At 33.4% G+C, this 72089-nt stretch overlaps 1 protein-coding gene across 2 annotated transcripts; it reads left to right on the forward strand.

Annotated features, from left to right (window-relative positions):
* Nucleotides 1-3100: 3100 nt before the first annotated feature.
* Nucleotides 3101-22696, forward strand: LOC128233628 (uncharacterized). 2 transcript variants are annotated; one of them, XM_052947390.1, is made up of 6 exons: nt 3101-3145; nt 3465-3514; nt 17109-17140; nt 18025-18071; nt 18646-19629; nt 21728-22696. In XM_052947390.1, the coding sequence occupies exons 1-5, from the start codon at nt 3121-3123 to the stop codon at nt 19131-19133; spliced, it is 642 nt and encodes a 213-aa protein (XP_052803350.1). In that variant the 5' UTR covers nt 3101-3120; the 3' UTR covers nt 19134-19629; nt 21728-22696. The 2 variants fall into 2 exon arrangements, with proteins under 2 accessions (XP_052803350.1, XP_052803351.1); XM_052947391.1 differs by having other exon boundaries at nt 18646-19689; nt 21728-21743.
* The last annotated feature ends 49393 nt before the right edge of the window (nt 22697-72089 follow it).

Below are 72089 nucleotides of genomic sequence, written 5' to 3' on the forward strand. Positions count from 1 at the left end.
GTCTGGTTCTGTATGTTGTAACCCACAGTTTTTCTCTAGCCAGCCAATCAGGGCACTGCTTGCAGCGCCCTCTCATTCTGTGATCATGAGGTAGTCATGTGGTCACAACAACTGTTAAAATAATCTAAACATTATAAAAATATTCAAATGTTAACTCAAACAGGGAAGATAGCTCAGATCATATTTGTTTTAAACTCTATGAAATGACAGTGTACAAGCTTTAATCTAAGGAATATTTAAATTAATCTACAACTGCTAGTACATACCAATAAACTCTGCTTGTATCCTGGATGGGTGTCATCTGGTTTCAAATCCTTTATGATATCTGTATTGTAGGATATCCGGTTGGGGAAGAGAACTCAAAGACTCATATTTATACTGAAAAAATACATGGTTATTAATAAAATTCAGCTTATTTATTCAATAGTATTCATCTATGACTGTCATAAAATATTATCATTTACATTATTATTACAATATATTGGCGAAATAAACACTTTGTCTCCGCCAGGGCCTGGTTCACACATCAACTATGATGATCTACAATAATTTACAATATTAAAGTAACCTGCGAGGTTCAGTATGCCGGGGTAAGGCTCGAACCCACGACCGCCGGAACGCTAGCACGACGCTCTACGCAACTAAGCTAACCGGGCGGCTGGTTCTTACCGACACACAATACAATTTTGTATTTACGTTTCATAATCCGGTGTTTTTATTTAACTGTGCATTCCAATAATTCTTTCCAAGAAGGCCTTACAGAGTATCTAATGCTGCAGAAGAGTCATAACATTTGTACATACGAAATGAATAAATAATGTAATATATTTGGTGAAAATGAGTGTCAGTCAACTGGACAAAAAGCAAGTTCATAACTTTTCATGGACATCAGAATAACCCGTTAATATTATGGTATTAAACTATTCATATTTAATATTTTACTCACGCTTATGTATCCGCATCGTTTATAATAGGTCAATAGTTCGTAATGTTATGATCATATTAGAATTGGTTTACTAACAAACAAGTTCAATTTTCTAAGACGCCATTTTGTTTTTTGGTAGTGTTAATTACGGGAATACTTCAGTAATCAATGACACGTAAAAATAAACACTTAAAAAAATACAGGATGGAAAGTAATATTTATTATAAACTTAATCCAGTAGCAATCGGTTTACATCTACAAGTGACGGATGCCGGTGTTTACCTCGTAAATAAACGGCTATTGCAGCATCTTAAAATGGTGTCCTTTTAATGGCATCTGGTATACAGAGAGAAAAGTAGTTTCGGAAGAAACCCTGAAAGTTTTATCAAAACGACACCATTCTGAGCATACGAATTTGCTAAATTTTGTAAAATTGCCATATACTCACAGCTTAATTCGGCCATGACGTTTTGAGAAAACGTCAGCTTCGTGTTTGCCTTCGACGTAACGAGCAATTTCATTGGCTAGTGGAGAGGTCAATCTAAGGTGACCCCTTACGTGAAGTCCTCAGATCCACATAGCGTAACGTCGTGAAGCGTGTATTGGGGATCTGATTTTAATGAGATTGAAAAAAATTGTACATGTTTTCTTTTATTTCTATGACACTATTTTTAATAAGTCGATGGTTATACAAACTGCATCGTCCATCGAAAGAAAAATAAAAGACATCTCTTGCAATGCTCTATGAATGGTTAAACTTAGTGTCGTTTAGTTGTATGCCACGATTGTTAAAGGCACACAATGATTAATAAAGGGTTATTCAAAACAATATAGTTTTTAATATTATGCATTATTATGCTTAAGTCATTTTACAAAACACAACAACATACGATTCGGGTTCAGATCAGCGTTGACTTAAAAGGCAATATGTTTTGGCGCTATTTTGTTGGGGAATTGGTGGCCGATTGGCCAGAAAAAAAAACATATAGAAATGATAATATTTTTAGCTCTACCTTACGCATATGCAATTTTTTCAGTTTCTAGCAATATAATCAAATGAGTTAAACATGATTATGCATAAACTTTAAAAGTGTATGTTTTTACATCAACCTATATTGTGAGCCTTTAAGATGTCGAATGAGTTTGATTGCGATTTTATAGTTAAATTCAGATTAAAAGACAGTTGATTAATAAAGAGCATTAATTATAATACTTCTAGAACAACGAGTAGGACAACTTAGCCGAAGTTCCTCTGCCAGCAGTGTCAGACAGATATTGTATTATTACTGCTGTTTAAAAACAGTTTAATTACGTCCGCACGAAAAATATAAACTATATTATATACGCAACAAAACACAGTATTCCTAGAACAATTGACAGTAATTTCGTATTAGTATCCATTATATATCATCCAAATAATGAACAACATGTATACATGTATGATACGGTCGTCGAAACCGTCACGTGTCAACCGAGCCTGTGGGCGCTTGATCTGAAACAATGCTAGTTGTGGTCGCTCGAAGCCCATGTGCAGGGTTTGTGCCATGGAGTTGCATGGATGGCTTGCTCGTCCGGTTTTTTATGTTGCTAAGAAATAAAACAAAACGCTGCCGATTACTGAATACTGAAATTGTAAGAAACTACATGGCAACACTTTTTATAATTTTTCACATAATACAAGATGCATCCGTTATATACTATTTGCTATCGAGTTCGAAATTTGCTTCTTGGGTTTACTGGGTTTAGGAAATCGTTTTTTTCTTTCATAAAGAATAAACACGTGCGGTCCAGCAATGTTTGACTTGAAAAAAATATTCTAGTCTAGTCATGTGGTTAAGGTTTAGAATGCCTAACATCTAGGCAACAATTTGCAGGTTCACTGGAATGTAGGAAGTTTATCTGAGAAAACACGTTGACTCATACGATACGCGTCGTAATACATAAAATTATTTGCAAATATCTAATTCCCCTTTTCTATCGCGAACCCCATTTTGTTCCTCGTCTCATGTTATCATTCCTACTTTAAAAATCTTTACCATATTCGCATTTATTTGCAAATATCTAATTCACTTTTTCTATTGCGAACCCATTCAAACAGTTAAACATTCAATTTCTTATTACTTTATTTATATTTTCTCATTTTGACAGCATCAAACGACGAAGACAGTACACATACCATCGCCGTCGTTTCTTTTATGATCAGCTTTATAGTTGTTCATTGTAAGTATAATTCACAATACAATATTTATATCAAATGTAGTATTTCGGCGTTGTACCCAAATGGAAAATACGACCACTGACTGTTTCGTTGACACATCCCATCGCTCTTTCTCGTTTTAAAGTTAGACAAAACACTCATTAGTACAATAGCTAGATAAGTTGGGAAAAAGGAGCCATTCTTTAAAAAAAAAATCAACAATTTAAACAAGTTTGTGACTCTTTATAATACAAACATTCAGGTGTGCTTTTAAAATAGATATGTTCGTAAATTGACTTTGTCTTAATACTGCAGGTTTGATTTTTTTTTCTGTTCATACAGGTGTCATTATTGGTTGCGTAAAAAAACAGACAAAGTCCTTCAAATCAGAGGTATGTTCTTCCATGTTCTTGTAACACATTGATACTAGGTGATTAAATAGGTAAGTAGCAAGACAAAATAATATAATCTAAACAAATATTTTACCTATATAGACAAGCGTGGTAGAATACGTCATAAACATTACATGTGCCGTATTTCCGCTATTCGAATTTACCCCAAAAGGAGACACCTGAAGTAATTGAATGATTTTGTATAACTATATTTTCTGAGACCACAGTTACCTCAAGCCGATTAAACACAGGAAAGAACATATTTTGATAAATATTCCAGACACAACATTTGTACCTTTATATATTTCAACTCAATATATTTTGAAGTATTTGCAAGGTAATTGTCATCGCACAACGTTAATTGCCAGCAATTCATTGTATTAATTGCTGCATTTCTAAGATAAAAAACAAATAGGAAGATAAGATACAAATTTGAATTGGATTTCCATTGCAACCGTATTATAAAAATGAAAAAAAATAATGTAAAGTTAGTTGTTGTATTCTGTAAAAGGACAATTCAGAACGTTGTACAATTTGGAAAGCATACCCCTTTACATTTGCATTTTAGAAACTGTCATTGCTGTATTTGAAGGTATAGTTACTTTGCTAATTACATGAACAGTATGACCTCGTTGCACAAAACTATTCTTGAATATTGAAAATAAGTGAGACATTTGCTATAAATGCTACATGCGAAGAAACACTTTCAAAGTGTGCAGTATATTGAGTAATCATTCCAAGCCTTACTTGTGGTGTCTAGAGGTTTGAACAATAGCCCTGCGGGCTGTTATCTGGAGAGAAAACAATCTGTATCACATTGCTTATGACACATACATGCATTCAAAGAGCCTTGCGGATGGTTATCAGGTTGTTTATTCTGTATGTCAAGAATAACATTCTAAAGCACTGCGGATGGTCAATCGACAAAACATACGTTGGTTGTATAATATTTTGGCCTTAGAGGTGCATTGCAATTAACAATGGGTGGCGAATAGAAAATCTGTTTAACATTGCTCAGAGTTGCATTGTTAATGATTGAGGATAGTCTCATGACCATATGGCTCACACCAATGACAATGACCACTAACCTACATTCTGAAGCACTGCGAATGGTCACCGCACCAACATTTGTTGTATTCTGCGTTACATTGCCATTTACCCCAGAGTTGCATTCCAGAGAGAATATTCACCTGGCCATATTACACTGAACTGTATTAATGAGCGTTGTGCATGGTCACTTGGATGTTGAAAAAAACACAGAAATAGTTGCAATAATTAATATGAATGATTCTTATAGCGGTTATTTAAAAGCAATTTAAGTTCGAAATACTATATCTAATATTTTCTTGCCAATTTTTGGACTGTGTAATAACGACAGACTTTAAGTCAGTCAATTCAAAATCAAACTCCATTGTCGATTTAATCAAGACACGCATATAATGAGATGTTATTTCTTAGTGAAGATTCTTGATGATTTTGAAATATTTAGATACATTATGATATTAAAAAATGGAATATTAAGTATTGCAAATTGTTACCGAAATGAACGGGAAAATCCTTTGTCTGTGAAGTATGTTGTTGATGTGATGGAGATGATAGAAGGAGAGTAATAATCAAAATATGTAGCTGCTGATTATATAGCGGACTAACCAGTGATCAATGACTAACGACCAAGTGTTCCTTTAAGCGTATATAGTGTTTACCTTTAATTCAGGCCTGTCGAGTACGTACTTATACGACTAGTGAGGCCTGGCTTGGGGGCTCTTCTAGTCTCTTTTCAGCCCATTCTGTTTGACCCACATGACGAATAAATCTAAGAAAAGGTCGAAACGCAATAGGGAAGAGGTATCTCCAGGAACAACCAGCGACTAGCCAGAGAAGTGGCAAGTCATGTCGGACCCGTCACCGCCGCCCCCTACAATGACGGGGAACCAGCCAATTACGCCGACAACTCCCCCTGGCCTCATGTTCCCGCTACCCGCCTCCCCTTATGGACAGTTCATGGCACGCACTTACAGTTTATATCGCCGCAATTCACCCCCCCCAACCATCGCAGACGGCCAGTGCAACGCCAACGGCCCAAGACCAAGGCATGTATAACGCCATAATGTCGAAGCTCGGCGAAATTGAATCTCGCCAAAAGCCCATGGAGAACAAATTAAATAAACTCGATAAAATTGAGGCTGATGTGAAAAACGTTACATCGAAAGTAAACATAGTAGAATCAAAGGTTATTTCTCTTGAAAAGCAAGCAGCTGAAACAAATAAGCAAATGGTGGAACTAGAAATAAGCAGAAATTATGACAGTCAAGTGTGTGAAGAGCCCTAAGTCAAAATCTTGAAAAAATGCAGAAAACGAATGCCGAATTAAACGAAGACATGATAGACTTACAATCAAGATCAATGAGAGACAATTTGTTGGTTTTTAATATTGCAGAAGAAAATACGTTTGAATCCCGCAAGTCGGAAAAATGCATTGAATTTTTTTTGGCATTCTGTGACAATGAACTTAAAATAAACAACGCCAGTTCAAACTTAAAATAGATCGGGCTCACCGCTTAGGAAAGTTTGAACAGGGTAAACGCCAACCAATCGTCACCAAATTCAATTTTTACGGTGATAGAGTGACTGTAAGGGAAGCAGCCCGTACACAGCTGAGAGGGTCTGCATACAGTGTCGGGGAACAGTTCCCTAAGGTTATTCAGCAAAGGCGTCGCAAACTACTCCCGTATCTAGTGCAGGCCAGAAGGCAGGGTAAGGACGCATACTTGTCATACGACACCTTATTCATAGATAGGGCACGCTATACGCACGATAAGCCCCCGGCTGGCCCTGTACCGGAACTACCCCCTAGGCGACCATAGAACCAGTGCCAATCAGACGCTGGTCGTACGGACAGAAACCCTGCTGCCTCCGGAAGAAGCGAGCACCGAGAGGATCCCGGAAGCGGCTCCCTGAACCCGCCAAATACCGGAAACCAGAGCAACGCACAGATCGACCCATAGGACACCGCACAGAAGCAGCTCCGCTGTATCTCTTGGAATGTGCAAGGACTTTCTTCAAAGTTAAATGATAACGATTTCTTGAACTTCATATCAAATTATAACATTCTTGTTTTTTTCTGAAACGTGGTAAGCTAAATCGACAAATGTTAATATTGACAATTATCTTAGCTTTTCCTGCCCACGTCCAAAATATAACAAAAAAGCAAAGCGCCACAGCGGCGGTGTAATAGTTTATTATAAAAAGAAATATTTTGGTCATATCAAACTTGTTTCTAAAAATGAAAAAAGGTATACTTTGGTTCAAACTAAGCAAAAATTATTTTGGTACTCAGAATGATTTGTTTATATGTAGTTGCTATGTTCCTCCAGAAGGATCGGATGTTTATAAAAATAGAAATTCACAATTATTTGAATATGACATTTATCACCAATTGTCGTCTGACATAATTAACTACGGGCAATTAGGGGACATTATGCTTACAGGAGATTTTAACAGTAGAATAGGACAAAGGTCGGATCTGGTTGAAAATATTAACCTTGACCGATTCATCGATATGCCTATTACTGATTTACCTTTTGATAAAATAAGAGATGTTCAATGGATAATCAAATTAACGGCTTTGGAAATAAGCTTTCAAATATATGCAAGGAACATAGTATGTTTACTGTTAATGGGCGGCTGGAATGTGGGAAATTTACATGCTATAACCTAATAAGAAACCGTTTAGCTAGTGTTGTCGATTATTTAAGGAATGAATCGCGGAGTTGATGTCATTATCGGGGTATGAACGCAATTGGGATGGTCAATGTGTGTGGAGTCCGAAGGACTCCACGCGTACTTTGACCAACCCAATTGCGTTCATATCCCCGATAATGACATCAACCCCGCGATTCATTCCTTATATTTTAACCAATAGTTCATTATTTCATTCAAGAATTGTTAAAAAATACTTCATTTCAGTTAAGAAAACCTTTCAGTAATCCGTTCTTACCCATTCTGTAAATAGAACGACCCGACTTTAACCGGAAGCATTTTTTTCAAATGACGTCACAATAACGCGGGAAAATATCAACCACTTGAAATCACTTTAAAACGTAAAATTGAAACACTTCTGGTACCAATATATTTAAAATATAATAAACTAACACTTTTAAAAATGTTGATCTATATTCTACGGGACCTTCAGACACAATACAACCAATAACAAGATCAATAGCTTTCATGTATATTGTTATGCAATGAATTACTATCCGAACATATTCGAAGATGTTGCGTTCATCGATTGGTGAACGCGATTGCCGAAAGGCAGTTCATTTAAGGAATGGAAGTTGAGGTGTAAATATATCATTGTAAATTATAACATGTTCACTTTGATTTATAGTTATCTACGTTAAGTAAAACTGATCCAAGAAAGTTTTGGAAATATATACACAAATACAATTCAAAAAAATCAACTAATGCTTATGATATTAATATTGATGATTTTGTAGAGCATTTTAAAAATATGTCGAGTAATCCTCATCCAAGTAGTTTTGACCCAGAGGAAGCCGATGGCATTTATAATAATGTCAATGTTGATGAACTTGATTGTGCATTTACAGTCGATGAGATTGATAAAACAATTTCTTCGATGAAACGAGTTAAAAGTTGTGATCTATCGAATAATGTTGCTGATTTCTATATAGATTGTAAAGAGTTTATTTCCCCGTATCTTATGAAGATATTCAACTTTATTTTTGATAATGAAATTTATCCTGATGATTGGACAAAAGGGGCCATTGTACCTGTTTATAAGAAGGGTGACCGCTTGAACCCATCGAATTACAGGGGAATAACTCTTGTCAATATTTTAGCTAAAATATTTTCACTTTGTTTAAGAAATAGAATAAATAAGTGGTGTGAATCAAATGAGACCCTTAATGAGGCCCATTTTGGTTTTAGAAATAGTCGTAGTACTGCTGATTGTATTTTTACACTTCATTTGTTAATTCAAAAAATTACTTCTATTATGAGAAAGCCTTTCATACTGTTATTCATGATGCACTGTGGATAAAACTTATGCAAACTGGTATTAACTCAAAGATGATTCGAATGATAAAATTGATATATGAAAATGTTAAAGCATGTATAAAAGATTCAAGTACTATGGCATATTCCGAATTGTTTGATATATCACTTGGTGTTAAACAGGGTGAACCCCTCTCCCCATTACTTTTTATATTATTTATTAACGATGTAAAAGATAATATTGATCTACTGGCCATGACTGACTCTGATATCAATTTATTATCTATAGGTATGCTACTATTTGCTGATGACATTGCATTATTTACTGCAAATCCTGTTAGTCTACAACATCAGCTAGACTCGGTATATGAATACTCTAGCAAATGGGGACTTAAAATCAATACTAATAAAACTAAAATATGTATCTTTGAGAAACGAAAAAGTCAATGCAATTTCCAGTGGATGATCAATGACGAAGTTATTGAAATAGTTGAGGATTTCACTTATTTAGGTATCAATTTTACAAACACGGGCAACATGCGTTTTGCTGTAAAAAAGTTAAGTGAGCAGACTCTTAGAGCATATCGAGGGCTCAATGCAATAGTGTCGTAACTCAATTTTTTTCACAAAATGATGTTTTTGCATTTTTCACATGCTTTAACAGTTTTCAATCTGTCATAAAAATATTTTTGAAAAATATTGATTTTTAAGTACTTAAAATGAAAAGTTGTCCAAAAGTCGTATCTTAATTTGACTATTTTCATTTATGCAACACTGTCGTAACTTGAGTTACATACAGTATTGCACTGAAAACTATGCCAAGTTTGATTTAAAAAAAATATGCAACACTGTAGTAACTCAAGAATTTGAAGAAAATGATGTCATAATGAGGTTGTCATGAGTGATGTGATAACACTTTTCTTAGAAAAAAAAACAGTAAAATTAACATTTATATAATAACAAATATGAAATCCAAAGAATTTTGAAGATTTATTTACGCCACATCTGGAGACAGTTTGTAAGTATCTTTATTTGTTTTGTTTATTAAATACTTATCAAAATAGTCCTTATCTTAATTATGTATTGTAACTTATGCTTAAGGAAGTAAAATGATAACCTTAAAATATATATTTTGAGGCAGTATAAATTAGTGCAGTAGCATCTTAAGTGAATTTAGTCTTATCTTAATAAAACTCTCCATAACACATTTATAAAACTTATAGGATATTTATGATAGCATATTTGTTAAATAAATGCGTCTAACTAATAGGTCTTTGCCATAGTAGTTAAAATATCTTGCAGTTTTAATTTGTATTGGAAATCTTATTTTGGGTTAAAAAAAAAATAATAAGGCAAAATATTGTGATTAAATTTTTGCTCCCTGAAGTTGAGAAGTAACAATGGTTGCGAATCAAATAATGTTGATTTAAATGCAGTTCTTGTCAGTTTTTTGTTATCAATCTTCAGATTTCACATCATGCTTCAAGCAAAAGCTTCTAGGCATCAAGGAAGCGAAGTGTTTTGTGGCAGAGGGAGACAATGTGTAGCAAATTTAGTGTGCGCATTAGTAACATCCTATACAATTCAACCAACAAACTGTAATGAGAAAATGATGGATGAAATTTGATTTAGGGGTGACAAACTTTATAGCGATGTCAGTTTGAAAAGGCAATACTGGTCAACAGATGACATTCCTGATGTTCTGGACTTTGTTAACATTGTAAAGGAACATTCACTGCATGGAACTTTAGATAGAAAAAGTACTGAAGTTCCCTTTTGGTCTCTAAATGATGCCCTAGCAGATGCATTAGAATTGGATTCTTCCAAATGCATATTTACCATGGGTAGTTCTAGTCCAGCATACACATGCCCAATCATGAAAAGCAGACAGAGCATCTTCTTTTTTGATCCCCATAGTAGGTCCAATAAAGGAATGCCTGTATGTGATGGGTCAGCTGTCCTGTTAGGTCATGAAGATATCGACAGCATGACATTGTTTATTCACCAGTTAGCCGAGTCTCTTGAGCCTGGGACAAGTAGAAATATACCGTTTGAAGTACTAAAAGTCAAAATGAATACTGAAGAAGATACAGATTCAGATTGGTCGGGGTTTAGTGAGATGAGTGAGGGCAAAATAACTTGCAAACTATATCTAGCAAATGAGCATGTTTGCGAAGTCATGGCTCAGGAAGTTTCAGATATATCGGACGTCAGCAGTGAAGAATGTGGTAGTACAGATAATGAGGACACAGACAGTTACATTTTAGATGACCTGTTTCTGAATGAGGCAATGACAGACTTAAATAACAGTTCAGAATTCCTTGAAACATTTGATTTGAATACTTTAAGAGATGCTTGTCAAAATAATGTAAATGTTTGTGAGACCTTGCACAGTGATGATGTTACTGTTTACATTACAAATGACAGCATTGATGGGCATGATGTTGAGGGAGCTGATGTTGATGGGGTTGGTGTTGATAGTTATGATTGTGATGGTGAAGGGGGTGATGTTATGAGTTATGATGTAGAAGGGACTGGGATGTATAGTAATAATGTTGATGGGAATGATGTTGATGTTAATGGTTATGCTGTTGGTGTGGATGAAGGCAATGCTATTGATGGGGGTGATGTTAATAGTTATGATGCTGATTTAGTTGATGGCAATGCTGTTGATGGGGGTGATGTTAATAGTTATGATGCTGATTTGGTTGATGGCAATGCTGTTGATGGGGGTGATGTTAATAGTTATGATGCTGATTTGGTTGATGGCAATGCTGTTGATGGGGGTGATGTTAATAGTTATGATGCTGATTTGGTTGATGGCAATGCTGTTGATGGGGGTGATGTTAATAGTTATGATGCTGATATGGTTGATGGCAATGCTGTTGATGGGGGTGATGCTAATAGTTATGATGCTGATTTGGTTGATGGCAATGCTGTTGATGGGGGTGATGTTAATAGTTATGATGCTGATTTGGTTGATGGCAATGCTGTTGATTGGGGTGATGTTAATAGTTATGATGCTGATTTGGTTGATGGCAATGATGTTGATGTTGATGGTTATGATGCTGATTCGGGTGATGGCAAAGATGCTGATGTTGATGATGATGGTGGTCTTTTTGAGGAAGATGATTACATACCGTTGATTAATCTTGTTAAGAATGGGGAAATTTCATTAGCTAATGAAAGTCAAAGTCCAATTAAAAAACAACCAATGTTGCAACAGGTCAGTCCAAAACAATGAGATGCAGGAAAAGGGTCAGAAATATAGACCAGTGGAAAAGGAACATAGCAAAACGTAGGAGAAATGAAGGTAAGGAATACATTACAAAAACAGGTAGTGTAAAAAAAGCCAGGGCTGTCAAACGAGGATGTGGAACAAAATGTAGGTACAAGTGTCACCAACACTTTAACACAACTGAAAGGCACACATTATTTCACAAGTTTTGGCAAATGGGTGATATAAACAAACAAGGAAGCTTTATTTCAAAGTTTGCATGTATGAAAAAGAGGACTGAGAGAAAAGGTAAGCCTCAAAGACGAAATATTTCAGTGTCCTACAACTTTCCTGTTAATGATAATACTAAAATTGTCAAAGTGTGCAAGACATTCTTTTTGCACACCCTTTCCATATCAGAAAGGTATATTAGCACTGCCCATAGGGTATCTACAACAGGGTTTTGTCAGGATGACAAAAGGGGACGGCATACCAATCGGCCAAACCGAATATCCCCTGAGAAGGTAAATACGGTAAGATTACACATTGAAAGTTTTCCAACAATGGAAAGCCATTACTGCAGGAAAGATACAAACAAAGACTATTTGGGCCCTGAGTTGAGTGTTTCAAAATTGTCTTCTTTGTATTTAGAAAAATGCAGAGAACAATCACAGTCTCCAGTTTCGCTATTCATTTACCGGAAAATATTTAACTATGAATACAACATTGCCTTTCATCATCCCATAAAAGATCAGTGTGACTTATGTGTTTCATTTGAAAATTCAAATGAAGAACAGAAGGCCAAACTTCAGAATATTTACAAAACTCACATAGAGAATAAGACATTGGCACGTGAGGCAAAATAAATCGACAAGGTAAGGGCAAAAACAGATGCATCACTAGTTTGTGCTTGGTTTGATTTGCAGCAAATTCTTCTTACCCCTAGTAGCTTTGAAAGCAGCCTTTACTACAAGAGGCGCCTGAATACTTTCAATTTAACAGTGTATGACATGGCAAACAGAAATGGTCATTGTTTTTTATGGAATGAGTCCATATCAAACCGAGAAGCCTGTGAAATAGCAACATGCGTTTATAATTTCATAGCCCAAAAAGCACTTGAAGGTAAAACGCAATTCATCTTTTACAGTGACAACTGCTGTTCCCAGAATAAAAAACAAATTTTATGTTACAATGCTGTGGTTTTGCCTTTTGAAATTCAAACTTAAGTCCATAACTCACAGGTACCTAGAAAAGGGGCACACTCAGAACGAGAATGATTCTATTCACGCAACTATTGAAAAGACAAGTAAACATGTCAAAATCTATACCACACCACAGTGGGCTGCTGTTATAAGAATGGCAAGGAGAGACCACCCATATAATGTCAGGGAAATGTCATTTAAAGACTTCATTGACTTCAAGCAATTGTCCAAGAATATCAAAAACTTTGAAGTCAATACTGATGGGTTAAAGGTCTATTGGAACAAGATAAAGGTTATTAATATCACGTCTGACAGTCCAAATGCCTTGAAATATCAGGAACATCACAATGGTCCATTTTTTGAAGTAGACCTTTTCAAGCGTCTTCGTTCAGACATCCCAAATCCCTGTTCAATGACATTACCCCAGTTGAGGGAAGATGCGATTCCAATTAGCAGGGAGAAGTTTGCAGATTTATTAAGCTTGTGCAAAAAGCAGATCATTCCAGATGTCCATCACCTCTTTTTCCTCCTACTCCCACATGACACTGCAGTGTCAAAGTCTAGGGTAGCCATGGCAAATAAGAAAACATGACTGTTTAAATGTAATGATGCTTAAAACACATGATTTCTATACATTGGTATAGTCTGAAAATAATTTTTCGCATTCATCCGAAAAAAATAAGTTAGTTTGATGTTCTTGTATTACTTGATGTTATGCTGCTTTTACTAAACCACTTTTTCTGGCAATGACCAAAAATGTTTTTGAACCGGTTGAGTTACAGCTCATAAAACAAGTGAACTTTTGTACATTAATAAGAAATTCCCCTTTATGGAAACAAACCAAAATTTCTATATTTAAAAACAATGGTCACTATTGTCATTATTAGATTCCATTGCAGGTCGTTTTATTCTGATATAGTCAGATGGAATTATCAAGAAATTTGCCATTTTTTCAGTTATATGGGTATGATTGTTATAAAGTTAAGAATGTAAAATAAATGTATTTTAAAATTGAATGATGGTATTGTAAGTGTGCTTGGCTTTGAGAAAATTATATCAATTAGAGCTGTTTTTGAATTTATGATTTGTAAAAGCTTAAACATTGTTGTTAAATTTGAGATTCAGGATGTTGTGCAAATTAAATACTTGAGTGATTAAATGTTCAAAAGTAATACAATAATGTTGTGTTATGTTCTGGTTTATGCTTCATTGTTTTAAGGCTCAGAACCTGGCTTTTTCCCCATTATTTAAGTTTAAAGTTAGACCTCTATTCAACTCAAATAACGAGCATTTTCAAACATGATGCACCACGTGGTTGTAACAATTATCATATATAACAGTTGTCCATTAGCATTCAGTTATTAACCATATTTCTCATTGATAATGACAAAATAAAAAGTGCTACAGTGTTGCATAAATATATTTTCACTAATTGAAATAAAGTTAGGGGGAAAACTGTCTTAAGTCAAGTTACGACAGTGTTGCATAAATATATACGTTGATGAAATCTGACTTTTGAGGTGGAAAACTGTAGTAAGTCAAATTTTCATCAAATTCATCTTTTGTGTTCAATGTTTGAATATATGATATTTTTTGGTTTAAAACTAACATACAGTTCAGCATTGTTATGTTGAAATATTTCAAATATATCAAACACAAATTAATTAAGAAAGTTTTTTCCTTCTCCTGAACAATTTTGAAAAATGGAGTTACGACAGTATTGCGTTAAGCCCTCGATATGATAGCTTACTTTCCGTTTTTAGTAGAGTCTCTCTTGATGTTAAAACTAAGCTAGCTCTTTTTGATTCCATCGTGTTGCCCATACTCACGTATGGTTCGGAAGTCTGGGGCGTATATGGTTATAAAGAAATAGATAACCTACATCTTAAGTTTTGTAAGCTTGTTTTAGGGGTTAAATCACAAACATCTAATGTGGCTATTTTTGGTGAACTTGGACGTTTTCCGTTGTCAGTTACATGTAAAGAAAGATCATTAAAATTTTGGACCAAAGTAATGAGGAACCCTGATTCATTAATTTACCAGATGTTTGAAAGTCATAGGAACGTGTTTGTAAATTCTAATGCAAATGTGTATTATAGCTCTCTTAAAAGGCTGTTGAATAATCTTGGTTTTGGAAATATACTCGATGACTTTAATCCCAAAACAAATTACTTACCTTTCTTAAAACAAAGATTAAGAGATCAATATTTACAAACGTGGCATGATACGTTATCAAATCAACTAAAGATGAAATATTTTTGTATGTATAAAGATAGCTTTGTTCATGAAGATTACATAGATATTGTAACCAACAAAAAATATAGAAAAGAACTATCTAGATTTAGACTTTCATCGCATTCACTGTATATAGAAACTGGTAGATATGATAATGTAAATAGACAAGATAGATTATGTAAACTCTGTACACAAAATGTTTTAGAATCAGAATATCACTTTCTTTTATGTTGCAGTGCATACTCAGAATTAAGAATTAAATATGGTATAAGGTCAAGTTGGCCATCTCAGGCTAACTTTAAGCACATTATGTTAAATAGAAACCGTAAACAAGTTAACAATCTTGCAAAATGTGTTTTCTATGCTATGAAACTAAGAAATGAAAAGTTACAAGAATTAGCTGCTTCTTAATAAATCAAAATTTAACGTGTAGAGTATTTTAATATATACCAGTAAAATTATAATGTTAATCATGTAAATACAAAATAAATTATTGCTTAATGTTGTATCACTTATAAAGTTTATTTATGTTAGCTTTTATGTTTAGTATTTGTCATGTTATTTGTACGTCTTGGCCATAATTTATGGTTATATTTGTAAATGGCCCAAGGCAAATTTGCCGATATGCCAATAAATCTGATGATTATGTGGTTGGGATTTCAAAAAGGAGTTAAACTAATATTCTAAAGAAGGCATTTTCATTTTAAGCGCAATTTTTAAACCTGTAATAACAAAACAAAAAATAAATGCATTATTTTTTTATAAATATTTGGTCGTGGTTACCTTCTCAATGCCATAGCCTCAAAAAAAGATCGTTTATTGCGGAAATATATTACTAGATATAGACTTTGTTAGTGCCTAAAACAACGTTTCACAACTTGTAATGAAACTCGAATTATGATATCAATGTGGATTAAAACTAGAGTTGAACTATGTAAACTAACACCAGTCCCATCTAATATCAATTATTTCAACATTTAAATTAGAACATCAGCAAATCCGAGGCAAAACCAACGTTAATATGTGTTTGCATGTATATTTGAAGGTTATAGATCATAAAATGAAATAAATTTAACCACCCGTTCCATACTTTTTAAAACATGTGTTTGAGGAAAACAATAATTTGTCCATATATCAAGTAATACATTTTTCGAGGTAAGCGTATCTTCAGGCGTTTAAATAAACTTTATCATGGACACAAACAAATTGTTTATTAAATGTGCAACAGACATTTGGAATTCTGATGTGAAATGGTGAGTTTAGTTGGCCTGGTCTTAGTTTAAAATGATTTTCAAAATCCATTAAACAATATTGTTGGAACCTAAATATACATTTAAAAGCTTTGAATTGGTAGTTTATCGTAAACAAAACATTGCGAGATTTTATGCCAATTTCTGCATGTCTTATATGAAACTAGTATACAAATACTTGTAGAAATAGCAATACGGTGGAATTGTGTCCAACTAATAATATTTTAAATGAAATTTGCTGATGCATCACGTTTGCTTTCGCACCAGTATGTTTGTATGCAGTTGTGTCACTCCACTGTATTGGTGTTGTGTAAGCTTAGCAAATGTTTAGGAAAAAATGATTTTATTTAAATATTAGTTCAAAAAGCAATTTTATTCAAACGCAAACGTGCTGATATATGTTGAACAACTTAAAGTTTCAAAATATATATTGTTGCTATCCTATGAACAGTGGATTGTGTATTGTCTATTTTTACATATATCAACAAAGATCACCTGTCTCCACTAGGTGGATAGTTAAATGCATTCAGAAACATACCAAGTATTTTTGTCGATTGAATCTGGTGTCTAATGCAATCTGATTTTCAATCAAAAGTGATGCAATCTTTCTATACGTCGTGTTGTTGTTTTTGGCATTAAAATAGTATTCAATTATCATTATGCTTTTATAATTACAGACACAGAATTTCACAATATCAACAAAGGATTCGTAAGTTATTTTTTTAATTATTTTAAAAAAGCAAGACGTCTGTTACCAATGTTTTGGTCAAAGTATTACTATGCGATTTTCTATGCCAGTTTAATAAGTTTCAAAGACTCTCTGTGATGTTCAAAGTTTCAAACAATGACTGCATCGTATCATTGAAAGGTTTTTGCATTAGGTGCTCTAAATTGTATTCCTCTGTCTGCAGATAAAGCTGGGTACTCTTATCATAGAAGTACTTGGGGTTTATCTATAAGTTTATTATTATTTGTTTTATTGTTAAGTTTCCTCAAGTTAATGCATACTTTGATAATAGTTATCTTTTGCGTTTTATCTTTATTTAGGATTGTTGGGATAAGAGTAAGGTTTATGCACTTAAACTGGTTTAAACCCCCAGTAAATTTGCAATTTTGGATGAATCTAGAGTTGGTCTTGAGCTTTTATTAAATCATATTCATACTTTCTGAAAATGAACTAATTTTCAAAAGTTAAATTAAAGGTACACATTTTCTTCAAAATATGACCGACAAGAATGCATCTGGGCATTAAAAATCGCAAAACGTTTTTAGCGGTTATGGTAACACAAAATTATTATTTGCTTATGTGTTATCGGAATGCCGAAACTAGAATTAATAATACCCATACATTATCAATATTGGTGTATTTTTAAATGAATTCATAATCATGGTCTTTTTGTGATTTTTCACAAAGTTGCGCTTGTTGTTAAAGCCTATGAACAAACGGCTGTTGGGATTGTGTCAGTGTTTCTTTGATAAAATATATTAACTATATCAACCATTGCTGCCAGGTAACAGGAATGGGGTTCCCAGTTTTGCTAGAACAGTAATTAATTATCCTATTTCAAAAATATGTATTTCATGTTATTACAGGTTTGAATTGACTGAAGTACACAATGTGACAACCACGGAAGAAACAGGTGAAATCCTAAAATTCGCATTCCAAATGAATCCACGTCTAATAATACTTACTTAAAATCTTCATAAAGAGGATTTGTTTTAGCTGAACCTATGTAGATCAACATGGTCAATGGTTATACAGAATTGAACATTCGTCAGATTGAAATATCTTCACTATTGATATAATACATACACTGAGACATATTTGACTAAGACCACACCAAATTGATATTTCTTTCTTCAGATTAACATAGAAACAGTTTTATGTTGTTGTTGTTTTCTGTACAACCCTCCTATTGCTAAAAACTTTTAACAAATGAAAACACAAATTTTCTCGTAAAGTCGTGTTCAAACACTTTTAGTAAATATTTCTGAAAATTCTCGAAAGCCGGAAACAGTTATCAGAATGAATTCACGTTACGGTTCTTAAGTTTAATGATATTGTACTCTCATTTTAATAGGGAAAACTAAGTTGCACAGGAAATAATAGTTCACCTTCGCCTTGTCCCATTCCTTTTTGAAACAATAAAATTACAATGAATACATTTGAGGAACACTTGCTAGATTAGCTGTTTGTTTTTATGAATTTTACAGTTTATTTGAAAAAGAAATTCAGAGACACTGACAAATCCAAACTCATTAACAAGATTGAAAAGGGATGGATTCCTCCGGATTTTACGACTTTTAAAGAAGCAATACACATTTTATCGGACGAATTACACATGAAAAGACATATATGCAAACGTGTTAGTGAGAAAATTAAAATTAAGCTTGGAAGTACGCTCACATCAAAGGTTTATGCTGCATATGAGGAAAATGACCCAGCCAAGAATATCTACTTTATAGTGGTCACAAACGAAAACATTGATATTCATGAAATGCAAGGATTTCCTATAAAGAGCCAGTATAAGAGCATGTCCGTTTCAGAAGACAAAATGATTTCAAGAGAAGAGATATGTCGGAAATTACTCATTTCTCGGACGAAATTCCAAGATATGGGAAAATCTTTGAAAGACGAAAAAAAAAAATATTTTTCAATATCCGAATATTTCGAAAATTTCTTACAGTTGTCTCAAAGGTAGAAAATTTGGTGAACCAGAACACATGCAGTTTGAGGAAAAAGAATGCATAGTTCTATCTGTTTTTTTAAAAGGGTGGATCCCGGTTGGATTCGAAAAATTCCCAGATAAAGTTGGAAACTATTTCACTGATGTGAGGGAGTTTCAAGGAGTAGAAATGCAAGGAGATAAAAGTGAAATACTGTCAGGCAAAATGGAATCGAAGATGTTCGAAACAAGCTTCATATCGTGCACTGTGCAAGGCAAGCTCAAAGTAGAAGGCGACAATTCCACTTATGCATTAACGTGTGCTCATGGAGTTCTAAGTGAGAGCAATCTTTACGAATTGAAACAACATGGGACACCAAAATACATAATGAAAGAGGGCGGAAACGACTTTATCAAAACAAGTATTGCCCCTGTATGCGAGTTCGGAACCATCAAAGAATTATATCACGGTGAAAACGACGACGCTTTTCTTGACATTGCTATCATCGAACCCAAAGATGCATTGAAAAACGTAACAGTGACGTCATTTCTTGAATGAGCAAAACTGACATTATTTTATACCATGTGCCATGTAACTAACTATATTATAAAATATATAGTTTAATACTGATTTCATTATCCGTAAAAAATACTGCTACCTCCAGATTTAAACGTATTTTATAAAACTCTGGTTTTAAAGATGAATATGTCATGCATTTACAAAACTAATAATGGTCATTGCCAGTTATTTTTTTCCATTACATTATAAAGTTGTTTACTTTAGATGTATCAACTTGGCCTTCGTTAAATATCAATCCCGTATTATTTTCACTTGATTTGAAACAACCGATTTTCAAGCTCAGTTTCCGAGAAAATTGCGATAACATATTTGATCCATATTCGGCAATAGTTATGAAATATGGATGAACATCAGGTTTGACATTTGGGGTGTTCCAAAGGCGTATCCCCTTTCTGGAGGTCGACCAACCTGATTTTTTGGAAATCGACGGAGTAACAAAACCATTTTCAAAACCAGGTGACTCAGGGGCGCTTTTGCTGAAAGTCAATCCCAAAATAGTTAACAATAAGTTACTTAAAGATTTAGAACTCACAAGGACAGATATTAATTGTTCCATCGATCAAAAAGAAAGCGGTATTGGATTCCAAGAGAACGAACACTTCCAAGTTATCGGAATCGTATATGGAAGAAAACGTAACAGATGAAATAAAGAAACATGCTGCAGGTACATAGTGTTATACTATTGTTATGCATTTTTTTGTGTTGAAAATGTCACTCATACCCAATTAAGAATGCGATTGCTAGTGTTAATTATTAATATAATAAGGGGCGAGGGTGGTTATCATATAGTTTATGCATGTAAGAAAAGTACTATATTCTTCAAATATTGCTTAGTAATTATACCAAATATAATAATTGATGTTGTCATTATAGCCTTAAACTGGTAATCGAGAAATTCTGGTGTTGACAAATGTATTTATGTCATAAGCAATACTTTCTAGATTGATGGAAATATATTATAATTCATATTTTTAAATAAAATCAGGTTTTTAAACAAGTTGTTTAAACCATTGTTCTCCTATAATTTGTTAATTGTTGCACATGAGAAAGTATTACTTTCAAGAGTGGTACAGTCACTTCCATATTAACTTGTGGTGTTCACGAAATGACATTGTCAGCTACTGTTCTGATTTTTGGTAAACAAACCGCAACGATTTATTGTGACAGACATAAGTACTTTAAGCAGCGGCTAGGTCACCTTGAATTCAAATAATACTCTTATTTGTTTTTTTTCTAGGGGTCAGAACTCGAATATTTATTCAATTAAACAATTGCATACTTGACAAGTATGTGCATAAAGAAGGTTTCTCCACAATGCAATAGATCAATAGGTCGTATTGTTTTCAATACCACAAACAATGGCAATGATACTGTTTATTTACAAACTCAAAGATCTTGTTAGTAACTGCTGTCCTAATACCAGGTAACTGCAAACTTGTTATGCCAGGTGACCTGGATATATATGTATCAATTGAAAGGTAACTGTTTGCTGATTACTTTAAAGGTACAACAAGCAAAAAAGAGAAAAATATATATCTTCATTTATATTACAAATTGCATATTCCCTTTTTTATTTCAACTTAAATGGTACGTGAAATAGCTTTATTATATTTATTTCTGAATTTAACATCCATTTATTTGATACAAAAATGTTTTAAATATTCATAAATATGTTTAGGATATAATGTGACGTCATTTCTTGATGGAGACTGACAAATTCAAAAAAAATGTGTAGCATAATTTTATATTGTGACGTCATTTCTTGAATGAGCAAAACTGACATTATTTTATACCATGTGCCATGTAACTAACTATATTATAAAATATATAGTTTAATACTGATTTCATTGTCCGTAAAAAATACTGCTACCTCCAGATTTAAACGTATTTTATAAAACTCTGGTTTTAAAGATGAATATGTCATGCATTTACAAAACTAATAATGGTCATTGCCAGTTATTTTTTGCCATTACATTATAAAGTTGTTTACTTTAGATGTATCAACTTGGCCTTCGTTAAATATCAATCCCGTATTATTTTCACTTTGCAGATTTGAAACAACCGATTTTCAAGCTCAGTTTCCGAGAAAATTGCGATAACATATTTGATCCATATTCGGCAATAGTTATGAAATATGGATGTACATCAGGTTTGACATTTGGGGTGTTCCAAAGGCGTATCCCCTTTCTGGAGGTCGACCAACCTGATTTTTTGGAAATCGACGGAGTAACAAAACCATTTTCAAAACCAGGTGACTCAGGGGCGCTTTTGCTGAAAGTCAATCCCAAAATAGTTAACAATAAGTTACTTAAAGATTTAGAACTCACAAGGACAGATATTAATTGTTCCATCGATCAAAAAGAAAGCGGTATTGGATTCGAAGAGAACGAACACTTCCAAGTTATCGGAATCGTATATGGAAGTCCAAAAGGTTCAAACATAACTTATTGTACGCGAATTACCCCCAGCATGTCAGCGTTAGAAAAAGCGTATTACTTTTCTTCGTAGATCAGTTATCTGACACTAAATTGTGGGTCAAAAAAAGCGCATAAGAATGTTAGAACAAAGATTGGAGGCTGCATACCTACAACAAATTCAAATTATATCTTATGAATCCAATCGAATAATTTCACCTGTGGTTAAGTTAAATGGAAGAAGTTGACAATACATTATACGCGTACACATATTAATAGTATTAAAGTTGCATGGTGTTACATTTTGTTCAGTTTTTGGTGTGAGAATAGTTTGTATCATTTTGATTGTTTAACATTCAATTCCAATAAACCTATTCATTGTACCGTTATAATTGCAAACTATTTCAAAATGTGTATTTGTATCATTGGAAAGACGTATTTAGATTGGTGAGAGATAACACATTTATAGGAATGAATGTTGTTTGGTAAAGTATCTCAAAACATTTCCATATTTTGATTAAAGTGTGAACAAGAAGAATAAAGATTTTCTTTACATTTCTGTTTGATAGACTTAAGAATTGTGAATTATCTTCTTTTGGCAGACGACTGTGGAATAATAGCATTTAAATTATGCATGGCGATATGAGAAGTTATCACGGAACATATATATTATATAATATTTAAAGCATAATACTAGTAGTTGTTAAATCCCGGTTTTGATATAAAAGCGTTAAATAATACCATTGAAAATATGACAATTTGCAGTACAATTGCAAATATGACAATTTGCAGTATATGATAAACTCTTATTGCTATATGTGTGTTTAGGGTCTACACAACTAGGTGAAAATCGTTTTGTACGGATTGGCTATTGTCGTGTGTTTGATATTTTAACATGGGCAGGTCAAGTAAAGGAAAAATAATACGTGATACAAACCTCCACTTAAACGCTTCATTTCTAATGCCTAAGCCTATGTTTTTAAGCACAGGACAAATCTTAAAGGGTTTCATGGTAGCGGTTCAAATCCATCTCTAAGCACAAATGTTTTTATTTGTATTTAAGCTTACCTAATTAAGTAGAAGTCATTACATTAACCTGTTTATACTTATGTTTTGTAAATTGTAAACTAACAACAAATACATTGACGTATCATAGCCTGTATTAAAGATAAGTTTATACACAATTAATGTACGTGTTGAAATTGTTTTATTTTGTTTATGTACCATTGAAAGTAGGTAATTAACCATTCACATAATGGCAATATAAATGGGTAAACAGCACAAGCCCCATATAATACCATGAAATGAACGAAACAATGCCAATTATGTAATACATTCGAGGATGCATTACATTTTCTCCTAGAATGTCCATTATTCCATGAATAAAGACTTTTATACATTATAAGCGGTATTATTGACGCGATCCAAATATTTCCAAATTAATTTATTGATTTAATTTCGAACTTTAGGTCTTTGTATCAGGATAGTTAATTAAAACTAAATTTTCTGCATTATAAGCAAAATATTGTAACTTTATTTGTTTATTCATTTTGATTGATTTTCGAAAATTGTTATACCGGAAATGTTTATAGAATCTACATGTTTATACTATATGTAACTCATAGTCTGTAAGCTTAGAGTTAAAGGCCACATCAAAATACTTTTTTCTCTTTCTTTGATGCGGATAATTTATGATTAATTATTAAAATCAAAGCAGTTAACAATTTCAAAAAAAAGTCTCCCGTTAAGGGAATGACAATATGAAGTTCTCCGGCGAGAATTTAAGAAATGATGGACTAACAAAATTGATAAACATGTTGTTTTTCTGTTATATGAGGCATGATTGTTTGAGTTAATATTTTATCTTTCTGTTATTTTTTGCATTTTGGTTTTTGTTAAGTGTGAGAGGAATTCAGTATGTTATGCTGGCGTTTATTTTCGTTTTATTTCAGACCTGAAGTGCTATATTTAAAAATATAGTATCACAATTAAAGACATTTTACTCATCCGTTGTATGCCCGTCTTCTATTGCAGCATTATCTTAACCGGATAAATTTAAAAATGTATTACATTACATACTATTGATTTGACAAATGCCTCTTAAACACAAATTTTCAAAGTGTTTCATGTTTTTGAGAATCGTCTTTAGTTAAACTAGTTGTACATCCGTTGCATTACATACTCGAGTGTCTTTAATGTGCTTTGTATTTACTTTAAGCAATGCTGACTTAAAAAAGTAAATGAAAACTGTGTCGGTTATAACGTCAAAGTGTTATTTGTATGATATATATATACATAAGACGTATTTCGTATTGATCACCTTTTTATAGATAAAACCACAAAACAGCGAAACGATACAGAACAGGGTGCTCAGGCATACAAGTTACGATTGCTAGAATAATGTATATATTCCATAAACATCGTGGATCATTAGAAGTTATTATAAAGCCTTGATTCTTTAAAAACACAGTTCTGCTTTTTAGTTTGAAATCATACTGTAGTAAAGTTTATGAGAATTCTGGAATTAATTTTGGTCTATCAATAATTCTTTAGATTTAGTTAATGATTTTGAAAATAGACGGTCTCAGTGCTTAATACTTATAACTTTTCAACGCTGTAGACATCTATTACACAATCTTTAGTTACAAACAAATTGACTCCTCTTATCGAAAAAACTTTTGCGAGGGAGAAAACTACCTACATGGCAGTTAATGTTAAAAAAACAACTGGTTTTACTAATGATCGCTCAGATAAATATAGCTATTGGACATGCACAGATGTCATTGAAGTTTTAGATTTTGTACACAATAATTATTTTCTAAAATTCGGTAAATGTTTGTTTAAGCAAACGATTGGAATTCCAATGGGTGCCAAGTATGCATCTTTACTTGCAGACCTCTTTTTAAACTGCTATGAAAGTGAATATATGTTGAAAGTATCTAAGTCTGGAGATCTAGCTCTTGTTGATAAATTCAATAGCACTTTTATATGTATTGATGATATTCTAAGTTCAGATAATCCTGTGTTTACAGATAACATTTGTTCGATATACCCTCCACAATTGCAACTTAATAAATCTAATACATCCGTTTTAAAAGCATCCTATTTAGATCTTCAACTCGAAGTAAAAGAAGATATATTGAGTATCAATCTTTATGGTAAACGTGATGATTTTAATTTTAAAATAATTAATTATCCTTCTTTAGATGGTGATGTTCCTAGTTCACCATCATATGGTGTTTTTATTGCACAGTTGATAAGATTTTCTAGAATATGTACAGATATTAATATTTTCAGCTCTCGCAGTAAACTTATGACGCAAAAACTTCTAAAACAGGGTTTCAGATATTATAAATTAAGGAATACTTTCTCAAAATGTTCATTATAATCTCATATCAAAGTACAATAGTAGTCTTCAATCCCTGATTGCTAATAGGATTGCTCATCCCGATTTTATGGTGATATTTTAAAGAAAATTCGTAAAATTAAAATGTTTCCAGCAGGTAGTTGGGCAGATAGACTTGATGAATTACTTGGATTTTATTTAAACCGTGGATATAAAGGCAATATTTTGAAGAGCACCTGCATTCTAGTTTTTGAAGATGAATACCTGAAACAAAATATAGGGTTGAATATAGCATCCTTTCATAACTAACCTTTCAGTGCTTTGATTTTTATGAAGATATTGCTAATTCATGTTATCTTTAAAACCTTTTTTTGCGAACACGTTTTTGGCTGACTCGGAGTGGTTTGGCGTGTGACTTTATTTTCTTCAAATATTTTACTTTTTCAATTCATTTGGATGGAAATATTAGCAAATACATGTTGCTTTTTTAAAATAATGTTTTCTTTATTTGTTCCCAGTTTTAGTACAATGATGCTTTTTATTATGAAACTTTATAATATATATTTATATATAAGCCATATATATATATATATATATATATATATATATATATATATATATATATATATATATATATATATATATATATATATAAAACCTAACAATTCTTGATTAACATACCTATCTTATATGAAGGTTATAAGAAAGAACTTTATAAATCCAGACGGACGAATAAACATGATGTTTTAATTATATATAATAATAAAATACATCTATGGTGTGCATCTGTAAGTTATTAAACTAGAAAAATCAAATCATCTTTTAAAAGTATTGCTTGGAAGCATATTGCAATTCTAGTATTAATCACACTTATATAGATAAAGCATACTACATAATGAAAATGTTTTAAGTCTACAAATCTACCTAATCTTTGATAGTTTTATGGAAAGTCACATACTATGCAAACCTTACTAAGCCATCAATGTTTTGCTGATCTAAGCATCCTGTATGTAGGTTATAATCATATGTTGCTAAGCAATTCCTCATCCGGTATACATTCAGGCTATAGACAAAGCGCTTTGAACAGTTCATCAAACTATGTTTATGATAGCCTTCTAACTCAGCAGTTATTTTAAAATGTCACGTACACATCTGAATTCGACCATTTGAGTCGTTTTACACACACAAAATTACAAACTGATATAGTAAATAAAACGTATGTACAACCACGGTCGGTTATGTGACCAAAACAAACAATCAATAATTTAATAATTGCATCAAATGTTGACAAATATTTGCATCGGTTTCTTTTTCATGAAGTGATCTGGATGCCAGATAAATCAGTTAGAAAGATGACAAAAACGAAATGGTTTAACGAATATTAGTCCGCGGATAACTCATATCATCAATTTAATTGTATAATGTTTCATACAGGTTCAGCTAGTACGCCTCTTTGCTGAAACCTGTTGAAACTATGCCTAGCCACGATCATAGCAGCCGAAATATGCATTCTTCCCTAATCTTGGCTTCAGCAACAACACAGCCCCGACACCATTATGACCTCAACATTCATGTCGACTGGAATAAATGGGTGGTAACGTTAAAAATACAATACGTATCATAACATTTTAAATACTTAAATCTTTCTTTATGTAGAATAACCCAGTGTTGAATATCCGAGAGATAATGTACAATGATCAATACAAAGTGAATTGCTACGACAGCTAGTCTAATGCCACGTCAAATGAACGGCTTTCCTGCACCCTTCACCAGCAATGTGATATCATTTAATTGATAAACTTTAAACGAAGAAAATATCATTCGTCACTGTTTCAATCATGAAAATTGAAAGAAAGCAAACATTACCATTCCTCCAACCTTTGAATTCGCTTCAAAGAGATATTTGGGGTTTGAAGAAAAAGTCAACACTCCTGGCTATCACTTTGCGTAATAAACCTGAATTGCTAGTTTGTTCGTAAACTAGTTCACTAACTCACAAAGAAATCATACTTACATTTTTATCAATAATAATTTTGGACATGAAAAAATGAACTCTATCAAAATTTATTTTTTGCTTAAGATCTGTACAAAATGTATAAATGTATATACATGCGTTCGTTTAATATAAAATACAGTTTTTAGAACTGCATACAAAACTCACGTGAGTAAAACGTCTGGGAAAACACCTTGGATAAATGAATCATTGAGTACTCAGTAAAGTAGATATAGGTTTTATTTAGTGTATAGTTCACTACAGTTACTACCGAAACATACAAACATTAACAACATTGATATATGATCTGTCATAAATGATAATGAAAATATTAACACAACGATCGAAAGCCGGTAATACTCAACAAACAACATAAAACATGTTTAATTAAACAGACTATATTCTTTCCTTCTTACATTCATGCATCTGTAACTATTAAAATCGTTTGGCAATCAGTTTTAGTAGGTGTCTTGTGAGTCTTTATATTTTAACACGTAATATTAGTTTCTATACTATATATATATAAATACTAGTTTATGCATACATCATTTAGGTGTTGATTCATATTGTCTTTCTATTGGGTTGTCAAATGTCATGGTGTCCTTTTCACATTCTACTATTGTAACAAATACACAACATAGGGTTTAATAGTAAAGCATGTTTTTAAATATCTATAGTCATCTATAACACGTTTCTGTGTTTTTACCCGAAAACAGAAAAGAAAATCTGTATATATTGTATTGCGCTTCACGCCACTATTTTGTCCGGCAAAAGTCAGAACAAAATATAATTTGGTGTGGCCTTCAATGCAATTATTATATGTGTACATGTAATTTCATATGAACAAACAACAATTTAAACAAACACATTCATATCTGTAAACTTATCCAAAACGAAACGATAAAACTTTTATATAATGGTGTGTTATTTTATTCCAAAATTACTGATAGTGGTTATCGTCAAATACTATAAAAATGCAAATTGACAGCAAAACAAAAGGCAGGAGTGTGTTTTACTTAATTTAAATTAATATAAGTGATGCACCAAAATAAATAAAAAATAAGTATTGCAATCGTAAACTTGAGTGTGCGCTTAGGAACCCTGTAATGTATCGTTTCACTTTTAGAAGTTTAATATACATCATTTTTTTACCAAAAACATGTGAAATGTCTTTAATATGTATTTATGTTTAAAATTACACTCTGGCTATACAATCGGCGTGTATTTTAGTAATCTTCACAAGTTATCATTGCAAAAAGCAATACAAAGGACAAACTACGGACATGCATTATGAGATGCAAAAGAGGAAAAGCTATAGGCACTACTTGCTAAAAAATAAAAAAAAAAAAGTGATTTTAGGTTTTAGTTTTAAATATCGATTTGAAATGTTTGCATATCTTTTAAACAAACAGGGATAAACCACTGAAGTAGTTGTAAAAATTTGTAAGAAGTGACGGTATTTGAAATGTAAAACAATGCTTTTTTTAAACATTTACTAGGTACATATCACATTTAAATTATGCTCAGTATTTAAGAATACTTTTGTTTAGGGTTTAGAGGTATTTTTCTCCTATATCGCCAGTACGTAACGATGTTAAATAACTGTTACAAACGTTGGTGGGCATAAAGTAGATTAGCATATATTCAACAATGAAAATAAACCATTCGACAACACAGCAATACGAAATCATAATATTAAATATATAATAGAACAATGGAATAAGGCACATTCCATACTGAACGCCCATCGTACATGCAATAAAAGAAATACAAATAGGTTAACACATAAACAAAAAACAATAAAAGGAATATGTTTTTCACATACATATTAAACATTCAAATTACATGCAAAGTAAGTAAATGTTATTTTATTATACATAGTTCTACAATTTAAGTAATGTAAGCGATTATTGCAACATATCATATTTCTTATGATGTTAAATAATAGTGTATATGTAAGACCGGGGCTATTTATATTGAATCATAAACTTAATGTAGGTAAATTCCTTTTTATATATTCTCAATTTATAATTCAGATTGCATTATTGTCACATTTAACGATTTTACCATGCCCGTATACAAACCATTGTGAGTTTCAACTAAATGTGTGTTCGAAGTGTCAATTTGGTAGTGCATTAAAGGACGCAAATATCGCTTAGAGCTAAATTGGTTATAATTAAAAACAACGGTAATTATTTTGTTTCATAAACAAATAAATATTTAAATAAATATCTTATTCAAAATCAAGTTGTGTTTTAAGTCATTGTGACTGCATTTTTTTGAAAACCAAATATTTACCAACACAAGTCACATGACGTCAAAGATAGAAATAATAATTTAAATATATGATAAAAAAACGCGGGTCTGGATTAAAACAAACCGTTACAAAGATAAGCTTTTCTAATTTTCTTTATGAATGCATGACTATAACCCAGGTGTGTAAATAATCTGAAAATGAAATGATGTTGTAATAAATAGCGTTCTATTTTATTTGAAGTCCAAAAAATACTTCAATAAGAATAAAACTGAAATTAACATCAAATAACACTTTTAACGTCCTTAATAGCTAGCCTGTGGTCTACATTTCTTACTCATACTTTCCCGAAGCGCATTTTAACGTCGGGTGAGCTTTCCTAAGAACAGAAGTAATACGGCTTTCTTAACGCTGATATGCTTGGGGTAATTCTAGTACAATATGTTATGTATGGATCCTCTTTTGCACCTCCATGCACGATTCCGATGATTTGGAAATGTTCGTTCTCTTGAAATCGAACACCGTTTCCGTCTTGGTTGTTCAAATCAATCAGTTCATCCCTTTTAACTCGTAATTCTTGAAGTACCGTATTGCTGATTGTTTTGGGATCAACTTTCAGCAGAAATGCTCCGGAATCACCTGGAAGCGAAAACTCTTTTGACTTTCCGTCGATTTCGAAAACATCAAGTTTGTTGCATTCTGGAAGGTCGATACGTTGACTGCACACCCCAAATGTTAGTCCCGATTCACAACCATATTTCATAACAATTGTATCGCCATCTATGTCATCACAATTTTCTTGGTAGCTGAGCTTGCAAATCGGTTCTTTTTTAAAGTCTGCAAAAATAATACTATGTTGGGTAGGCAATTATATATATTACGAATATACTTTGCTTATAATGGCTCTCTTTATGTATAAATGATGACCACAATAACGTTTCTAAGCTTTAAGTTTTCAAAGTATCGTTTTTAAATACTATGTATATGTAGTATAAGCTATTTAACAGTTTTTGGATTATCACCTCGCATTAATTCAGGAAGAACGTCCACTATATCAAGTGTTCAACTCAAGTTCAACTGCAAGGGCACGTACGTTTTATGAAACCAGCATAGTATACTTTAGTCACTGTAACACGTGCAATGTGTATTTAGGTTGGGATAAATCTCATTAACCCGTTGATGAAATTCACTTAGCAATCTCATGTTTAACAATTACAACTGGCAAAATGTGTCCTGTGGTTCAAAGAAATTTATCAGTCAAATAAAAATGACAGCCTAACCACCAGCGTGCAATACCGTAAAGAAGAACCACTGCCGAGGGCATTACGGAAGCACCAACCTGCTTAAATTGTGAGCATCTGACTGTTTAAAAATATTTAACGGAGTTTATGACGACTTTTTGTTGCGCTATCAGTTTTGATAAAAACAACGTTACATCGCTTAAATATGTATTATATCAATGGCTTCTTTAGAATATATTTAAATGAGCTTTGAAGTGTATTAACATGTATAACAAGAAATGTTGTTGTTTCTTAAATAAGGTATGCGTAGTCCTGCATATTCAACAAAACACATGAGCAGTAGAGTTTCAATAGTTACCAGATGCATGCTTCCGTATTTCGTCTGTTAAGTTAATCATTGGAACGTTGGGTTCGATGACTGCAATGTCAACCAAACAATCTTCTTTATTACCGTAATAAACATCTTTGATGGTTCCGAACTTACACGAAGGAGGATCAGATTCTTCGAAAAGGTCACAGACGTTTTCAAATTCTTGCATTTCTCTACTGTTGCCATTTTTTTCCAGTTCACGCAAATTTCTTTCACTCAAAACACCATGAGCACATGTTAATGAATACTTTATCGATTCGTCGTCATCTCGTTTGAGACAACCTTGCATTGTGCACGTGATAGTGTCTTGTTCATAAATCGTTGTTTCCATTTTCTGTGACAGCATGTCAATTTTATCTCCTTGCATATCTATTCCTTGAAACTCCCTTACATCAACTGAATAATTTCCCACTTTATCATTGAACTTTTCAAATCCAACCGGGATCCACCCTTTCAAGAAAACAGACAGAACTACGCAGTGTTTTTTTTCAAACTGCATGTTTTCTGGATCAGCATAATTCCTGCCTCTAAGACAACTGTATGAAATCTTTGAAAGGTTTGGATATTGAAAGAGAGTTTCTTTGTGGTCTTTCACAGTTTTTCTCATGTCTCGCAATATATTTGGAGACAAGCTTAAGTTTCGATTACTTTCTTCTCTCGAAATCATTCTGTCTTCTGGAACTGGCATGGCCTTATGGTGGATTTTCAAAGGAAATCCTTGAATTTCATGTCTATTGACGTTTTTGTTTGCAACGACTATAAAGACTATTTTTTTGTCGGTGTCATTTTCTTCATATGCGGCATAAACCTTTGATGTGTGCTTTTTACCAAGCATTTTTTCAATATCCTTGCTAACACGTGCGCAAATCTGTCTTTGCATGTTCTGTTCATCCGATAAAACGTTTATTACATCTTTAAATGTAGTAAAATCCGGCGGATTCCATCCATTTTTAATGTTTTCAATGAGTTTTGAATAGGCAATTTTTCTTAATGTTTTCAAATCATCAATACCTGTGAATATGAAGACAACTATTATTTTTAGGTTTTGGTGCCAGGCAGCCGTTAATCGAGTAAGTGCTGTTCAATTAAAAAAAAAACAACAATAAAAAGAAAATGATAGTTATCCTTTTTTTTCTTTTTGCATCCTATTCCTCTTAATCATATATGGTTGCAGTACTCAAAGATGGAAATGACGACATTGTCTACTTAACAAAAAGGGATGTCATTTGTAAATAGAAATATCGGATCTGTCTGTGATTTCTTAATCTCATTTGTCATTGGCGAAACCAAATCAGTTTTTTGTTTGTTTGGAAGAAAATAGGAACATTATAAAATATAAATTGCTTTCATTTAGTTTAAAAACGGAATTGGTGCAGGCGAATGTGAAACTTTTTTTGTCTATGCAATAGTTTTTATCAATTCGAATTTTAGTACAAAATCAGTACAAATTCATTATATGAATTAAGTTTTATTTTATGCATTTACCTAACAGAGTATTTATATTGAAAACTGTTTAAGTCTTCTGAGATGTGTCAGAAACAAATAGCAACATATGTTCTCCTTAGGTTATGTTAATATGAATGATTGAGTATTCGATACAATAAAAATGCAACATGTAGGATCTTACCTCTGTCCGCCTCGTCTTTCTCTTGGTGGGAGAGCAACCTTAAAATGCAAGAATACCATATAATATGAAAAAGGACAATTAATTACTGCTCTGCTTTTTTCGTGTAACATACGGAAAATGAGTTCCAAAATATCCAAGATGGGGATCAAGATGGCTGCTATGAATACCTAATTCAGTATAGCTCATCTCTACATATTGCAAACATTTAAATGTATAGGGATCGACTATTTAATGTATACAGCTTATGTTCCTAATAAGCTTTTAAAAAACATGCACTGACTACTATAGGTAAAGTACAAAACTGCCACAAAAATGATATGTTTTGTATGATTTTCTAATTATTGATGACAATGCAATCGATTCGTTTCCAATATGGGCTGACATCATATAAATATATTGGTTAGAAAGTTCAAAAAGTTTGAAGTTAATTATATTTGTTTCCCTTTATTTTGAATAAACTATTGGTCAATATTTTTCCTGCCAAATTTGAAATATCCCCAGTGAATATGAAATGCTGCGTTTAAATGAAACGAAATACACACGAGGGTAAATTTACCGCACCTCCAGACTTTATCTCCAAGGGTAAATTTACTCCGTGGATATTTGCGTTTATATGTACATATTTGCAGCTGGGGACATTTGTAACGTTTGTATATTTGCCTCTGATAATAAATCTAGTTATATTTACGCAGCAATATACTTTACCAGGTAGAGTAAACCATTGTAATACTTAATCATCTTGAAAGAACTCCTTTTCGGCGATTGCCTTGGGTAGAAATCATTTAGATATCACATAGCTGTCAAGATGAAAGTTAAAATACTGTTTATCATTAAAAGTGAATAGACGTAGCAAATAACACAAACCTCTTAGTTGGAGCACAGTCGAAACATATACATGAAAATAAACTAGAGGACAACAGAAACGCCTCACCTAAGTACAAAAGGAAAACCGAAACTTTGTATGTTGTATATTCCAATAATTCCAATGTCATAGAGACAAACGAATACCAACAAGTACATACACAATCAATTCGATATGGATGAACAGCGACGTTGGTTGATAGAAAATGTCGGAACGGAGGAGGAGTCAAGTTTCTGCATGATCTTTAATATGCTCATTCCCTCTTTGGAGACATTTTTTTTACTCTGAACGGCATTGATCGACACAAACGTCGCACCACTTGCCGCTAAATAAGAGTTCATTCCTCTCTCAATACGTTGGTAATCTCATTACGTGTCCGTGGATCAGAGTGACGTCGTCCTAAACGTCGCCCTAATTCATCCCAATGATGTTCAAAAGGTATTTTATAAATCCGGTGACGTTGAGGGTCATTCTAGCTTATTTTTGTTATTTGTACGTACGAAGCCCACTGTGATTTTTGCCGTATGCGTACGGGCGTTATCGTGCTGAAAAGTGAGACGTTGACGTTGATTTCGCATTATTGAAATAACAACAGGCCTCAATACGTTGTCATATATCGTCTGGCGGTCCCATTTCCCTAAAGAACGATGAATTCTGACCGACAACTATGGGGTATGACACCCCGCACCATAATTCTCGTCCACCCCCCTCCGTGTCGAACAGTTTCCAGAATGAGGTTCAAGTTCTCGCGTTTGGCCATCAGTGTGGAGCAAGTTCAAGCGCGATTCATCACTGAACACAAATTGCTCTAAGTATGCCTTCAAAAATGATTCTGAGTGATGCCTTGCTCTTCGATGACGTTCGGAAAGAACGGGTCCTCGATAAGGGCGATGACAGCGAATTTGATAGTCTCTTTGACAGCTAGACACAGTCCTTCAATGTATCGGCCTACCACGAGTTCCGCCGAATCCGACAGCAGTTGCTTGACTGTTAAAAAGCGTTCACGCAAATGACGTTGACGTATGTATACGTCTTGACAGGAAGTGGTTACCCTAGGTGCACCTGAGTAAGTTCGGTCATTTACCGTCATAGTATCCCTAAATCGTCTCACAATATTCATATGAAAAGCTACATAAACAAACTCAGTAGCCAAGAGTTTAAACATAAACCCCGTTTATTAGCACAGGGTCAACGCCAAAGTCATGGAACACAGAAACATAAATCACAGAAAATAAACACTAAAACAGCACAAAACTCCACAAACAACACAGTGCATATATACTATATATAACAAATAGGTGTGTCTCTATCAAGAATTGTTAGGTACCGCCTTGGAACGTTTAGTAAAATTAATTTACTGGGGAATTAAACCAGTTTGCGAGCACAACCTCACTCTTATCCCAACAATCCTGAATAGAGTAAAAACGAACGCAAAAGGTATTTGTTATCAATGTATGCCCAAAGACGCACAATAATCGATCTACTCATATTAAACCGAGATGCGACAATAGACTGAGAAACATCAGCATCGAGTTTGCCTAAAAATCCTCATCTGATTTTCAAAATTAAATTGTGGCATTTTTTTTTTATTTTGCTAACTTTAATAATTGTGTCGTTCATAAAATAAACTAAGTGCATGAAACAACACTTTATTTGAGGATTTTTCGATAAACACGGGCTCGACCCCCGATGTGCACGTGCACGAAAAACAAATAACGTTGTTGCGTGTACCATTGGCATGTTGTTATGCATTGAAACTGATGTTTTTCAAAGAGTCTGAAACGTCCCCTTAAATATGATTTTAATAAAATAATATACTGTTTCAAAAGTTTCCAACACTTTTGGCACACAAATATAGTTTAACGAAAAAAAAATCAAATTTTAGGGTATTTTTCGTATTATCGACCCTGATATTTCCACCACATTGGCCTTGAAGGGGTCAATAGTGTAAGTTGGTTGGAAGTACTATACAAGATAATTAATATCCATGTTAGTAGTCATCCTCATCTTATAAATGGAAATTGCCATATTTAACAATATCATTATTACTAAATTTACATTTTATTTCTGTTAATTTCAATTATTTGATTTCTCGGTCCACAAAAATATTTACATTTCTAAAGACCTTCATAAAATAAGCATATTGTTGTTCCATTACATTTGCGAAAGAAACAGTTTAAGGTTAAGAATGGTTGCTTTTGCAAATAAAGGACAATTCTAAAGATTTTTAGTTGAATTGAACAGGGTTTCTTTGAAAAGTTTAGCAAAGAGCAAAATCAACTTGCTTAATCATATTTTGAGCATTAGAAACGAAGGAATTTGGATTTGGATTTAGTTTTCCTCAGGGTACTCAGCTTTCCCCCACAACACAAGACCACGCTCTCGCCTAACGTCGTGCCAACGATATTAAATGCTCATTTGTTTACATTTTTCAAAAAAATATTTAACCTTTTTCCAATAATCTTGATGATTTCCAACTCCTCTTCCATCTTCTTCATGTCAATTTCCTCCTGAAACTGTAAGTTGTAAGTGTAGAACATATCACGTTATCTTAATTAAAATGTTAAGTCTCTTTAAATATTCTAAATTATTTTCAGTATACAACATTCCAATTATTGAGCTAAAATATATTAACATTACCGATATATAGGTTCCGTTTATATGTAAGTGCATTTCTAGAATTATTGTCATTGAAGAACAACCTTATGGTGTTTTTTTTAAACATTATCGTCTCACTGTTGATACTTTATGCATTATAAAAGGACCTTATGATTTATTGAACCATTCTTAGGCATTTGTTTACTGTACATCTATTTTAAATGTAATACTTCATTCGTTAGTAGTATTGTTTCATTTTTTAGTTGGCGCAAATTCATTTAAGTAAATTGTTGTTCCATTTGATATGTTCAGAGTGCATTACGTATCATTTGTTAAGAGTGTTCTAGAATTGCATTTCTTCGATTAAATAGGACTAATATTGAATTTAGGAGAAGGTTATTAGGAGTTTTGAAGTATTTTCTGTAACATTTTTTTTGGGTGAATGAGGACACACTTCTCTTATTTCGAGGAAGTGTGAATTAAAGTTCTGTAATTGTGTCATCAGTGCTAGAACATTTATAAAAACATAGCAGGACTACATTTAAACCTTTGCAAGAATTATTGTGAAAGGGTTGTTGAATAAATAACACTCATATAGTGTGTTCACTTGTGAATTGGATTTAATTATTTGGAAAATACTAATACCTGTATCAATAAAAATATGTAATGTATCAAAGAAAATGTCTTAAATTACTTTCCTAAAACAGTTTGTAAAAAAAATGTGTTGTTAGTTATTGCTAGTTACTTTCTTTCTGTTACGTTTGGTGGTCGAAGCATGTATATTCATGTCCAGTCATGTACATTCAACTGTACTAGAATTGATCTATCATTTACTCGGTAATTGGGCTTTTTTAACTGAGAAGATATTTACATGGCAATGAAAAGGTTTAACCAATTGTAGGTAGTTTCCAGCCCCCTTGCATGGCCAAATGTTTTTCACAAACTGTTTGTCGCACTATAATATATCTTATGAAACACCTTTAATTGATGTACATGGGCAATCATGTTTAATTTAATGCAAACCAAAACGTGAAACACATATGCAAGGCATATCAACCTATTTTTAGAATCTTAATTTTAAAACCATTCGAAGAATATTTGGTTTATTTATATAGTTAATGATCAATAGTATATGGAAATAGGTATATGCGGTTATGACTTGATTGACTTTTATATATAATGTCATATCTCAGATTGATGGAAATGAGTAACTAATTGCTGAAGCGTAGTACACCGTTGGTTAAATGTATGTGCAGGGCTATATTACGTAGTAGGTGGTATGGGGTCACTTGAGATGTTTTTTGGCATAGCAAACACGTTAGTGAAATCTGTTGGTAGGCGATAGCAAAAACATTAATTTATTTAGTCAAATATGAATGTACATTATAGTTATAAGTTAAGAATTACAAAAGTTTTTTCGTAAGTGCAAAGACAATATTAGTGCATTATCATAATATGGACGGACAGAACAAGGTTAAAAGGGGTTGTCGGATAAAAAATACAGCAATGTTAGTAGCGAGCAGTTAAATATTTGTCTTTTCCTCCTGGCTTTTTTGTGATATACCATTAGTGCTATTAGTTCGCAAAAGTGTAATTCAAAAAAAATAAAAATAGGTGTTCCATGTTAAACGATACATCAAGTATGCATTAACATTATTCTATAATATCAAGTATTTTGTTTAGTGTATAGTGAACGACATATTTTCTTACACTACACTACTATTACTACAGGTCATTAGTATTTACCATGTTTAATTATTTTTAGTTTTGATATTTTCAAAGAGAGACACTTGATACTGTGTAATTTCAGTATGTAAGTAGGATTGGTATAATGATTAGTTTATATATATTTTTTTTATTTAAACGGGAAAATTCATGTCATTGTGATTGTGGAGCTTTGTAGTCAGCACAGACTGAATTCGTCATGCGGTGTGTGTAAGCTCACAAAGGAAAAATATGATATTCAATAACAATATTAAGTATATTTATATGTTGACGGTAAACACGGAATAATTCAATTGTATGCATTGGTTGTGAGATTTAAGTGTTTCGAAGTTTGTTCAATTTAGTTGGACATTACTTCAAGTACATAAATGTATTCAGTTAATTTGCAAGAATTTGTTAATGCGGTTTGGTGATGCATGAATATATTGGATGTAGTAGATGTTGTACGTAATATAAAACAAGGCACTGCCTTAGACGGGCTCTATGTATGATATCAACTGCAGAAACTGCTAATGCAGTACACTTTTTCTTAAACAAGTAACAAAGGCAAAATTCATTTTATATGACATACTATGACTTTGACTACACCAATTAGATTATTAAGGTGCATAACAAGTAAGGTTAAGGCAATGCAAAGCAAATTTAATATTTTAATGTTTGTAAAAACTCATAATAACAAACACAAGTATATTAATTTACCTAATACTGAATATCATACAAGCATTTACAGTACAAATAAATGATTCCTACTTTAAACATAAGAAGGTAAACAAAACAGATTGAGTTAACTTAAAACTAATTATTACAGTTATCTGACAATTAACCTGTACTAAACTATTTTAATATGTAAAACAGCATTGTGTATATTTTAGATTTTTAAGGTTCTGTAAATAACCTGGAAAAATGGTTTGACCACCTCAGCAGTTTGAAATGAATATAAATTCCATGTAGTTGATGTTGTTAGCACCATTCCATCATTGAATATAACGATGTATGCAGAAAGTATGAACATATTTAATTATTTAAAGTATGAGTCTTTAAATTGAATTATACATCTATAACAGTTAAAAAAACAAGAGGGCCCTGAATGCCCTGTATCGCTCATCTAATCCAATACAGATCATCAATAATAAAAATCTGATCAAGTTCCATGATCATATGGTCATAAATGTGGCCTCTAGAGTGTTAACATGCTTTTCCTATTACTTGACCTGGTGACTTAGTGTTTGACTGCACATGACCAAGATCGAACTTGGCCTAGAGGTAATCAATATAAACATTCTGACCAACTTTCAGGAAGATGCAGACGTAAAAAAGACCTCAGGCCTCAATTTCTCGAAACTTCTTAAGTCCCTTATAGCCGGATTAAGCTAAACTCACTATTTTTGGTTTTCAATAATTTGGATAATATTTACTTCTTTAAGAGTTTTTATACTTTAGATAGAAATTATCTATATGTTAGATAAATTAAACCATTTTTCATTTATCAAAATTCCATTCAAGTATGTATTTTGAGTAATTGAAATATTAAAAGCTACTTAAGCCTGTTAAGCTTAAGAAGTTTCAAGAAATTGGGGCATAGAGTATTAACAAGCTTTTCCTTCAATTTGACCAGCTGACCGAGTTTTTGACCACACTTGACCCAGATTCGAACTTGACCTAGAGATAATCAATTTTAACATTCTGACCAAGTTTCCTGAAGATACAGTCATAAATGTGACTTATATAGTGTTAGCAAGCTTTTTCCTTTAATTTGACCGGGTGACCTAGTTTTTAGCCCCAGCTGACCCAATATCGAACCAAGATTTTATTGAGAGTAACATTCTGACCAAGTTTCATTAAGATATTGCCCAAACTGTGACCTCTAGATTGTTAACAGTCAAATTGTTGACGACGGACGACACTTTGTGCTCAGGTGAGCTAAAAACGAGCACATAGATTATTCAACAAAACATTAGTTATTGTTATTGATACATATATATTTATTTTGTAAACTTGTAATATATATATACACAATAAAGCAATTTAACTGTTCACATTATCAGATCAAAAATGTACTATAATTACGCTTACATTAGCTCATTCATAAGCTCATTCAGTTTAAAACTACAAAAAGTATATACTTTGCCAATACACTTAATTGTTCAGAACATATTAGGCTTTGTTTAGTTTTAACAATGTCACTGCATTGATGTATTGATGTATTGATCTATTGATAGGGGAATACTCTCCAAGAAAATTGACACATTTCTCTGCATTTGATACATATGCAATTCTTGTCTCTTATTTCAATTGTTCATGATGATTACATTACTGAAGTCATTGATCCAAGATACATAATGCACTCTGGTATAGTGTACTGAAGTGATCGTCCCATATGCCAACTCTGGTATCCTGGATGAAAAGTTACTGGTGAATACAGTACTGAAGTTATCAAATCCTGATGCCACTCTGGTATCCTGGATAAAACGTTACTGGTGAATCCAACTGACTGAAGAGATCAATCCCAGATGCCACTCTGGTATCCTGGATAAAACCTTACTGGTGAATACGGTACTATAGTGATGAATTCCGATCTGAAACAGATAAACACTTATTTTAAACTCAGAATATAATAAACAAGGGTCAATTTGTTTACATTGACGCAGATGAAGAGACTATCACACTAATAAATGAAGTCACCGTTGTTAAAAATATATAAATATGGCCTAAGACCACAGTTATTCTAACTATATGTTTCATATAGACACTAACAAAGCTTTCAATGTATCTCTTCAAAACAGTATTTTCATATAATATTTTTGCAAAAACAGACTTCAAAACTCCTATAGTTCAATTTCAGGCTGTATGCAACACATACTGAAAGTTTGGCAATGGTATATTAAACACTTTTAGAATGAGTATCAGCACCAGTGGTGTTTTCATTAAAAGCAGAAATAGCCATTTCCATTAATCGGTAAGCAGCAAACTTTTAAAGAGCCATTATTTCCTCATGCATTGGATAAATCTGACCAAGTAAAGTTTATATATATATATATATATATATATATATATATATATATATATATATATATATATATATATATATATATAAGACAGCACCATCAAAATGGCCTGCCTACTCTATTAAGATTTTTTGCAAAGCAAAATAAGATTTTTCCACTTTATCTCGTAGCGTTTATATAAAAAATGAAATAGAGCCAAATGGCGCAGCAAAGGAAATGGTAAAAAAAACACCAAAACTGAAAGATTCATGACAACTGCTAGTGTTTTCATGTTTGAGATGGCTACATGATGTAGAAAATGCAGTGATAGCATAAGTATGCTAAGTTTAAAAAAATAATGCTTAAAGTATCTGTTTTGAAGGCTAGATTTGCCTTAAAATTAAGATTACAGCTCTTAACCAGTGTCTATAAGTTGCTTATTTACACCTGATTAGTATAAATCTCACTCTTTGGAATCATTTACACACAAACAAGTACTACAAAGTTAACTTACATCTTCATTCTGAAATATTATATTCAGAGCTGCAACTCCTGGATCGAGATTGCAGGACCACTGCCATGGGCGAAAAGCCGCAGCAAACTGGAGCTTATTGGCACATCATATTCTGCAAGCAAGACACAAAATCAATGTTTGACACAGAATAAGATATCTTCTTTTACTGTAAAAGTATGAAAAATGCCTGTAAACACTCATTTGAGACAAACATAACCTTTTATGTAGGAATTATGCTCCAGTCAATTGTAAACACCCCCCCCCCCCCAGGCCCGGACAATAGCGGGTACTTTGACTATCAGTCCAGCCAACCCAGGGTAAAATTCCCGCCCTGCAGGGAAGAAATGATGTTAAAATACCTGCCAAATGCCCCAGCACTGCTATATTCTGCGCCAAGACAAATTCACAGCATTCACCCGGCACTGCAGTTACACCTGAATGGTAAAAACACAGCCCTTTTCCCCGGCTTTCCCCGGTTTACCACTGGACCTGGAGGGTCCAAGGTTACAACTGACTGGTGCATTTATGCGATAAAAGTGCAGAAAAAAAGTCCAAAAAATTATAACAAAAAATATTAAATATATAGTCTTTTAGACGATTTGCAATAACTTTTTTAACAGCTCAAAGGTTAATCTTTATTAATCGAGTACCCAGATGCGTTTTGAAAGCCTTAAACCAGACTTGCTTAGAAATCTTTCTAACTTGCAGACAATATTCCTTTCTGAAAAATCCTTGCCAAGAACGGGTATGGAATTCAATCACTAGACCATGTTTTGATCAGCATTGGTTCTTTCCTTGAAAATACCTCTGTGGCTTCAGCAACCAGGATGGCTATATTAAATAAACAATAAATTAGTGTTTTAATTTATTAAAGCTGCACTCTCACAGTTGAACGTTTTGATCAAATTTTATGAAACAATTGTACCGAGATTCGCTACAGAAAATAATATTTTTGGTGCCAATCTGGTGTACCCTTTAAGGCATTTTGAGTGTATTTAGGTTTTTTCTTTAATGCATAAAGGGGAAAGGTACTTATCTCAATCCCCCTGCTCACTTTTTATTGCTTTTGCCATCAGAGTTGAGATGCAATTTTTTTCATTGTATTATCTTCAAGTAAATGAATATATTCATGAATGATTGACAGTATGAATGAATGAAAAGTAGCAATATTTCTTTAGATAGGTATCTCATTGTGTTGCTGTGATTGTGTAAGTAGATGTTTTTCATGTTCATAAGCTAAAAATCATATGCACACTAAATGAAACATAATTCTGCATCATGTGAAGTAAGTTGTGATACTTATTTGCAATGAATGCAATGTTTGGTTAAAGGAGCAAACAAAATGTGCGAATAGATGCACAATACAGTCCAAAGACCAATGAAGGTGAGCAGTTTTATTAGAAAATGATATTATCTCAAAGCCTCAACAAAAACGGCATGAAAGAAATTCAATTCGGAAAGACACAGTTCATCAATGAGCTATTGAAATAAATACTGATCATGATGTCATAACAAGCGAATGTTAATATCAAAGAGCAATTTATTTCAGGGAAACCTTGACAAAAGTCTGGTTTATTTCCAAACTTATTGCCCCCAGTAATACATAACATGGCAATACCTGCATTGCTGAAAATCTGTCCACAGCAGTAATGTCAAAAACCAGGTGGCATTGATGCATTCTGAAATACAATAAAGTCTGTAATTTGTGCTAATCTTACATATCCCATTTACAAGTAATTTACACTGAAATCTAAACTATAGTAACACAACTTCTTTATGACCAAACATATTGCTATTGAGCATTAGTACACTGTATGTACATGATTTTTTTATTTTGTATGTCATGTTTCTTTGCCCCAATTTATGGAAATATTTTATAACAGATTCAAGCTTTTTAAGTCCGTTAGGCTTAAGATTTATCGAGAAGCTGGGGTCTTATGCATCAGTCAATTGTAACCATGGCCCCTCAAGGTTCGGGGGTATACAGGGGATAGACGGTGAAATGGGCCGTGTGTTTACCTTTCAGGTGGCCCTCAGTGCCGGGTGAATCCGGTGGTTGTGTCTTCGCTTTAAATATAACGATTAATGGGCCTTACCTAGGGTCCCTTGGGTGCAGGGGCATTTTGCAGGGATCTTACCATCTGTTCGTCCCCACAGAGCGGGGATTTTAGCCAGGGTTGGCTGGACCAAATGTCAAAGTCCCCACTATTCCCCAGACCTGGGGTTGGGGGGTTACAATTGACTGGTGCATTATCGCATGCAGATTTGAGTGAATCGTAGAGAGTGTCTACAGTATTTACTGTCAACAACACAAACTTCTTTACGCATCTCATTTAGACTTTTTTACTTATTAACAAGCAGATATTTTGACACAACATTTATAACAAACTTGACCATGAAATTGAGTGTGAGCAAGCCAGTACAGTTTGACTTACCATTTGGGTGAAAAATTACTAAACGGCGATGTAAATTGAAAAAATGGAGTTGCACCTAATTTTTTGAGGTGCAGGTCTAAGAAAAGGCATGACGGTCTAAATATAGAGGTGCAGTTGTATATTAAAGATGTGCACCTCCATCTTAAATATAGAGGTGCAGTTGTATTTATGTTAGAGGTGCACCTCCATTTTAAAGTTTTAAAATATATATAGAACAGAATGTATGAATAAGAATTGCACAGCTTGATAACATACAGGTGCACCTGTAAAGTAAGTGTATTTTAGTAACATTGATGATTCTCTCACAAAGCCATGTTGTTTCATTGTAAGGGTATGGCAACTCTCACTCAGTCATGGAGGTTGTTTGGCAGGATGGTTCGCCTTCTCAACACCCTGAACTGACTATTTTGTTACAATATTTCACACGATCTGTGGCCCACAGCAAAACCATCAACCCGCATTTGCCGATTTGTCTTTCAATCACAATCTTGCACTCTTATGGTTTCAGCCTTCCTCTCAACATATTCAGTCACAATCTCTAATTTCCCATAGTTTTGCTTGGCACGAGGGGTCACTCGGCACTATTTATTTGCAATCTTTCACACAATATGTGGATCAAAGCAAAACCATTCATCTTTACAGTCACAATAGCTCACAAAGCCATGGTGTTGGACCGCAACCGTCCATTTATCTTTTCAGTCATAATCTTGCGCTCCGCCATGTTTTTTTTTGCCAAGAGGGGAAACCCCTCCCGCAACCTCCCCTTTCAACTTCTTAATTCAATAACATCTGTCAAAAAAAAGTGGTGTTGCATTTCAGTTACCTGGTATTGTGACTGCAGTTGTGGCCAGTCGAGCTATCTGATTGGGGCGATTCGGTCCCTTGGGTGATCTCTTGGTCGGCGAATTATAAAAAATGTGTTTGTCACTGTGTACTCTATGATACATATAATAAACAAAAAATCCACTCATGGTCGTATATTTTTACATATTAAATATTTAAATGTTACATACAATCTTTATCATTCACACGGTGTCGGACCGCAACCGGTTATTGATCTTTTCAGTAATATCTTGCGCTCCGCCATGGTGTCATTTGGCAGGAGGGGATACCCCTCCCGTACCCTCCCCACCCAACTTCTTCATTTACAAAAAATTGGTGTTGCATGGCACAAGAGTTCACCTGTCACACAATTCCTGTATATCTTTTAAGTTTCAATCTCTCAACCAGCGTGTTGGTAATTGAAAGGTGCTCCCATCCTTTGATCTCAGTCAAAACATCTCACTCATCCATTGTTGAGGTTCACAGACGGTACACCCCATCCATCTTTTCAGTGACAATATCTCGCTCAGTCATATCGATTTCTGAACTGGTCAACCGCATGTCATAAGTTTATGAAATTGATATCTTCATTGTATGATTTACAGTACTGAAAAGTGGTTTTACATTTTTACAAAATAATCATACTGTACCTGGCTGACGTGACAAACTCTGCTATGTGTACCGGTATAATCCATGGTCGTAATTAGATCGGCGGTAATCCAACAGGAATTAAATATTCGCAATTTCTATCCGATCAACAACTGTCAAACATCTAAATAGTATTGATATTGTGAAGCATAAAATGACAACTACTAACTGTCAAGTGTGACCTTCGTATAGAATGGTAAAAAATGCGTATGAATATCTTTAATAAACAAGTGAAAACAGTAAAGTATATATCTCAGACAATCTATAGAAATATGTTTTATTTGTGTTTTTGTGTTAAGCATATTTTGAATTATTTTAATAACTAGTAGGGCGCTATTTCGCCGCATATCATAGTTTAAATTTCATTCTTCCATATCGTCACGCTCTGATTACGTTGGTGTCCGGCATGCACGCGCTCAATATAGTTGATGAACAGAAAAACTACTGGTTCCATCACCTTTACGTCTTTTTTTCAGGCTGATAGTATGTGCAACTTTTGAACGAAAGTTGTGCTATGTGTGACCGTAATAGGGCTCTGCCGAGCTTCGCTCGGTTTAGAGCCCGTATTAGTTGAACACTTTATTTGCTGAAAGTATGATTTATTAAGTAGGTGTTGCAAGTATGTGTCGCATGTAGTAGGTGCTGCAAGTCAATGCCTAGTATTGCAATTATTGAAGCGTAGTACATACAATATTAAAGTCAACAATGCTGTCATAACCTATTGTGTGTAACACAGTTGAGATGCCACTTTCCTCTATATAAACTACTTTGGGTCTTGACGAAGGTATAATAACATAATGTAGTTCAACTTTAATTAGCAGACGCAAAACAACTGTAAATAATGCAATTATAAAACATCTCTACAACGCAAATACATATAATACTAAGTATAGTGTTTTATCCTTGGCTGCAATACACGACAACACGCCAATTTTGACCACAGCTATTTTCATTCAATGTGATGATCATAAAGATACATCTTAGGTACTCTTCACCATGGGTACATCATTCATTCTTTTGATTTATGTAGTGAAACAAAAGTTCGAAAACTCATTTTTGCGCAACGAGAAATTAACGTTTAGATAAACGCTGACCTTTTGATAACACATTTAATACAATTTCAACAACAGTTGTAAGTCCTTAGCCTTCTAATCTTATCAGACAATCAACTAACCTTTAGCAACACGTCGTGCCGCTGCCCCTCCTCTGGCTGACTCGGGTCGTGCTCCTTGTCATATTTTGTCTTTGATTTTGATCTTGTCCTAGGCCAACTTTCGTCCATAAAAAGGTCTAACAAAATGAAAAATGTATAATTCAAATATGTATTAGGACACTTGTTTGTGGATGCCAACTCATTTCTACAGTGTATCAAGTAGTATTCGATACAAGAAATAGTGAGGAATTGGAATGAGTTTTTATTTGCGTTTAACAAAATGCGATACAAGCTTCGGTTACGTTTTTACTTCCTCTGATAAATATGTGCAATTAATTCAGGCAATACTAACAACTACATGACTTTTACGTTATTTTAAAGAACATGTTAAAAAGAAACGTTTTGGACTTAATGGTACCATGCTTGAGAGTGTTTCCAATGTGTTCGTCTAAACATTAACTTCCATATCGGATGAATGGATCTAATCGTTTTATAAAGTCTGTAAGTATTACATCCATATTCACTTATACCATATGCTATTTTTTGAGCGTTGTCTTTGAAAACATGGTACAACACAGTTACGTCAGCGGCAACCTTCGTGTTTGGAATCATAGTTTCATTGTATAAACCTCTAGAAATTACCTGCATATCAAAGTAATCATATTCATATACATCATATAATTAAATATTAATATTAATATTCTTCGTTTTTAATTACATATGCAAACTATTTGGTCCACAAGTTAGTAACATATTTGGTGAAGGGCCTCTTCTCCTCAAATATTTTAATTATAATCTATATCATAAAAATTAACAATAGTTTGCCGTTTTAATGAATTATTTTAAAAATCTATGAAACAAAGGAATATAAACCATACGGAATATATAAATATTATAATCAGGCTCAAATAAAAAGGCCTTTTAAAATAATATTTTGTTTTTGTTTCAGTGTGTTGGTAGGAATGCTAAAATATAAGTTAATAAGAAGTAGTTATTCGTGAAAGTTCTTGGATTAACGTATGTGGAGCTTTATAGCCAGCCATGAATGTGAGTGTGTCATGTGATATGCGCATGGTTACATAGGAAAGAAGCATACATTTTAATGACAGTGATAAATATATTTGATATTTTAACGGTGATTTGTGTATTAAAAGCATAGATGAAAAGTGTTAATATTTCAGGATTTTTATTTCAGTTACAATACTATTCTATACATCAGTGGTAAAATTTAGGTGTTTCTTTGTTAAATCTAGTTAAACATCATATCACTGAAATAAATACAGTTGATGAAACAAGTATGTGCTGCAAGTATAAATATAAATTGGGGGCAGTTGTTGCTGCTCGTACGTTTTAGATGTATAAGTGCAACATTGATGTGTACATGTTGTTGGTGATGCACAAGCGTATGGGATGTTACAAATGCTGCAAATATGTGTTGTTGGGTGAGATGATGCAACTATATATTGGATACAGTAGTTGCTGAAAGTACGTGTTGAACGCGGTTGGTGCCCAAATAAGAGTTGGATGCAGTTGGTGCATCCAATTTGTGTTGAAAACAATATCATGTACATTTATGCAGTTAGGGCTTCAAATATGTGTTGATGCAGTTAGCTCTAGGAGCACAAGTTGAATGCAGTTGGTCCTATAAGTTAGTGATGGATCGAATGGTGCTTTAAGCTACTGTTGGTTGCAGTTGGTGCTCCAAATATGTATTGATACAATTAGTGCTGCAATAACGTGTTTCATGCAGTTGGTACTGAAAGTTTGTGTTGGATACGATTGGTGCTTTAAGTTAGTGTTGGGTGCAATGGTCTCTCACGACACACTTTGCTTAAATGTAGATACAACACAGCTTTGACTACATTTATTGTTTTTTTTGTGAACGAATTGGTTGAACATCAAGAATAGATTAGTAAATAACATTTTGACTTTTGGCCGATCATGCACGTTATCGAACGCACAGTTGTTCACAATGCCCCGAAAAAGTGTAAGTGTTGTTGCTTTCTCATATATTCTTTCATTAAACTAAGCATACACTATTTCACTAAGGTTGTGTTGTCATCCATACATTTTCATGTAATTGCAAGATTTATATGCATAAGTTATTCGAACGTATGCCTTGAACAATAGTAAATTACCAGATTTAATCTCACCTGAAGCATCGTCTGTTCTCGAAATTTTAGCATACTTTGACACCCTGGAATAAATATATACTGTAAAAACAGGTAGTGTTATAGTTGTAGATAAGAGGCATATACACTGTTAGCATCAATATGTAAATGTACATTTCTCCTATATTTCAAGTTTAGAAAATGTATAGCATTTCCTTCTTCAAAAAATCATCTCATTCCCATGGTTAACTTTTCTTTAGTGGTTATAATCAACGTTCACGGTCACCTCCATTGCAACAAACAACTTTTTAAGTACCACATCAACATAAAGCAAAACGATATATTAAAGCATTCTTACTCAGTTTTTGTTGACACTTTTCTTCTTTTCTGCAAAAAGAACAACAACAACATATTCATTATTTTATTTACTTTTAACACAATAATACAATGAAATCTTGCCCAGTAGTCAATGTAAGCGAAGCATTGATGTAAACCATCTTATACTACTTAACAAATAATTAGTTTGAAGGCTAAGGACTAACATACACTGAACGAACGACAGACATGTACCAAACATTTTAAAACGCATTAAAAACTCATGCGCCTGCGGCTTCATAACATTTATATTCAATATAGTGATTTATCCGTCGCTGCAATACTCGATAAAAAATTGACCACAACTATTTACTTTGAATGTGATGATGCTTAAGATTCTTAGGTATTCGCCACCATAGGTACCTCTTGCATTCTTTCGATTTCATATTCATGAAATAAACGTTCAACAAATAAAATGAGCCACTACAAATTAACCTTTAGCTAAATCCCTACTCTATTTTATAACATGTTGAAAAAGTTCTTAAATAGTTGTTTGTCCCAAGCCTTCTGATTTCGCCAGATTTCTTACCTTCCTACCAGATGTTATTATATGTTTCGGTCTTGTCATTATCCTTTTTTCGCCAGCATTCGAGACTGAAATAATAAAGTAAGCGTAATCAAATTATGTTTCAAGATCACTATTTAGCGGATGCCATCATCAACGCAATAAATGTTGAGAGGTTGGAATGGAATTTTATTAACGTTTAATAACACTATTATCTTCGGTAAATTTCGATCACCGTTATGTAACATGAACTAATGAATGTATATATTGGATGCAGGCTATTCTAATAGCTATATGTACGTAGAAAAGGTTAAGAACAAAAAAAAATGGATTGAATGGTTCCGTGTTTGATAGTGTTTCCAATGTTTTCATCTACACATTAGCTCCCATGTCAGAAAAATAATTTTTAATAAAGTTCTATATGAACTACATCGATATTCACATATACTATAGGCTATTAATTGAACGTTGTTAGGATGATACAAAAAGATGATACAAAACCGTTACGTCTCCGGCAACCTTCATGTATGGAATAAAACATTAACTCTGCTTATTTGTTAAGTTCGATTTTCCTTCTTATAGTTGAATATGCACAATATTTGAGCCCGTATGATTCTGGCTTGGAGTCCAGCGCACCTGTAAGAAAGTCCTTTTACGGATTTTAAGTGAAAGGGACAATTTCCTTTCTTTGCCAGAGTGATGGCAATATTTTTGGGGCACAACAGAACCATAAAACTGGATACCAGAACAGATTGTATTTCCTTTTTAGAATACAGCGCGTGCAGGCCGGCAACAAATTGTTCATTTTGGGGCAGGGTTTGATCTCCGTTAGCTGATGAAATCCATAACGGAAACACCCGAAATAAGGTACATTTTTTATTTGCACTTTCCATGTATGGATATTTTTGTTTATACCTTTATAAAAAGTTTGATTGGAATGTATTTTCATAACTGCGGAATACAGTATGTAGCATAACGGTTGTTGTCATTTAGCCTTTTAATGCACCTGACAATTTCATAAAGTATCGCTGAAACTAAATATTTATGGATTTAAATTTAAATATATGAATTCAAATTTCACGCTACAAAGAATTTGATGAAGACTTTAAGTGAACATTGGGCGCCATTTTGTGTATTTGGAAGCAGTGCAAATAAGTCTGTTTCATTCTTGTGAAGGTACGTTTAACTGAGATGCATGGATATTTTTTTTTTTATTCCGAAGTGTTGTTGCCCACATGCTTCTGACGCAATATATATATTGGCATTTAGACTTATATTCACAGTCTTGTCTTTAAGAATACACATTATAACTTCATACATTGATCATTTTATGCGTGATATCATTATTTAACACACACTCACAAACAAAGTGTACTTAATCCGTAGTTTTCTAAATTTCTGAGTCATAATGCTGTACCTATTGAAGGATTGAATACATTAGTGAATGGGATTAGAAATGATTAAAAAACATAATTGGGCCAGTTGAACACTTTAATAGCATATAATAACTTAATAGATGTCTTATTTGTTGTGTTATAGTTTTAAGTTTTATGTCCGGATGGAGGGTTGTAGTGTTGACTATCCATCACCAAAAGTGATATATTACCGAAATTAAAAAATAAAAATCCAATGCAGGAATCCAGTTGCAGTAATTACTTGTTTAACAGAGGAGGGTTCATGAGGGGTTTCCAACACCCAGCCGACAAGCGATGTTAAACTAGGTTTCCATAAGCATTAATCCAAGTAAAAAGGAGAGCGGTTCGGTATAAAAAGTAGCGTTTCCTTCAAGCATGTTTACATTTGCAAACAAATGATACATGATTACAATAAAAGTACTTTAATAACCAAATTTCAAAATTACAAAGCCAAGTGAATCTATTAGGCGCAATACAGTTGCAGACAAACTTGTTTTGACAAAATAAAATGAACTATTTCACTTGTTTAACAGGGGATTGGTTTCACCTGCCAACAAGCAAAGTTTTACCTTGTTTTCAAATGCATATCATCTGAGTAAAATAGGGAAGGGTTCGCACGAAAAACAGTGTTTCCATTTTGCAATATTTACAACCTAAACAAATATGGCACATTTTTACGCCAATGGTTACTTTACTAACCAAACTTCAATATTAAAAACAGAAGACATATATAAGGCAGAAACCAGTTGCATACAAGCTATTTTCAACAAAATTATAAAAACAACTGAATTTTTTTATTATTTACGAAGGTATGGTTCGGTAGGGGTTTCCCCTCTGCACTTGCGATGTTAGACCATGTTTCAACAAGCATATTATCTGAGTAAAATTGGGGAGGGTTCGGCATTAAAGCAGTATTTCTTTCTGCCATGTCTACAACTTGGACAACTTTAGCCCCCGCCCCCGGCAAGCAATGTAATACCTTGTTTTCAAATGCAGTAATTGTTCTTGATGCAATTTACTTTTTCCTATTTCGAATCCGAAAAAGTGTTCAATAAGCTCCAATTGTTACCCAATGTCTTTAACACAACCTTTGTAAATGACTAAAAAAGCAATATAATACAAGGGCCGCTCTAATACAATAAAATGTATGCTCGTAAATGGTACCTAATACCTTTTGTCAAATGAAATTCAAGCTTACTAATACCATGGCCATATTTTAGCGCATGCAGTGCTTGTCAAGCTTCATAAAATGGATTTGTGTGAACTTTTTTGAGTCCTATTCAGCCGGATATATGACTTTGTAAGTTAATTCATTTTTACAACCTGATGTGCTATTATTATATTTCCAAACAAACTCAGAATAAACTATTTCCCAGGTCTACTAAATAATTAGAAAGCCAAATCGTTTTTCTTTAAGTCCCCTTAGTAGGCTCCCAGCAGCCCTGTATCCCTATTGTGGTAACAGCAGAATCATTATCAAACAAGAAACAGTCGGGGTTTACAAATTCTATGTCAGAGCTCATCCAACATCTTTCTTGGTACCATCTACCTAAATGTGCAATACAGCCGCCATAAACTGACTGTTCGTAAGTCATTTTCAACACCTTAATAATCTTAAATAGCAATAAACAAGGGGTTTTTTTCAGGTCACAGGCAGGACAGTAACTAAATATTTACATATTAATAATAATTAGTATGGTAATTGCTGCCATATTTTATTTTGGCAGCCGTTTTGAATGAATCAAGTGTGGGTCCTGAACCACTCTTTAATCGTATAGATATTTTGTGCAAGTGAACAAAATACCGGATTGAAAGTACGTTTCAAAAAAATACTATGATTCATATGTCTAAATTGTTTCAATATAGACTATCAACTTGACTATGCTTCAGGTGTTTAAGCTTTATTTGTTTAGTTTCCTGTTTTCGCTTCATGCTAGCTAAAATGCAAACTAAATATCATAGAATACTCCCGATGCTCACATAAACATAAAATGGCATGTCATTGAGTCACTTTTTAGCATGGCGTTATGTTAAAACAAAATACACGAGTATACTCTATTTACATTGTCGGCTTTGCATACATGAACTGTGTATGACACTCTGCTCATTGACGAGATTTTAAACAAAGTTAATGTAATCTTGTGAATTTCCAATCAATACATGCATTACAGAAACGATCAGGCATTTTATATATTTGAAAAGGACTTGCAGCAAATTGCGATTACTAATGACATGATCAAACCGAAAAAAGTATTGCATAATAGAAGGCCTATTATGGGCTTGGGCTGTTTCAAGAGTAGAATTTCAGATACGTCAATCCTTTTCAAATTATTTTTATTCCCAATTCTTTGTGAAAATGGATTTATTCGTAATAGATACCTCACTTAAAGTAGCACTTGTTTTTAAAATCAATACGTATGCATGTGCAAGGAAAATAATGTTTGAGTGATAAATCATTAACTGCATAGTAAATTATGCATAATAAAATATTTACAACAAGATTGTAACCGAGTTACATAATGTCAAGAGGCGACTTTTAACAACAACACGAACATAAAAAAAACACCAGCATCACTATTTTATTTATTTTGTAATAACTTATCGCAACATTAATGAGTTTTATAGTCAAGCATTACATAATAACAAAACCTCTTATGAAACTCTATGACCACACAGTTTTAAATTTGCACACTTTCATTTGCTAAGGCAGACTGTGTGTGGTGCACATAGTTCCAAAAAATAACTGCATCGTAATGTTTAAATGTTTAAATGTTTGCATTACGTACTCTGAACTGTATTTCTTCGTCTGCATATAGAGTTGGGATCCTTAATCATGTACTTGTGTTTTACCTTTTAGTATATTATTTTTTGTATCATTATTAAATTTCCTCAAGTTGATTCTTATTTTGATAATATTTCTTCGAGTCCCCATTATACCGATTTCAAATCGACTGCAGTCGGTGTTCAACTACAGGGACAAGCGAGTCTAGTAGATAACAAATCAACTATAAACCCTGCCTAGAGGCAAACTGTTAGATCCCAGTTCGTACTGAATAAGTACAACATACGAACTTTACACTTAACATTTGAGAGAAAATTAATATATTAATATAACAGACAGCATTCTCTTATAGCCGCTTTTGAAGTACTATGCTTAATTTATGTTCATAAACGTCGTTTGATATACATGACATATGCTTTCTTAAGCTAAAGGAATATGGGATATGCTACTCAGGCTGTTTCTACTCCTCCTTTCTCTGTATCGTAAGGACTTCGTATGGATGGCGTTACACCAATTATAATACTAGTTGTGTGCTTGCTACGCATGAGTGTAGTAGTGGAATAATAAACAGTAGACCATCCTTCGTTTTTTGGATGTTTAAATTACTTGAAGAATCAGTCTGATTAGAATATATATGAAATCAAGAAATACTAGGCCAAAAAAGTGTAGGTATATCAATTCACTGTGAACAAATTGTGTATAACTTTGAATTGAGTACATATGTAGACATGTTGACATTAATGTTGGCAGCAAATGACGCAAATCGATGAAACTAAGTATCTTTGTACAAATTATGGTGCCACAGCGACACTTTATATTCAAAATTATATATTAAAATATATTAATTGTCAGGACTTTTAAACGGGGTCGGTCGTTCGAGATTTATACGTTTGCAGCATTTCTTATGTGTTGTTCTGTTCAATATAAAATATATTTACAATAACAAACGCTTGCTCAGTTTAAAATTCAAGAATTTTAGCAGAATAAATGAAATTCATTATTTTATGTATAAGAAATAATCCACTGGACTCTAAATTTACAATTCGTGCTTTCGTTGATATAGTAAAATGTACAGACCTCCATGACTTTATAAAGAGAACAGATGTGTACAAAGGCTCATATTATACACGTCTATTTGACAACAAACGACGATGATTCAACTTGTGAATTATGTATCGCTTCATACGAGGGTCCATCAAAAGGTAATGCTGTATGGTAAATAGCATATAAAATACACATTGGTTTACGGAGGTCAGACCCCGCCCAGAACAAGCAATTTGCTTACCGACTTGACCTGACTTATAAAAGTAACGAATGCTACGGATTTTGGGTCTCAATTAGTTGAACCAAAATACCAAAGCTACCCTAACGGCAAAGAAAACAAGTATGCTCTTTTACTCCAGTGCTCATCTCTGGACTTCAAGCCCGTTTTACTGCTATACAAACTGAACTTGTATTTTTTGTCAATAATGATAGTATGTACAGTCATCAACAAATTAAAAACAAACACAATTATAAGTGTTACTTCACTGTTCATCTTTTAAACAAGCGACAAAATTAGGTAATGAATTATGCATTTGTCTTTACCAACATTGGAAAATGCACTAAAATCCAATGAACAAATGTTGATTATTTGTTGCGTGGGTTTGTCTTTTATAAAATACCATTTTAAGCATATAGACTATTTGGGACTATTTCTGTAGTGTAAGGTGTTCTATTTGATATGATAAATCTACGTTGTCAAATGTCATCGATAACAACGAAAACCAATTGATAGAACAAACTTAGCTTTGCATTTCTATTCCTGATTTAACTATTTACGTTCATATATATTTTATTTATCAACACCCCTTCAGTTTGAAACAAAACCTAGCAGCATTGCAACAAAAAAAATAAAGCGTGGCCTAAATTGGTTTTACTTTAAGGGAAATATCGATAATACAAAAACGTTAATATGCGTTCTGTTTTGATATTCAAATGTTTTTCACCTGTCGATAAAATAGCAATTATAAGGCATAGATATAAACCGCAGCGGTAATTGCTATTTATCCCGTCTCAATAACAATCAATATTGTCATAAAGGTTTACCAATACATTGGAGTGGTGGATAGGTGCATTTTGGAAAATGTACCGCACTTAATTACCATTTTTTAAAGTCATAATTTAATTTACGACTGCTCTTAAAACTATTTTAAATCATTTGATTTTATATCATATTTGGTTATATAATCTGCATTGAAAGCAGAAGGAACGTCATTGAAATATCATTTTGACTTGTTGGAACAAATATATGTCCGGTTTTGTGAGGTAAAATTACGTTGACAACTAACAAATGTTCTCATTTTTTGTCCGGGATCCGGAATTCCGGGGTTCCGGTTTTGTAGGCATTTTTTTACATTAAAAACAGTAGGGGAAAACCGGGACTCTGAAAAAAGTCCGGTATCCCGATGGTTCCGGTTTTGTGGAGTTCTGGTTTAGTGAGTTTCTACTGTATAAGTAAGTGATGAATCGAATGGTGCTTTAAGCTACTGTTGGATGCAGTTGGTGCTCCAAATAAGTGCTTCCTTTTTCAACCAAGTTGAAACAGATAATGCAAAAGAATGAAGTTGGTGTTACACCTATGTTTCGTTGTTAAAGTACGTAGATGCTGTAAGCATGTGTCGGTGCTGTATTTGCGGTTTTTATGTATTGGATGCATTAGGTGATTCAAGTATGTATTGGATGAAGTTGATACTACATGAAAGCTAAAAATGCAGTTGGTTCTTCAAGTAAGTGTTGGAAGCATTCAGTGCATCACAAAATTGTTGGATGCACTTAATGATGCAAGTTAATAAGAACGGTGTAACCAAATACCCGATATCTATTAAATTCATTTAAGAATAACATATTGAGACGCAAACAACATTTCTTATTTTAATCTATGTGTCAAGTCTGATTTTGCTTTAAGTTCTTGTCTGTGTAAATTGGCTTTGGTGATGATCGAATCATATGTGATGTATTTCTAATTTTGTAAAGATATTATAAGAAGTTGTTGTTATTTGATATTTAATTTACAAGTTTCAGTTTGGTTGGCAAAAAATCAAGAGATATCCCTCATGTACTAATATATTCGTCACTATTCAAGCGATCTTTTATATTTAATTTTTCGCTTTCATATTTATAATCCACGTTACGTCTAGCTATAATACAAAGGTTTAGTCCGGATTTTGTACTGGCGACAGGTTGTACATTTGTTGACACTAAACCTTGTTAAAAATGAAAACAATGTTAATAATTGAGTATGGAACTTGTAAATATTTGATGGTGAAATGCTTGTTGATTATGATGGTAATACCGTTGATAAACGCATATTCAATTAAACTGCCTTTTTATTGATCGGTTACTTGATTTCATTGTTATTTTATATAAACGTGTAAAAATAAACATGAGAACTCAGTTGCAAAAATATTGGATTAGTCTAGCAAGACACACATTTTTATCTTATATTGATATAATTATATACAACAAAGACAGATTAAAATCATTATTTTGTTTTTAGAAGTAAACGGCTTATCAGGTTATCATGAATATATTAATGAACAACATTTTGACTTATGTCAGATCGTGCTCGTTATCAAACGCACAGTTCACAGTGCCCGAAAAAGTGTTAATGCTTTTGCTTTCTCATATATCTATTAAATTAAACTAATCATACAATATTGCACTAAGGTTTTGTTGTCTTCCATTTTCATTTATTTGCAATATTATAGGCAAATGGTTATCGCAGGTTTGTTTTGAACGATGGTAAACTACGAGATTCATACTCACCTAAAGCATCGTCTGTTTTCGAGCATCCGGCAATTTGAGCATACCTAAAACAAATATATAATAAAATTTCATTTAGTGTTGTAGTTGTAGAAAAGGGGTAGGGTTCGATTTTCGGCACATACTAGTAAACCATTTTATCTCAATCAACACAACAATATACAGAACTGTCAACTGATGAGGGTCTATCCATACACGTCTATATACAATGTTAGCATCAATATGTAAGAGTACGTCTTTATAATACTTAAAGTTAAACAACTGTGTTTTCTTAAATTCCTTACAAAAAAAATCATTCAAATGGTTAACTCTTCTTTAATGGTCATCGTCAATTTTAACGGTCATCCTTCATTTCAATAAGCACTTTTTTTTTCTTTTTTTTTAGAAGTCAGTTTTTTGTGACCATGTCAACATAAAACAGAGATATACTTAAAACTACTTACTCAGTTTCTGATGATGCCTTTATTTTCTGCAAAAAAGATTGAAACTTTTCACCATCTTGTTTACTTTTGACCTGATAAAACAATGGAAACTAGCCTGGTAGTCCATTAAAACGAAGCATTGAGGTAAATGACCACCTGACGCTAAACGAAAGGCTAACAACGATATAAACAGTTACATACCACACATACATCGAATGACACTAGGTAAAATCGTTTGAGTGACAACCTTTGAAAAATTAGTCAACTCGAGTTCACTGGATGATGAACGCGTTCATGGGCCAAACCTTACACTTGTCCTAGCATTCACTCACACACTTCTCTCAAATTCCAAACGTCAGGCAAGACAGCTATGCGTACTGTATTAAAAAGTATATTGATATCACGCGTGACTTTCAGCTTCCTATGTGAAAGCCCCTTTGCAAGGCTATCGAAGCGATGATGTTATATAGAACGCAAAAAAGTAATTGACCTTTTACGTTCTTAACTTTTGTATTGTTAATTTGAATGAATGAGGGAAGCTTTGGTCATCAGAATATTTTGGTATAAAACAATCTTTGATCTTAAAGACGAAGTATGCCCTGACTTTCTGCAACTAAGTTATATCTTAAAAGTTTAATACTGTCAATGGAAAGAATAGGGATATGCAGGTAACCAGCCATAATAGAATTAGCCAGTTTAAAAGCTAAGCTCTTACGGTATTTGGACGAGCGACACGCATATATTAAACAATATTTATCAACAACTGTTGGGGATGTTCAAACCGAAAAAGAATGTTTCCGAAACTAACCATGTTTTTAAGTTTTGTGTTTCTTCATTTCGCCAAATCAAGCTACAACACTATATGGACCTATAATGCCTAGACGTGTAATTACCATTCATTTTACCCATCAGTATGAATTAGTATAAATTGATTTAGACATGGCAACTATGTATGCACTTGTTATGAGCATCATTAAATCGCTTATTTAAGTGCATGCATATTTGCGGCTTTAATTATTGGTTCAACAAACAAAGTATACGGATAAAAGTATATACGGTTATGACCTTATTAACTTTAACATATAGATGATCTCAAATGAGTTTTCATTTTATATCAAATTTATTAAACGAGTTCATTTTATAACGATAAAAACGAGGTTCTGCCGATTTTGAGATCCTGTTTACAACATAACTACTTTACGATCGAAACCTAGGTCAAAACTACTCATAACAGTGTCCTTATTGCAGAAAAAATACATTGTGTGATTAAGGCTGCTTCATCCTCCGGAAAGGAAAGGTTCGCACTTGAAATATTTTATTTACAATAAAAACACATACATCGTGTCTCAAATATCAACCGATTTTCAAAAGTTTCACATAAAAACAAAAATAATTACGTTCTTCAGTCAATTTCAACCACACAAATCAATAATAATAGTAATGTCATAAATGTGTGACGTCATCAGTAATCATATCATGAAATTTGAAAAGACCGTTAGTCCGTATCACTGTCCATTTCAATGTCGCGAATTCGCTTTCTAGCTGGTGGATTCATGGGATTACCACATGAGTTTATATCATTTTGATGAATGTGCACATGAATATTACTCTGATAAAAAGTGATAAACGCTCATGTTCATGCTCCTCTTCAAACTCAGTGCCGTCTATTTTTACCATGTATAATGTTCTAAAGCCACGGAAAACTATTTCGGTAACACCATTAGACCCTTTGCCATCTATTGACACTTTGTCGTCGACGAAATTCGGCCGTCGCCATGTTTGTTTACGTTTTTTGAAAGCGCGTATAAATACATTTTTCTGAGATGCGATTACCTATTTTGCATAGTTATTACACTAGTTAAATATGAAAATAGTGCATTGGGTTATATCACTCCTGCACCGTAAGTTTTATTATAAATAATCTTATATTTCATGCTGATTGAAATGAGTAGCAAAATCCATTTAAGGAGCCACATTTAAGTAAACAATGCGGTCAGAACCTATTGCTTGTAAAACAGTACACATGCCACTTTTTCTATGTAAAATACTATGTGTCTTGGCGAAAGAGTATGTCCATGACGAAGTTCATCTTTAATTACCAAGCGCAATCAAACTGGTATTATTGCGTTTATAAGAGGTTTGGTCATACGACTTTATAACATAATTTATTTTTATTTATTTTTTTCAATATATTGTATTATGCATCGCTGCATTACACGACAAAAACAGAACAAATTTTGACCACAACTATTTGCTTTGAATGTAATGTTGCTAAACGAACATTATAGGAACTTGCAACTAGTGGTTCATCATACATTAAATCCGTATCATATTGAAATTTACGTTAAAAAACAACCGTTTTTCATCAATGAGAAATTAACGTTTAAATAATAACTTTATTTTATCACACATTAAATACAAATTCAACAACTGTTGTTTGTTATCAGCCATCTGATTTCATCGACAATCCGACAATAAACTTACCTTAAAATAACCGGTCTGCCGCCACCCTTTCTCTGGTTGTTTCGGGTCCTGCTCCATAGTCCCTATGTCGTCAAACAAATGATACTGAAACAATGAAGAAAGCGCAATCAATTTGTGTCCCAAGATCAACATTTAGCATCTCATTTCTACATTATATAATGGGTTGTACGACACAATGTTGAGGGATTGGAATGGAATTTTTGATTTGCTCATAATAACATGCAATGCAAATTTCGGTAAATTTCGATGACTTCTTTGAAACTTCAACTGATGAATGTATATAATAGATGCAGGCCAATCAAATAGCTATATGTACGAAGACAAATGTTAGGAAGAAAAAAAAAACACTTGTTGGATTTAATGGTACAATGTTTGAGAGTAGTTTCAATGTTTTCATCTACTCATTGACACCATTATCAGACGAATAGGCGTAACGTTTCAATTAAGTTATATATGTACTTCATAGATATTCGCTTATACTATAGGCTATTCATTGAACGTTGTCTTTGAGAAAATATTTCAAAACAGTTAACGTCACCGGCAACCTTCTACAATGCTCTCGGAGCGGTGATGTCATATTAAACACAATAACGTTATTGACCTTTTACGTTCTTAACTTTTGTATTGTTAATTTGAATGAGAGAAGCTTTGGTCAGCAGAATTTTTGGTATAAAACAATCCTTGATCTTAATGACGAAGTACGCCCTGATTTTCTGCAACTATGTTATATCTTAGAAGTCTAAAACTTACAATGGAAAGTACAGGGATAAATCAAGTAACAAGCCATAATAGAAAAAAACAGTTTAAAGGCTAAGCTCTTACAGAAATTGGACAAGCGACATGCATATATTAAACAATATTTATGAACAACTGTTGGGGATGTTCAAACCGATAAAGAATTTCTCCACAACTAACAATGTTTATAAGTAGTGTGTTTCTACATTCCGCCAAATCAGGCTACAACACTTCATTATAAGTATATAGACCTATAATACCTAGACGTGTAATTACCATTCATTTTACTCATCGGTTTAACTCACAGCAATTAGTATGACTTGATATATATTGATTTAGAAATGGCAACTATGTATGCAATTGTTAGGAACATTACTAAATGCGTTTAGGTTTAACACTAATCGATCATTTAAGTGCATGCATATTTGCGGTTTTATTTTTTGTTTCAACAAACAAAGTATACGGACATAAGTATATACCGATATGACTTTATTTACTTAAATATTATGTGATATTTATGTTGACTGAAATGAGTAGCAAAATCTATTCAAGGAGCAACATTTAAGTAAACAATTATATCAGAACCTATTGCGTGTAACACAGTATACATGCCACTTTTCTCTATGCAAAATACTCTGTGTCTTGGCGATAGAATATGTCTATGACGTAGTTCACCTTTAATAATCAAGCGTAATCAAACTGATAATATTGCGTTTATAAGACGTCTTGAAAACGTATGTGAATGCGACTTTATAACATAATTTATTTTAATTTATTCAATGTATTGTTCTATGCATCGCTGCAGTACACGACAAAAACAGAACAAATTTTGACCACAACTATTTGCTTTGAATGTAATGATGCTTAACGGATATTATAGGAACTCGCAACCAGTGTTACACCATGCATTCTTTCCCTATCATATTGAAATTTACTTTAAAAACAACCGTTTTTCAGCAATTTTATAGCACATGAAATAAAAGTTCAACAACTGTTATTTGTAATCAGCCTTCTGATCTCATCAGCAATCAGACATAAAACTTACCTTCCACAAATAGATATGCTGCATATCTTCCTCTAGCTTTATCGGGTCCTGCTCCATTGTACTTCTGTGGTCAAATAAATGAGACTGAAACAAAGAAGAAAGCGTAATCAAATTGTGTTCCCAGATCACCATTTGGCGGATGGCATCTAATTTCTACATTGTATCATGGGTTGTACGACAAAATATATGTTGAGGGATTTGAATGGAATTTTATTTGCTTTTAATAACATGCAAACCAAATTTCGTTACTTTTCGACGTTTTGGATTTAATGGTAAATGTTTGAGAGTATTTTTAATATTTTCATCTACTCATTGACTCCATTATCAGACGAATGGGCATAATGCCTCAATTAAGTTATGTATGTACTACATTCATATGCATTTATACTATAGGCTATTCATTGAACATTGTCTTTGAGAAAATGTTTCAAAACAGTTAACGTCACCGGAAACCTTCGTGTTTTGAATTAAACATTAAATACGAATATTTTGTTGCATAACAACCAACAATTGCGTTCATATCGAAAAAAAATACATTTCATAAATGTCACATGGTTATTTTGTTAGTTTTGTATTCTTCATTAAAGTTTAATATATACACATTATTTGAGCCACATATTATACGGGGTTGAAGTGCAGCACAGCTGAACGAAAGTCCTTCTCCGGTATTTACGTTAAAGGGATAACTTACTTTCTTTGCCAGAGTGATAGCAATCTTTGGGGGGCACCACTGATCCATTAAACTGGATACCAGTAAAATGTATCATTCATGGCTAAAATAAGGCGCACAGGTCGGCAAGCATATTGTACCAAGGAACACAGTTACTGAAACACCCGGTGTAAGGTGCTTTTTAGATCGGCATATCGAGCTATGGATATTTCTGTTTATGCCTTTAATATAGTTCTTAATTATGTTTCATTACTGTGCAATACAATATGTAGCAGAATGTTTCTTGTCATTTAAACTAGTAATGCACCTGACAAGTTCACAAAGTATCGCTGAAACAAAATATTAATGTAATTAAATCTAAATATATGAAGATTGGAAGCCATTTTGTTTATTTGGAAGCAGAACAACTCGGTTGTAAAGCTGAGTTTAACTGAGATGCATGCATATTTTTTTATTGAATATAAAATAACACTAGAAACTTCAGGTATTATCGACCTTCGAGTTCCAACCGAGAATCGGATAGCAAGGTACGGATTTTCCCCGTTTTACGGATACTTCATACCAGTAGCCACTTCTATAGCATTCGTAACATTCGGAAAGCAAGGTACGGGTTTTTCCCGTTTTACGGATACTTCATACCAGTCGCCACTTCTATAGCATTCGTAACATTCAGCAATGATTCGGCTAGAAATAATTAGCAAGAATGGTACAAAATAGTAGTGATACGATATTGAAGTGATACGAAGTCTCCGACAACCGGTTTCCGACATGCTTCTGACACAATGTAAATATTGGCATTTTAAACTTATATACACATACCTGTCTTTAATAATACAAATAATAATTTAACAGATTGATAAATTGGTTTTTGATGTCATTATTCATTATTATCACTTAAATTAAAAAAGTGAAAATCCCATGCAGGAATCAAGTTACAGTCATTACTTTTTTAACAAAGGAGGGTTCGGGGGCGCGGATAGCGATGTTAGACTTGTATCCAACAAGCATATATTCCGAGTAAAATGGGGTTCGGTATACAAAGCAGTGTTTCCCTTTTGCATCGTTACAACTGTTATTTGTCTATACAATGCTTAAATGGTGACTAAGTGTGACATTTCTCTAATCAATGCTTAAATGGGAACTAAGTGTGACATTTGTCTAAACAAAGCTAAAATGGGGACCAAATGTGATATTTGTCTAAATAATGCTTAAAGGGGACCAAGTATGACATTTGTCTAAACAATGGTTAAAAGGAGACTAATTGTGACATTTGTCTAAACAATGGTTAAATGAGGACCAAGTGTGACATTTGTCTAAACAATGGTTAAATGGGGACAAAGTGTGACATTGGTCTGAACAATGGTTTAATGGGGACCAAGTGTAATATTTGCTTAAACAATGCTTAAATGGGGACTAAGTGTGACATTTTTCTAAACAATGCTTAAATGGGGATCAGATGTGACATTTGTCTAAACAATGCTGAAAATAAAACTAATTTATGTAAAGTGAAACTGTAATAGGGATATTTATAGGCATGCGAGTGTCAAATACAATACGTAGTGGTATATATCATATTGAATACAATACAATACAATGCAATACGTTTATTTAGGCTTTAAACTTACAAAGTTTATAGCAGTGAAAAATCACATATGAAAAGTGGTGAAAAGATGAAAGGGATGTTATGCATGGAAAACAAAACATATGAAAAGTGGTGAACAGAACTTAACAAAGGGATGTTATTTATAAAAAAAAATATATATGCAAAGTGGTGAACAGAACTTATCAAAGGGATGTTATATTATTTAAAGGATCGTTATCAAACTGTCTGCATCGATAGAGAACTTTCCAATCCAGTGCTTATTACAGTGTGCCGCAAGGATCTGTGCTAGGACCCAAAACTTATATTATGTATACTAAACCAGTTGGTGCTATTGGCCGAAACCATGGATTAGGTCATCATTTCTACGCTGATGACTCTCAGTTATACTTATCATTTGAACCTGCAGACGAGATTACACAAGTTAAAGCTGTGCGGCAAGTAGAAGCCTGTATCAACGATATGGTCTCCTTGATGCAACACAATATGCTTAAATTAAATGCAAACAAAACAGAACTTAAACTGTTTAGCTCCAAGCGCAATGCAGATTTTATCCTGGACTTGACTATAAAGATGGGCGATTCCGAGATAAAACCAACATCTTGCGTAAGAAACCTAGGGGCTTTCATGGATTCCAAAATGGACATGGAGCAACACGTGAATGCTGTTTGTAGATCTTGCTATGCTCAATTACGACAAGTAGGCCACATAAGACATTATCTAACCAATGATGCAACCAAGACCCTTGTGAACTCTCTTGTAACATCCATACTTGACTACTGCAACTCCCTGCTGCATGGCCTACCTAACACAACCTTGAACCAACTTCAAATCGTCCAAAACACGGCAGCTCGTATCATTACTATGACTCCTCGATTCAACCACATCACACCAGTTTTAAAGGAACTTCACTGGCTTCCTTTGCAATACTGGATTGATTTTTAAATACTTACACATACCTATAAAGCCTTAAATGATCAATCCCCATGCTACATCAAAAACATATTAAAGATACATAGAACACAGCGTGTTTTGAGATCCCAAAGTGACACTCTCACTCTTGTGATACCAAGATCCCGTACTGTTACATATGGTTATCGTTGCTATGCAAATGCTGCTCCAAAGTTGTAGAAAGCGCTTCCACTGGGAATACGGAACTCAAACACTTTAGACTCTTTTAAAAGATCTCTGAAAACTCATTTTTTTTTAAATTGCATGGTGATGATTTCGTATATCTACGAAAGCTTGTCATTGTTGTTGTTTTTATATATGGATATTTTACCTGTTTTTTTTAAATATGTTTGATGTCTTATATGAATATCTAGTTTTTATTTTTTTAAATGATTGTTTTATGCTCAAACTGTATAGTACACTTGATGCTTTTTTTAAGCTGTATTTAAAAAAAAATGTATAGAAATGTAAAGCACTTTTGAACGTATGTGCCATATGAAAAGAGTGCTATATAAATGTGGTGTAATAATAATAATAATAATAATAATAATAATAATAATAATAATAATAATAATAATAATAATAATAATGTTATGTATAGAAAAACAATGCAATGTGGTGAACACAACTTAGCAAAGAGATGTTATGTATAAAAAAGCATGTGCATGAGATGTTATTACATACATGTATATTATTCCAATATAACAGTACAAAAAGTCAGATGAAGGCATAATTTCAGGTTCAATATTTAGCTTAAAATATTAAGGTGTTGGTAAAAATTTCATTTCTTAATTTACTTTCTTAAAAATTTGGTATGAATTAATTCCAAATCCAGGCACGGGTGCAAGCCAATAACTTCACTCCCAAAATGAGGAATCGATGAAACTAGAGAGTCAAATAACTTCAGCTTTTGATTTATAGGTTAATCAACTTGATAAAATATAGAAAAAAGTATGTTTAGTGCATATAATGCATGCTGAGCAATTGAGTTTTGGCTTCGGTACCATTGTCCATTCTTGTATAAATTTAAACCAAGGTGTTTAAACGTTTTTACTAGTTCCATCGTTTCCTCATATATGAAGAAATATTTTTTGGTATGGCGCCCTTTTTCAAATATCATTACTTTTGTTTTATTTGTGTTTATTTTGAGCCCCCAAGTGTTGCAATACTTTTCTATGTCTGTAAACATTGATTGTAACGACTGGGCTGACTTTGCAAATACGACTTGGTCGTCGGCGTAAAGTAAAAGGAAAAGACGTAGTTCGTTACATTTGAATATATCATCGATGTTATCATTAATATTTTCTATCAACTCATTCACGAACATCATGCAAATTATTGGAGAAGTAGGGTCCCCCTGTTTTACCCGTACTTTTGAGTCGAAGAAGAGCGATAACTCTTTCCTAAGTCGTACACACAATTTTACTGAGTTATACAATGCTCGTAAAGCAGTAATTATGCGGCTATGGATATTTTTAGCCACCAGTTTATGCCACAACATATTTCTTTCATAGACTACGAACGCAGCATATAGTTTGTCACCTAAATTAAGAGCTAGTATATATAAGCATACATTGTGTTTTATCTCGAGAGTGCTTTAATCTTAGACAAACAAATCGCGACGCGGACATAAATACAAGTAGGCATAACCCAAGCAATAAAGAAGTAAAACATGTTTCAAATGCAGTCAAATGTAAACAAAATGATATATACAGTATATAGATACACAAGGTACGTTGTAGCAATACTTGTTAAAACAAAATACAATTGAGACCCTTGCAGTAAATTGGTTTAAAATATGCATATTATTTATTTAAATTGAACATCTTACTAGTCATCTTTATTTTCTTGAATGTAAAAGGTCAAATAATACGTATTTAATTTACATACAACGATTGTATAGGCAAAAAATGGTGAAAATTAAGTTAGAAGTTATGATATAATGATTTATTTGACTTTCTACAATGTTTAAAACAATTATGATAAATAACTATGCTACTAGACTGGGACAAAGAGATCTATGTATACATATATAAAGAAACAACCTGTCTTTTTGAATACCAGTTTGGTAGCAGTTTCCATTGGAGAGAAAACACTTTTAGTAAGTAAAAGAAATTTGAGTTTGAATCATTTTCTGTTTGCTTTTATGTGGCAAAACAGTCATAACTCAGACATTGAAATGACTTAAATATAATTTAAAATATTTTTGGGCAAGCGCCAATGTTTACAAAATGTCTCAGCTATGACTTAGACTAATATTAAACGTTTTTTAATACGTCAAATGATCATGTATATCACATTTTTGTCACATGAAATGTGTAAAAGGTGGCGAAACGTCAAAATCGTAACAACATATTCATTTGCAACGCTTGTAAAGGTTATACTAGCGAGTATTTGGTGTACAATCAGTCTTAGAACTGTTCGTTATCATTGACCAAGTCTGTGAAAACAAGTTAAATATGGTAATAAGGTAAACATGATGAATTAATATATGTGATTAGTTATAGTTACTGCTCCCAGGACCCGTGTTAATGAAGCGATATATCATCAGTTAAATTATGTGGATACTAGGTGACGTAATTATGTTGAGTTGAATAATAACATGAGTATTTTCCAGAAACCGACACCTGACCCCAATATAATACAAAAACAATGTGGCAATCCTCAGACTCAATTTTAACACATTCGTTGATACACATATTTGATAAATATTTTATTTAGAAGTGTAACCGTGCAGTAAAACCTGTTCATCCATGTTTTGAAAAACAATAGTTACATACATGTTAGGCTCTAGCAAGCGTTATATTAAATATTGAGCACTGATGTTTACCAACACAATTGACAATGATATGTGCGTTACAGGAGTAAAACATTAGTAATTTTAAATGATTCAGTGCTATAACATGGGATGATGGGACGAGCATGAGGTTGCAAAACAACTTGAGTATTTTAGTGGTTTATAGGCTTGTCAAAGCTTATATGGAGACGATGTTAAATATTTACGTCTTTGAAAAGCAAATACTTATCTTGATATATGATATAAGACGATTAAATATCAAAGACAAGCGATCATTTAGATGTTTATTTAATGTAGATATAAACTCCATGGGCTAGGTTATACGTGCAATGAATTATCTTAAAGATTAAACTTAGTGCTTTATTTTTTTATTTTTTTTTTTCAAATCATAGTTACGTAGGCACAAATTCCCCTGTTTAAAAAACAAACAAAAACGCCCAAATATATCACTTATATTGTTTATCTTTACCTAAATAATATGCTTTTTATTTTTTACCATTAAGTCAAATGAATTAAACAAGAATATGCATATAAATTAAAAAAAAGTAAGTAATTGCATCAACACATGTTGTTCGCCTTTAATACTATTTATCCATAATTCACCGAAAGATTATGCCTAATGCTCGAAGTGCGATTTGTTAATGGAAAAGTTTCACATATTATGCTAATAAGCATGATTGTCAATTAAGATAAAGGGTTGCTTTTTAAAGTTGGTCGAAGTGAAATGCCAATAAACATAGCGCTCAGGCTGTAAAAAGTTGTCGAACGTGTTTGCAATTAATAAATACGTCCAAAGTTTTAGACTTGTAATGTAACACCTAAAGCTATACTCAGAAATCTGTCTCGGACGACGATTCTGGATACCACGTCTAATATACATATTAATTTATATGACACGCAAGTATTTTGCCTCTCTAGCAATAACACTCTAAAACATCGACCACGGTCACGCTTTTTGATAAACACCAACATGATTATATGAGAACATTATTAATTTCAAGGCTGGGACTTCCGCTTCCGGTTTTTAAAGTTGGGCGAAATTCAGAGGGATAGAAAAAAAGTGTTTATTCAGGGATATATTGGATATAAGTGATTAACTTTTGGATAAATCTGTGGAGATAAGTGTCTTCTACCTTGTCGAAAATACATTTTTGTAAACTATAACTTATAAGCTGTTACGAAAATAGAAAAAGTTCTTTGTTTGAAATATGTAAACACACATTTGAGAATAAACAGTTTGTGTGTAAAGTTAATTGCTGAAAATAGGCTAATTTCCCAGCGGTCACGTCGCTTTGTTATCTGAATAGCTGCAGGGCAGGATTACCCTCTAACTGTATGTTGCTTCACGTAACGGGATTAGTGCACATTCAAGATGTCGGACCCCGACGAAACGGATCCGAAAATGTTAGTAAATGGAAGCATTTTAAGGATTAAGCGCGAAAGAACTGCGAGCTAGTGCTCGACCATATACGACGAGGACGCATCGTTCGAGGAGCCGGATGCGGAGCTTTCACAGGCCCCTCTCCCGCAACAGTTTTTCCAAGAGACGGATGAAAAGCTTGCGGGAATGGCGCGTGAAAAATATGTACGGGAGATTCTACGGCTCTGCAGAAACGACTACTCTAGGCTTGACGAATATAGAAACAAACTGGCGGAACGGGCGCGAGTACTTCCGGATTGCCCGACCACTCGTCTCGTGAACCGTAGGAACTCATCTCATGCTACAAAGGAAAGAAATGCGCACAAGACTGTTATGTGCTCAATGCCTTCATTTGTGGAGAACAGACTAGGGAAATAATGGACATATTTGTAAACGTAGCCGTTTCAAATGACACAATACTTATAAGCAACGACTGTTTATCGTCAATATATATACTAACACAGCCCGATCTATTCGCCCTCCTTTCTTATATGAACTCAGAAATATTGAACATATCTGCACAACAGGCGAAGGATTCGGTGCTCATAGCTTCAATTCAGTCGGATATGGCGCAGCTAGCAGTCAACCACAGAGTACTGAACGGAAAGGTTAGAAGCATTCTATTCAGGATGCCGTAAATTACCGCAGGCTCTGAACTGAGCAAACTACAGACCGACGTAAAACGGCTTGGGTCCTAAATAGCAACAGTTAACCAAAGGCTCCTACCGCAACCACCACAATTTCTAAACCAGATGTTAATGGGGCCAAAGTGATAAACAGCCCACAGTCGAAGTCATACGCCGAAGTTACAATGACCGAGAACATCAACCACTCGGAAGCTCGTGAAGAAAATGTCTCCGGAAACATGGCTATGACTAGGCTGGTTTCAAACAGGAACATGTTGTCAACTGAAAAACTTTGCGAGACTATGCTTTCAAAACGTGCAACAGATGAAAGACAAGTGCAGACGAGCGTCCCAATGATGCACGGCGGCTCGTCGACCGGAAGTACGCATGCGCGTCCGGAAAGTATTCCCGTAGAAATAAATGTACTCCAGAAAAAGATCAGAAAAAGACAATGCAAATACTAGTAGACAATATGCAGAGGACACAAATATTACTGCAGTCTGAAGACACCGAAACGTTTCGTACTATATCTCAAATATTGATTGTCACACTGTGGAAAAAGACATATACGACCACTTTCAATTCAACAACGTATACCTTTCTCACGTCCGTATGTTTTACGGAAAAAAATGGCTTTAGCCGATGAGCCATTTTTTTTCCGTAAAACATAAAACTCAATCACGAAAGCTCACACATTTCATCCGGAAAAAAACAATGTACTGTCTTGTAATCCGAAAATTTCTCATACATTTGTACCAACTAGATCTATATTGGATTATATATTTATCGAGCCAACATTCAGAGAACATATAGAATCATTCAAGATAATTGAAAGTGAAGAGATATTTACGTCAGACCATCTTCCACTTATCATGACATTTTATGTTAAACATAAAACGCAAAAATTAAACATTAGGGGGCCATGCATTGCATGACACAAGTGTACTAGCGAGCAGTTTGGAAATAATCAAAACGCTATACAATGCGACCTTAAATGTGTTTTAGAAACAGCAAGTGAAAAATGCGACCCGAACTTTTTGAACACTCTGATCACAGAAGCGCTTCACAGTGCTGCGCGTCGTATGCCGGTCAGTAAGTTTAACAAAAGGGCTAAACCCTACTGGTGCAAGGAGGGTAAGGTCGCACATACCATCGCGAGGCGCCTGCGTAGAGTGTGGATGGCGGCAGGGCGCCCAAGGGGGAATGAGCATGTGTCATACCGTGAGTACAAGTAGGCCAAAGCAAACTTTCGAAACATACAAAGGAAAAAGCAAGATGAGAGCGAAAATAATTACTTTGGTGATCTTAACAAAACTGCTGAACTTGACTGCAAGTTATTTGGAAAACACTAAAGCGTAAAAGTGGGAAGCGTCCTGATATATGCAGTGATTAAATTATTGATGGTTCCAAGTACAGTGACGATAAAGTGGTAGACGGCTTCCAGGATTACTTCAAAAGTGTTTTTTATCATGAATACCCACTTTCACTCAATGATATTGAAACACTAAACTGCGTAAATAGTTTTGCCGCAAATGATAATCTGAACAACCCAAACTTGTTAGCAAACATTGACATCAAGGCAATAGACCACGTTATACGCACTCTTAAGAACTAGAAATCGCAAGGAATAGACAATGTTCTAAACGAACACATTATACATGGTAAGTGATTATTCGAGATGCGC

This window comes from Mya arenaria, chromosome 5, assembly GCF_026914265.1.
Source record: "Mya arenaria isolate MELC-2E11 chromosome 5, ASM2691426v1".
Taxonomy (NCBI): domain Eukaryota; kingdom Metazoa; phylum Mollusca; class Bivalvia; order Myida; family Myidae; genus Mya; species Mya arenaria.

Coding starts and splice junctions, on each gene's coding strand:
- LOC128233628 (XM_052947390.1), top strand. CDS start 3,121: ATGATCAGCTTTATAGTTGTTCATT. Junction 3,146..3,464: donor CAGCTTTATAGTTGTTCATT/GTAAGTATAATT, acceptor CTGTTCATACAG/GTGTCATTATTGGTTGCGTA. Junction 3,515..17,108: donor CAAAGTCCTTCAAATCAGAG/GTATGTTCTTCC, acceptor TTATAATTACAG/ACACAGAATTTCACAATATC.